At 41.7% G+C, this 64040-nt stretch overlaps 2 protein-coding genes across 7 annotated transcripts; one reads left to right on the forward strand and one right to left on the reverse strand.

Annotated features, from left to right (window-relative positions):
- Window positions 1-18353: 18353 nt before the first annotated feature.
- LOC110526374 (BTB/POZ domain-containing protein 10) lies at window positions 18354-31550 on the forward strand. 4 transcript variants are annotated; one of them, XM_021607292.2, is made up of 9 exons: window positions 18354-18537; window positions 26345-26488; window positions 27929-28146; window positions 28304-28616; window positions 28796-28898; window positions 29510-29630; window positions 29827-30024; window positions 30386-30496; window positions 30607-31550. In XM_021607292.2, the coding sequence occupies exons 3-9, from the start codon at window positions 27993-27995 to the stop codon at window positions 30933-30935; spliced, it is 1329 nt and encodes a 442-aa protein (XP_021462967.2). In that variant the 5' UTR covers window positions 18354-18537; window positions 26345-26488; window positions 27929-27992; the 3' UTR covers window positions 30936-31550. The 4 variants fall into 4 exon arrangements, with proteins under 4 accessions (XP_021462967.2, XP_021462968.2, XP_036836624.1 ...); XM_021607293.2 differs by having other exon boundaries at window positions 27950-28146; XM_036980728.1 differs by lacking the exon at window positions 18354-18537 and adding an exon at window positions 25917-26060.
- A 1-nt stretch (window position 31551) lies between these two features.
- Window positions 31552-55374, reverse strand: LOC100499618 (aryl hydrocarbon receptor nuclear translocator-like protein 1). 3 transcript variants are annotated; one of them, XM_036980725.1, is made up of 19 exons: window positions 55264-55374; window positions 46945-47028; window positions 43109-43177; window positions 42819-42963; window positions 42427-42447; window positions 39882-39944; window positions 39573-39730; window positions 39343-39422; window positions 39136-39228; window positions 38417-38534; window positions 37728-37877; window positions 37311-37557; window positions 34681-34787; window positions 34280-34430; window positions 33786-33862; window positions 33506-33614; window positions 33229-33322; window positions 32942-33035; window positions 31552-32840 (listed from the first exon to the last, which is right to left on the reverse strand). In XM_036980725.1, the coding sequence occupies exons 3-19, from the start codon at window positions 43119-43121 to the stop codon at window positions 32683-32685; spliced, it is 1878 nt and encodes a 625-aa protein (XP_036836620.1). In that variant the 5' UTR covers window positions 43122-43177; window positions 46945-47028; window positions 55264-55374; the 3' UTR covers window positions 31552-32682. The 3 variants fall into 3 exon arrangements, with proteins under 3 accessions (XP_036836620.1, XP_036836622.1, XP_036836621.1); XM_036980727.1 differs by lacking the exon at window positions 42427-42447; XM_036980726.1 differs by lacking the exons at window positions 46945-47028; window positions 55264-55374 and adding an exon at window positions 44843-45041.
- Between the last annotated feature and the right edge of the window lie 8666 nt (window positions 55375-64040).

A 64040-nucleotide genomic window follows, 5' to 3' on the forward strand; every position in this document is an offset into this window, starting at 1 on the left:
TAAGTCGCTTGGGGTATGTCTCTATCAGTTTTGCACATCGAGAGACTGACATTTTTTCCATTCCTCCTTGCAAAACAGCTCGAGCTCAGTGAGGTTGGATGGAGAGCATTTGTGAACAGCAGTTTTCAGTTCTTTCCACAGATTCTCGATTGGATTCAGGTCTGGACTTTGACTTGGCCATTCTAACACCTGGATATGTTTATTTTTGAACCATTCCATTGTAGATTTTGCTTTATGTATTGGATCATTGTCTTGTTGGAAGACAAATCTCCATCCCAGTCTCAGGTCTTTTGCAGACTCCATCAGGTTTTCTTCCAGAATGGTCCTGTATTTGGCTCCATCCATCTTCCCATTAATTTTAACCATCTTCCCTGTCCCTGCTGAAGAAAAGCAGGCCCAAACCATGATGCTGCCACCACCATGTTTGACAGTGGGGATGGTGTGTTCAGCTGTGTTGCTTTTACGCCAAACATAACGTTTTGCATTGTTGCCAAAAAGTTCAATTTTGGTTTCATCTGACCAGAGCACCTTCTTCCACATGTTTGGTGTGTCTCCCAGGTGGCTTGTGGCAAACTTTAAACGACACTTTTTATGGATATCTTTAAGAAATGTCTTTCTTCTTGCCACTCTTCCATAAAGGCCAGATTTGTGCAATATACGACTGATTGTTGTCCTATGGACAGAGTCTCCCACCTCAGCTGTAGATCTCTGCAGTTCATCCAGAGTGATCATGGGCCTCTTGGCTGCATCTCTGATCAGTCTTCTCCTTGTATGAGCTGAAAGTTTAGAGGGACGGCCAGGTCTTGGTAGATTTGCAGTGGTCTGATACTCCTTCCATTTCAATATTCTCACTTGCACAGTGCTCCTTGGGATGTTTAAAGCTTGGGAAATCTTTTTGTATCCAAATCCGGCTTTAAACTTCTTCACAACAGTATCTCGGACCTGCCTGGTGTGTTCCTTGTTCTTCATGATGCTCTCTGCGCTTTTAACGGACCTCTGAGACTATCACAGTGCAGGTGCATTTATACGGAGACTTGATTACACACAGGTGGATTGTATTTATCATCATTAGTCATTTAGGTCAACATTGGATCATTCAGAGATCCTCACTGAACTTCTGGAGAGAGTTTGCTGCAGTGAAAATAAAGGGGCTGAATAATTTTGCACGCCCAATTTTTCAGTTTTTGATTTGTTAAAAAGGTTTGAAATATCCAATAAATGTCGTTCCACTTCATGATTGTGTCCCACTTGTTGTTGATTCTTCACAAAAAATACAGTTTTATATCTTTATGTTTGAAGCCTGAAATGTGGCAAAAGGTCGCAAAGTTCAAGGGGGCCGAATACTTTCGCAAGGCACTGTATTGCATTTTTTTGTTAAATTTGTTGTTGTTTCTCTGTAATACTACTAGCCACTAGCAATTTTATGAAGTTGGTTTTAGCTAGCCCAGATAGGTTCCCAATCTCCCAACCTCATAACTAGCTAGCCCAGAAGCCATTTCTGGCAATAAAACACATTTGAGTAGCATGCTTTTCAAACTATCTTTGCTGGCATGCAATTTCTAAATGTACTGAATAAGACTCACATTCTTTTAAAAAATGTTACCCAGATTTTAGCAGAGATGCAGGGAAGCATATTTAGTTTATTTAAAAGAATAACCACTTAGGGCCTCCCGGGTGGCGCAGTGGTTAAGGGCGCTGTACTGCAGCGCCAGCTGTGCCATCGGAGAATCTGGGTTTGCGCCCAGGCTCTGTTGTAACCGGCCGCGACCGGGAGGTCCGTGGGCGACGCACAATTGGCCTAGCATCATCCGGGTTAGGGAGGGCTTGGCCGGTAGGGATGTCCCTGTCTCATCGTGCACCAGCGACTCCTGTGGCGGGCCGGGCGCAGTGCGCGCTAACCAAGGTTGCACGGTGTTTCCTCCGACACATTGGTGCGGCTGGCTTCCGGGTTGGATGCGCGCTGTGTTAAGAAGCAGTGCGGCTTGGTTGGGTTGTGTATCGGAGGACGCATGACTTTCAACCTTTTAGTAGCTACTAAAAACAATTGGATACCACGTAATTTTGGAGAAAAAGGGGTGAAATTTAAATAAAATCAAATTGTAAAAAGAACAACCACTTAAAATAACCACCAGTCTTAGATATGCTTAAATATGCAGAAAAATATACATATTCTTTTACAAGAAATTAAGCATCATGATTATGGCTCTGGATTGCAGGAAAAAGCTGTTTCAGGTGTTTACATTTATTTTTTTTGTGCTCCATCCAATTTTGGTGTTCATGCTGAAGTGATGTGTTTTGTGTGTATTAATGGCATAATACCAATGTAAAAGTGTGTCTTACTGTTAAAAGAATATCCCCACTGCCTCAGTTGGTTAAACTCAAAAATGTCCATACTAGCAATGCCACTAGAGTATTTGATATGGGCTCTCTTTTAAAAGAAATATACTAGATATTTTCTCTCCTTTCCATTTTCTCCATCCCTCTTCAAACCTAACATTTTAACCTCCGTCCATGGAAACCCTTCAGAGCAAGAGGTTCCGCCTCGCCTCTAATCTCAAAATGTGCCAGCAGCCAGCAAATTCCTCCTGCAGACAGGCTGGCTCATCAGGTGGGGAGCCCTGGATGTGTGAGCGGAGTCGGAATCAACCACAGGGCTCACCACAGGGCTCACCACAGGAATCAACCACAGGGCTCACCACAGGAATCAACCACAGGGCTCACCACAGGAATCACCACAGGAATCAACCACAGGGCTCACCACAGGAATCAACCACAGGGCTCACCACAGGAATCAGCCACAGGACGATGACTCTGACGGTCCCTGAACCCCCACACAATTTGTAGATCTCACGTCCGCCATTGCTGTGTCTCAGCAGATCCGGGCAGGTGTATGTGAATGGAATGTTAACCGGTTGGAGCTGGGTCAGGACTCCCACTGTCCATCAACTTTGACCCTGTGACCCCCACAGCTCCATACAGGAGAACATGTTTGGAGAATTCCCTGCTCATTGTAGGAGAGCCAATTAGATGCCCTGCAAGGTTACCCAGAAAATAAACATCCAATACCAGAGACACATGCTGTGTGCTGGGCTGAGCTGATAGGAAACTCCCTGGAGATTTACCTTCAGGAACCACTCAGTGTGGATGGTTCTATTGGCTAGGTTTAACCACTTCAGACGGCTGAAATTCATTTATTAAGGACCAAAATTGGGGGGCTGGTTCATATGAATAATTCAGCACAGCTAGCCTTTGTTCTGAATGTAATTCATGTTATTCATGCTGAGGGTTGAGTCAATTAAATGTTCATTCCAAAGAGTTTTTTTCCTACTCTTCCTTTGCTAATGGATGATTTCGGATCTCCTTGACCCATACACCATACACCGTAATTTAGAGCTTACTGTAACACTCTGAAATGAGCATGTGAGCATGTACAAGTGTCTGCATGGTCATTTATGAGGCGAGAGAAAGGCGACGGCGATTCCATACAGTACAGATTTGGGAGGGGGTGGGCAGGGTCCTTCAACTTACCCCATAACTGTATTTTGGATACACGGTTTGGTTTTTGAGTATGAGACCCAATATTAAGAGGGTGGGTCATGCTGTCAGGCGGTTGATAGGCCGTTACTGTGGAGGCTGGACCTCCATCTCTCAGAGTACAGCTTGTCAGAGAGCCTGCCTATCAATCATCAACCAGTGTGCCTCAGTCCTCCGCAGGCATACCACACTGCAACACATCATCCTGGAAGAACCACACTGGAGTCACCCGGGCAGAGCAGACTCCCAGAGGTGCAGAAATAAACCAGTTTCTCCACAGAACTTTCTTTCTCACAGCCGCAAATGTGTACTTGTATAGTACACACACTTTGATGTGCCCGTTGCAGTCCATTGCCTATATCTGTTACACTTTACCAGCTCTGCAACATTGTAGAACAGGGAAAATAGTAACGTTCAGAAATTCATATGAAAACCAATAGGCTGTGACATAGCTGAAATAGTTCAGTAGTTATAGGACCACTTCAGTACATTGGCTACTGACCAGACAGTAAGACTGCTAATTCATTGGAGGGATCAGAAAAGTTCTAGAGGCGGGATGAGATCATAAATCTTGAAGCAACATAATGCCTGAACTTCTAATCGAAACCAGCCGGGGCCACTTTCCTCGCCTGCAGAAATCCCATTACTGGACACCGATTGATCACCAGCACCTCCCCATTACACTGACAGAGGGCTCCAACGTTATGCTGTAAGCATGTGGGATGGGTTAAGACAGGATCCTAGATTTTGACAAAAAGGCATTGCGACAGGTAGGATTTTAAATCTTGTTGAAATAAGATGTATCATTGTCAAATAATGGAACTTGCCAGTGAATTTGATTCCACTAAACTGTGTGGAAGCATACTGACCTCTTGTGGCTAAAGAATGGAGTTACTTATTTTATGTATAGTGTTGTGGGCAATATAAAACAACAGAACAGCGCAGCAATCAAAATCGCAAGTCTCTTTCCCTGCCCTCCTTTTCCTCCACACGTCCTGGGTAGTGATTCGAATGCAGGAAAAATACTTTTAATCCACAGTCTCTCTGCTAACCTCTCACAGCTCAGAGGACTTTCCTCTATCTCTGGAATCTTTGTTCCTGCTTTGACTCCCTGTGGAGCAGTTCATTTCATTTTGAATGACGTTCCAGCTCTGGCACAGGGATCAGACAACAAAGAGACATGCAATGGCATAGAGCGATAGCTGTAAACGACAGGTCTGATGCCCTCATACAAAAGCAGCAATAAAGAGTTTCACATTCTCCTCAGTACTGCCGCAGGATGCGATTGAGACCATGACAAGGGCAAGGCGAAATGTACTAGTCATTTCAGTTAGAGAAGAATCCCAACTGTAGAAACATGCATGCAACTCAATTTTCACTAAAGCCATTCAATGAGAAACTTTCATGGAAGATTGATTGTGCCAAGTTAAATAACGGTTAAATAAAATAAAAAAATATAATAACTTTGGATTCATCACTCTCGATTTCTCTGACTTTCTCTCACGCCAAAGATCTTTGGCTTGTCTCTTAAAATTCTTATCTTTTTTTTAAATAAAAAATAAAATAATTATCAACACTAATTAGCTACTTTCGTTTTTTTTTTAATTGTCCCATCAAATTCAATTTGTATCTAAACATTTTGCAAAAACATTTGAGTAATGCTTTTTCATTCTCCTGCCTCAATGACTCCTCATGTTTTCTTTTCATTAATGCCTGGTTCCATAATGGAGACTGTGTTCTGATCTCAAGCAGAGATCTTTGGGAATTCCCTTTTGTCCATGCAAATGTACATCCATACTGATGGCACATTAAAATGGTAACTTTAATCAATGTTTTTGAATATGTAATTCCTCTAAATATCTTTCCATCATTTTTGGACAATCTACTGAAGGAAGCTGAAAACGTGTCTTCACTTTCCATGTTCCAGGTAAACACTGCATAAGTTATCAGAGTGCAATTAGCAATACAGCGTGTCTTCTCCCTCACAAGGGATACACTCACAAGAGTTGACAGTAGTCTCGGTAGTGTCACACTGTACTGCTTTTATAGCTGTATAAATCCACAGAAGGTGTTACATTTTGAGAAGTTGCCCTGGGACCATAGCCCTTCCATTCAAATTAGTGCTGGAACGTTAGTGTTTCATTTTTCATTTTTCTAGTTGTTACCTCTTCAAATTTTTGCCGCTGAAGCAGAATTTAACATAATCTAATTATGGTCTCTGAAATGCAAGGGAGCAACGAAGGGAGTAACTATGTGCCGAGAATAGAAAGCAGAGAGTTCTGCTAGACTCTTCTTGCGGTGTCTGGAAATGGAGAGGGAAGCAAGTTTTGTGCCTTAGAAACAGCTGACAGACAGGGTGACATGACAGAGAGACATCGCCACAGGCATCATCTGTTTGATATCCTGTCCATGGCTACAGGTTGGCTATTGTGGGGAATGCTGGACAGATTGAAACCTTTTTCAGATGTTGCAGAGGCGTTTGGGATGTTTACACACACACCTATAAAAACGTGCATTGGTCTATCATGAGCACACAGCAGCAGCCTCCATTTCCTTTCAGATGATTAACTATCAATTCAAAAGCAATAAAAGTGTCACTCAAGGTCTGAGTCATTTTGCTGGTGGATATTTACTGTCCCTCACACTGTAGTATCACCTCTCATTGTGTTTTCCTCATCTAAAATAGATGTTTTCTATTGTTTTCTCATTGCAATTGCATGAAAGTCATCATGTCAACAGACATAATGAATCACAAATATTAACAGTCTTAATGCTTCTCCATGTTTGACATTTACGGTGGTAGTGCACTGTTATATTTATGTTTTGAAAGGCATTGGTGATGTTTAGAGAAACTGTTAGTATAGACAGGGGAGGACAAAATGCTAACTTTGAGCCATTTCTCTAGTTGGCATTTAAGTTCATTTGCTAGTTCTTGGAGTATATGTAGGCTATCATGCACTCTGTGAACAAGAACCCAGAGATCCCAATGTGATTCTCTTAACACCTGTGCAAAGCAGTCAGACAGAACATGGCAAATGTACACTGTGATGGATATGTAGGAACATGTCTACATTGTGTATCAGACAATTCAGTGAGCAAAACAGTTACACACTGAAGGAAGGAGGGCAGGCTTGACATGATGTTGGCTGGCCCCATAGAGCTTTGATATACACGCCTTTGATACTTGTATAGCTCGTGGCTGATCAAAGCATTCTAACATGTTCAAATGTGATACATCGTTTTATCACTAAATCGTTGTACGTTATCACTGCAGTTTCAGTAAACCTTGTGTTTGTCTTGGTATAATGATTAAATATGCTGTAGACCATCTAAATATAGCCTATATTGTCAAATTGTAAATACAAGTTTAGTGACCTCATTTCTCGAAAAATAGAGATCCATTTATAGATTTCAGGGAAAGCGAGGATAGCTGGTATGGCTTCGCATAGCCTTGGAATGATAATGTATCCATCCTTAGTGAAAACAATATACCATACACAAACAGTTAAATATAGATTCCTTTTGTTCTACTTATCTGGTTAAAAGATACAAATTGAAAGGAACCCTGCGTGATTTTCATAAGTGTTGCTGTCATTGTAACATGGTGTGACCCAAGTTAATGGTTTGTAAGCAATTCTTCACCTTAATCCCTGTCGAGTCCCCCTGCACACCACTGCAGGGGCATACCATTAGTAGGATGGTTCACATTGTGCCCACATGAGGTAGTGAGACCAAGTTTGTCGGGTATACCACACGTGTCCAAGCCTATCCTTTCCAGCAGAGCACACAGGTGGAGAGCACTTTAAGCTGTTTACATGCAAGATGTATAGGATTTATGGACAAACGACTCAGCCTTAGTTAACATTATTGGTCCCCGCCTCCTACTCTTATTCCTTCTCCTCCTCCTCTACCTCTCACATCACACCACACCGCCCTAAGTTAAGTTTTGTTGTACCCATCCAAGTTTAGATATCTGGCTAGACCAAATGACCAATTTAAAAATGTTAGCTGACATGGGCTAATTGAGTGACTGTCAGTGACTGACATAACAAGAGAAAATTTGCTGATGCACAACAAAATTCTAAATTGCACCTTGTGTATTCTATTATTCTACTATACTAACTCTCAACATTAGTTTTTTAATTTGAGACCCGACAGAGTTCTTTTAAAAATATAAATACAATTTGAGGGGGGGGGGGGGGGTCCCACTACCGGTCGTGGGGCCTGAAGCGTGACAGCCATCACATAAATCAACCTTTGACCTTTGAGCAGGATGCTGAACGTTTATCTATTCAACAACACCAAACAGTGACTGGAATCATGAGGGGTGGAGCAGGTGTCCTATTAAAATTAGTATTCCTATTAAACATAGTATGTTATGAGCATATATAACAAGACATTGTAAGAGATCCACCCAAGGCTACTGTAAAGAGGTCATCTTGTGACAGCTAGATATTGTTCATTTTGTGGGACCTCCTCCTTCTGGTCCTTCTGTCATGGCATAGCCATTCCTCTTCCACATTTAGAAAACCTATCTCATGGTTACCTAATGTGTCCTGTGAAAGTATGACAAGGTTATCCACCACCCATAGATCATGTAAGGCACAGGTAGGCCCAACTAAAGTTGAAAATAAAAGAGAGCCGCACACTCTAGGAGCTCAGATGCAAAAATGTAATTACCAACGTTTTGACAGCCAAGCTGTCTTCATCAGGGTAATCAGCCCAACTAAAGACATCAATATAACAGTGGTGTTCTATGTAGCTAAATACAGTTGGAGTCGGAAGTTTACCTTTGCCAAATACATTTAAACTCGGATTTTCACAATTCCTGACATTTAATCCTAGTAAAAATACCCTGTTTTAGGTCAGTTAGGATCACCACTTTATTTTAAGAATGTGAAATGTCAGAATAATAGTAGAGAGACCAGTGGGTCAGAAGATTACATACACTCAATTAGTATTTGGTAGCATTGCCTTTAAATTGTTTAATTTGGGTCAAACGTTTTGGGTAGACTTCCACAAGCTTCCCACAATAAGTTGGGTGAATTTTGGCCCATTCCTCTTGACAGAGCTGGTGTAACTGAATCAGGTTTGTAGGCCTCCTTGCTCGCACACACTTTTTCAGTTCTGCCAACACATTTTCTATAGGATTGAGGTCAGAGCTTTGTGATAGCCACACCCAAAACCTTGACTTTGTTGTCCTTAAGCCATTTTGCACAACTTTGGAAGTATGCTTTGGGTCATTGTCCATTTGGAAGACCCATTTGCGACCAAGCTTTAATTTCATGATGTCTTGAGATGTTGCTTCAATATATCCACACATTTTTCCCTACCTCATGATGCCATCTATTTTGTGAAGTGCACCAGTCCCTCATGCAGCAAAGCAACCCCACAACATGATGCTGCCACCCCCGTGCTTCACGGTTGGGATGGTGTTCTTCAGCTTGCAAGCCTCTCCTTTTTTCCTCCAAACATAATGATCGTCATTAAGGCCAAACAGTTCTATTTTTGTTTCATCAGACCAGAGGACATTTCTCCAAAAAGTATGATCTTTGTCCCCATGTGCAGTTGCAAACCGTAGTCTGGCTTTTTTATGGTGGTTTTGGAGCAGTGGCTTCTTCCTTGCTGAGCGGCCTTTCAGGTTATGTCGATATAGGACTCGTTTTACTGTGGATATAGATACTTTTGAACCTGTTTCCTCCAGCATCTTCACAAGGTCCTTTGCTGTTGTCCTGAGATTGATTTGCACTTTTCGCGCCAAAGTACGTTCATCTCTAGGAGACAGAACGCATCTCCTTCCTGAGCAGTATGACGGCTGCGTGGTCCCATGGTGTTTATACTTGCGTACTATTGTTTGTACAGATGAACGTGGTACCTTCAGACATTTGGAAATTGCTCCCAAGGATGAACCAGACTTGTGGAGGTCTACAATTTTATTTCTGAGGTCTTGGCTGATTTCTTTTGGTTTTTCAAGCAAAGAGGCACTGAGTTTGAAGGTAGGCCTTGAAATACATCCAAAGGTACACCTCCAATTGACTCAAATGATGTCAATTATCCTATCAGAAGCTTCTAAAGCCATGACATCATTTTCTGGAATTTCTGGAATTTTCCAACTTGGTGTATGTAAACTTCTGACTCACTGGAATTGTGATACAGTGAATTATAAGTGAAATAATCTGTCTGTAAACAATTGTTGGAAAAATTACTTGTGTCATGCACAAAGTACATGTCCTAACCAACTTACCAAAACTATAGTTGTTAACAAGAAATTAGTGGAGTGTGTGTAATCTTCCGACTTTAACAGTATCTTGTGCTGATAAAATATTAGAAATGTATATAGAAATGTTTTTCTAACAGATTTGGTTTTGTTACAGCCTGAATTCAAAATGGATTAAATAGATTTTTGTTCTCACTCATCTGCACACAATAACCCATAATGACAAAGTGAAAACATTTTTTTTTTTTTTTCAAAATCTTGGCAGTGTCTGGTGGAAAGCAGACTGAAACACGTTTTCCTCTGGGATTTTGCCTATGCTTAGCTCCATTCCATTTATTTTTCTTCCTGAAAAACTCCCCATTCCTTAACGATTACAAGCGTACCACAATGCTTGAGAATATGTAGAGTCGTAAACAATAATGTGTTGTATTGGATTTGCCTAAAACATAACACTTTGTATTCAGAACAAAAAGTGAATTGCTTTGCCACGTTTATGAGGTATTACTTTAGTGATTTATTAGCAAACAGGATACATGTTTTGGGATACTTTTATTCTGTATAGGCTTCCTTCTTTTCAGTTAGCTTAGAATTGTGGACTACGCTACAGGACAGTTTTGCTAGCACAGACTGGAATATGTTCCGGGATTCTTCCAATGGCATTGAGGAGTACACCACATCAGTCACTGGCTTTATCAATAAGTGCATCGAGGACATCGTCTCCACAGTGACTGTACGTACATACCCCAACCAGAAGCCATGGATTACAGGCAACATTTGCACTAAGCTAAAGGGTAGAGCCGCCGCTTTCAAGGAGCGGGACTCTAACCCGGAAGCTTATAAGAAATCCTGCTATGCCCTCCGACAAACCATCAAACAGGCAAAGCGTCAATACAGGGCTAAGATCGAACCGTACTACACCGGCTCCGATGCCTGTCGGATGTGGCAGGGCCTGCAAACTATTACAGACTACAAAGGGAAGCACAGCCGAGAGCTGCCTAGTGACACCAGCCTACCAGACGAGGCAAGTAACACTGAAACATGCATGAGAGCACCAGCTATTCTGGACAACTGGCTGATCACTCTCTCCTCAGCCGATGTGAGTAAGACCTTTAAACAGGTAAACATTCACAAGGCAGCAGGGCCAGATGAATTACCAGGACGTGTACTCCGAGCATGCTCTGACCAACTGGCAATAGTCTTCATGGCTCACAACAACACCATTATCCCAGAAACCCTAAACCCACTCCAATTCGCATACCACACCAACAGATCCACAGATGATGCAATCTCTATTGCACTTCACACTGCCCTTTCCCACCTGGACAAAAGGAACACCTATGTGAGAATGTTATTCCTTTATCCTCAACACCGGGACCCCTCAGGGGTGTGTGCTCAGTCCCCTCCTGAACTCCCTGTTCACTCAGGACTGCACAGCCAGGCACGACTCCGACACCATCATTACATTTGCTGAAGACACAACAGTGGTAGGACTGATCACTGACAACGATGAGACAGCTTATAGGGAGTAGGTCAGAGACCTGACCGTGTGGAGCAAGGTCAACAACCTCTCCCTCAACGTAATGATTGTGGACTATAGGAAAAGGAGGACCAAGCACGCACCCATTGTTAAACAATATTTTTGCATACAGAGTGAGTCCAGGCAACTTATTATGTGACTTGGAAATGTTAACTCCTGAACTTATTTAGGCTTGCCATAACAAACGGGTTAAATACTTATTGACTCAAAACATTTCAGATTTCAGAAGTTTTTTACATTTTTAAACATGATTCCACTTTGATATTATGAGGTATTGTGTATAGGGCAGTGACAAAAAAATCTAAATTGTATCTATTTTAAATACAGGCTGTAACACAAAAAAAAAGTATAAAAAGTCAAGGTGTGGGAATACTTTCTGAACGCACTGTATAATAGCTTGCTGCAAGATAAATTAGCCTGATGCTGTGAATACCAAGAGTAAACGCAAGTGGATGCTATGCTCTTTCACCCTCACATTGCTACCTTTACAGGAAGTGTGTAGTGAGTGACGGAACACTCTTGATGGGTCTGAAGTCAGAGCGCAAATTTTGACGTCACAGCCTGGGCACATCTCTCTAAGCACATTTAGCTTTCTAATGTGTTGAAATACCAACGACTGTCTCCAAGGAAATGTTCTCCTCGCCAAAGTTACCAATAAATAGTCTGTGGATGGGTTCCATTGAGCCTATGCTTTTGTGGTGGTCCAACAGCACTTTTTCACTTCAAGGCCTCATATACCCTTTACATGCTTGAAATAAATAAACAGCCTCGTTTCTATATTTATATGACAGCCAGAGACAGTAACTCTGGGTAATTTGAGGATAGCAAAGCTCTGTTACGTACAGCAAAAAAAATAAAGACATCAATATCAAAAACTTTCATCACATCCCAGGTTTCTGCAGTTAGTAGATGAATAGATAGAGATTTAATTGAAGTAGACCCTCTTGTTCAGTGTCATGTCATGGACAACCATGGAATAGGTTCAAAAGCAGTGTGATCAGCAGGGCCCTTGGCAGACGACTGAAAGCTGAATTAGTGGTGAGTGTTGGTGGAGGTGTCGTCATGCAGATGCCTGCACTGAAGGGGTGACATCAACATCAATAATGAAAGTGTCTCATCAATGACCAGGGGAGGGCTACTGTATAAAAAGGAGAGAGAGATACTCTAAGCACTTATAAAAGACTGATCAACCAGCTAGACTGGCCCCTCCAAAGCATTACAGAAAAACATATCTAAACTTTGTGGAATACACTCAGACAGAAACTGGTAAGTAAAAGTTTGCAATAAATGTTGTAATCTGGTATTGACAATCTAAGATACATTTAATAACTGTCTTAACGTTATGTTAAATGTGAAGCATTGTTTTACCACAGAGTTAAAGAGATAGACATGTTACTGACCTTTATGGAAAACAGATTACTAGTAATGAGTTAAACAAGTTCATAGGAGATTGCTGAGACGTGTTCTTAATTTTTCAGGCAATCAATATGCTTTCCATCAAATCTTTGGACAAAATTGTTTTAATAATTGTCCTCTGCAGTTTACACACAGAGGCGAGACCAATGAGGTAAGTTGACCAACTTATCTGTCGAAATGCAATTTTGTGTATTGCGTTTCATACCATGGTTTAGTCTTCAATGGCATTTCATTGCTTTGTTGTATCCTGTATTCTAAGTGGGCTGCAATGGTTATTCTCTGACCAACAGAAAGAGGTCCATCAGTGAGGTCCAGCTCATGCACAACGTGGGAGTACACAAGCAGGTTGGGGAGAGACAAGACTGGCTTCAGCTGAAGTTAAAGGATATAATTGCAGCTTCACACGCCAAAGCACAACAACATGGACAATCAGGGAAGATCCGGAGTCTGCTTCCTGATGATCTCACAGGACTGGGCCTGTATACAAGTTAAGCCTCAGTACTGAGGGTTTGTCTTCTCTTCAGTCTTACAGAAGTGTTACCTCGTTTAAAAAAAAAAAACAGTTCAAATCTCACAATGAAACAAAGTTTTCACTGTAAATGTCATTTTAGTTTTAGACATTTTAAAAAGTATTATTCTAATTCTTTTTTTATTAATGTAATTACTATTTATCTATTTATTTATATTTATATATATATATTTCCTGGTTTTACTGCATTTGAATAAACAATACATTTTGTTTATGACCACTACCTGGACTAAAGCACACAGAACAGTATATTTTTTTACATTGCTTTCCCACCTTATGTGTCAAATTACCGTTAACAGTGTCAAAAAAACGTTTGCTAATGTCTTTGATATGTCCATCTCTTTGACATTGCTTTATTTCAGTGTAAAGCACTGTTTCCTTTAAATAATGTTCACAATGAGGACCATCTTGGTTACTGTTTGTACCGTTATAATCATAATGACATCACTGTTTACTACTCTCACAGATGCTTTGTAATTTCAAAGTAAGAATTAATGAAAAGCACAAAATGTTAAAAAATAAACAAATAAAAAACATTTCTATGTGAATATCATGTGAGATAATTTTTATATGCATTAATAAATATAATATTTGCAAAACAATTGTGCAGGTCTACATTTTGTGGGGTGGAAGCAGAGTTGCAGGGACTCAGGGACACCCTGAATGAGACATGAGTCCCCCTAAATGCAACAAAGTAAAACTTTGGGGGGTCTCTAAATAATGCTAATTAAGTATTAATTTTATGCTGTTTGTACTGCTATAGTAGTAAATATTAAAATAAAAGCTTATTCCAAATTAAATTAACACCCCCACCACCTCTGTGTCATGGTTGAAACAAATTTCTTCCATGTATCTGAGCTAGCCATCCTGGGACAGTCCCGTGTCTCAGCTTCTTTTAGGTGTCCCAGCTTTTATTTCTACAAAAAAATGTCCTTTTGACAGCAAGACACATCAATTAATTAAGGCTACAATAGTGTATACCCAATGACATTCGCCGAATGTGTTCATGACAAATTAAAAGGTAATAAAAAGACGTCTTTACTATTAAGTCCATGCACACGAAGCGCGTGCACACATAGGAGGACCGAATGTTACGGTATAATTCACACCCTTGGTGGAAGTAAGACAAGGAGTTGAGACACTGGAGGAAGAAGAAGAGTCTCTCCCTTCTCATGTAAAGTTAGACTTTGTGAGATACCCTAGCTTATAATACACAAACCCCTTCAGTGTCACGAATGCAAAAGATTGTCATGTGTGCCGAAGGGAAGAATATTGTATGCCAGCGGAGGTTACAGTGGTATTCACCCCCCTTGGCATTTTTCCTATTTTGTTGCCTTACAACCTGTAATTAAAATAGATGTTTTTATTCAGCCCCCCAAAAGTCAATACTTTGTAGAGCCACCTTTTGCAGCAATTACAGCTGCAGGTATCTTGGGGTATGTCTCTATAATCTAATCACTGCTGCAGCTCCTTCAAGTTGGATGGGTTCTGCTGGTGTACCGCAATCTTTAAGTCATACCACAGATTCTCAATTGGATTGAGGTCTGGGCTTTGACTAGGCCATTCCAAGACATTTAAATGTTTCCCCTTAAACCACTTGAGTGTTGCTTTAGCAGTATGCTTAGTGTCATTGTCCTGCTGGAAGGTGAACCTCTGTCCCAGTCTCAAATCTCTGGAAGGCTGAAACAGTTTTCCCTCAAGACTTTCCCTGTATTTAGCGCCATCCATCATTCCTTCAATGCTGACCAGTTTCCCAGTCCCTGCAGATGAAAAACATCCCCACAGCATGATGCTGCCACTATGGTGTTCTCGGGTGATGAGAGGTGTTGGGTTTGCGCCAGACATAGCATTTTCCTTGATGGCCAAATAGCACAATTTTAGTCTCATCTGACCAGAGTACCTTCTTCCCTATGTTTGCGGAGTCTCCCACATGCCTTTTGGCAAACACCAAACATGTTTGCTTATTTTTTTCTGGCCACTCTTCCATAAAGCCCAGTTCTGTGGAGTGTATGGCTTAAAATGGTCTTATGGACAGATATTTCAACCTCCCCTGTGGAGCTTTGCAGCTCCTTCAGGATTATCTTTGGTCTCTTTGTTGCCTCTCTGATTTGTTGCCTCAGTGTTTCTCAAGTGGTGTCAGAAGTTCCAGAAAACCCAGCCACAGTGAGGAGTGCGTGCATGCTATAAGATGGAGAAAGGTGACGTGACGCTCGAGTTGGTGAACACTGCTTATGACTGGTTCTGGTGGATGAGTACAGAGAATGCCCTGTTTGAAGGGTCCTCTATCCGGTCATCACGGCCTCTATCCGTAAATTTCCACAGGCCTGGCAGCACTGGGCGGAGCTTACCTGGCCGACTCACCGTTGGAGCAGCTCTTCAAGGTGCAAAGGTTTCTACTGGAGGTGATGGGGGAGGCCTGTGTCTTGGAAAGGAGCTGTGCGACTGTGATACCCGCACCCCTAAGATAAGGTGTGCATGTGACTGTGGCCATGACTGGGAAGTCTGCCCTGGTGGCAAGGCCTTGTGTTATCACTGCAACAAGCACTGGCACGTACTGGCTACCTGCGTGTTCCACCAGCCGTGGAGGTCCGCGGCGTCGGCTGATTCGCCACCTGTTATAGAGGCCCCACACTCAAGCACTGTTACCGACGAGGAACTGTCCACTCTGTTCTGCGGTGCGCTCCTGGGGGAGAGTATGAGCTTTCCCTGTCTGCTGGTGAGGTCCCTGATCTATCTGTCCTTGATCTTCTGCTCCCTGCTGGGGGTGAGTCCGCACTGCAGGCTGGGGTGCCAGAGACTCCATCGGAGCTGCAGGTTTCTGATGCTGTTGATGAGCTGGTGGCTAGCCAGCTGCCCATGGCCAATACTGCTGAGCTGATGGATGGCGGTGGGGCGGAGTCTCTGCCGGTTGCTGGTAAGAGTGGAGAGCCTCTCACACGCTATCTGCTGAGACTGATAATACTGAGTTGTGCCCTAGGCCTGAAGCTGGGGAGGGGTCTGACCCTGCCCGTGGTTCTGCTGGGTTACTGGCAGTCAAAACTGAACATTTCTTTCCTGATTCACCTGACTCCCCTTCTCTACAAAAGGTGACTGTGCCAAGAAGGGTGGACACACCCTCAACAACCAAGCAGGTCAGTGAAGACCCGGGAGTGAAGCTGGTGTTCAAGATGTTCAAGATTAACAATCATACAGAGTGCAAGTTCTCATTGTTTCAGGTGACGTTGTTCATTCGTGTTTACCTGTGTAGGACTACTGGAATGCAATGTCAGGACTCTGGTCAGGTAAAATCCCAGCAAGCTCCGATTATGGTTCCTGTTTCTGTACATTCAGCTTGGTTATGTAAATCCCCTGTTTTTGTGTTTAAATGCTTTTGACAGCCTTCTTTTCAAGGGAGGTTATAAACCTATAATGGTTTAGTGCTTTTTCTCTGCACTTCGTGCGTCAAGGAGATTGGGGAGTAAACGTGACACTTGTCATTATGTTATACATCACATAATCTAAATTCTTGGCTGATTATGTATGTCCAGACATTGATTAACACCTGTTTATTAGGCAAAGCACATTTATTGACTGTTAGTGATGTGGAAAAATGTATCATGTGAATATATTACCTGAATGTGTTTGCATGTCATTGGCATACCTTTTATTGAAGTTGATTAACAATTAGGTAATTGGTAGGGTTTGTGATGCATTCTGGGTAATGGGTGTTGCTACAATAAACATGTCTTGGCTTTGTTTGGGAGACAAGACAGACAGGTAACAGGTCGGCATGTTTTGAAGCCTGGGTTTTCATTTATTAGGTCTACTAGCTATATCCACTTGCAAGTAAAAAGCACATCTTCCTCGTATGCCTCCTCACTGTTAAAATCCTACCGCATAGTAAGCTTTAGTAGAGCCTGCACCAGTGAATGGGTTTGTTTGGTGTTACATTAGACAGAGCAACCTTGGATCATAAATAACTACTCATTATTATTTGTTGATCAGTCGGTCACAATTTAACCATGACACATTACCGTTTTTCATCCTCTCGAACACAGCTAATGTTTCTCAGCAACTGAGGGATCATGTCATATTGCGTGTGAAAAAGGTGGACTTTGCATCATTAATTGCAATGTTCATAAACTGCACACCACAAATGGAAGGAATCTGAGAAAATTGGCATCATTGTGAGTGCAGCTGAACACTTTTTGGGACTTTACACCAGAGGCCTGCAGGGAATCCTGTTGAAGAATGTTCCACCATCACAGGCCCCCGAGCCTGTAGCGATGTGACTTGAATTGGATTGTGACTGAAGGAGTGAGATGGGGTTTTAATGTGTGTACTTTTTTAAATTTATGTCTGGGTTTTTTCTGCAATGTTTTATTTTTTATTCTATTGTTCACTACCCGGTGCAGTAGGTGGCAGCAATACATCTTATAGGATGTAGTCTGCCTCAAACCTCAGATAAGCAGTGTGTAGGAGGGAGATTCCTAGATTTTATAAGTGTGCAGGAGGACATGAGACAAAGGAATGTGTAGTGTGTGTGTGTGTGTAAACTGTAGGGGTACCCATGGTGCTGGAGATCAGAACTGTGTCCGGTGAGAGAAAGGCAGGTTCAGGTTGCCAGGATCAGAGTAGTGCAGAAGGTGTTGTATGCTAAGGCAGTGAAGAGAGTAGTAGAGGAAGGTGGGTGTGGGATCCTAAGAGGATCCCTGTGAGTAGGCCAAGGCCAATGGAGTGATAGGAATAACGTGCTTCAGTAAGGTTGTTCTTTTTGGCGTTCAAGACCATGGTTGTCAATTGTACTGCAGGGATGGAGTGTAAATCACAGATGATAGATGATGTGGTGGCAGCTACTGAGAAGTACTTGGGTGTAGGAAATTTTACGGCCAAAGCATTAATGTTTTTGAATTATAGTGTCCCATCCTCCCAGACTGCTGGCCTGAAGTAGGATCAGATGGGGCCAAAGTAGTGGACTAGTAGTGAGGTTTTAATGGGCGTAGGGTTAGTTGGAAGGGCAATTTTTTTTTCCACAAAGTGTAATGAATTCATACTTCAACAAGTACAGTAGGTGGCGGTATGCACTATTGATATTTGTTTGCGGACTGCCAAGAAGAAGAAGAAAAAAAATGTGAAGAATTTTGTACAGCCAAATCTCGCGAGAGCGTCTGAGTAGCAGGGACAACATCACTTTTGCCTTTTAGGGGAAAATGCCAAACCAAGATCCATTATTTTACTAACGGATTGGACTGATCCTTTGAATTCCGTGTATATGTTTTGTATAGGCTATATGCTAGTAATGCGAGAATACTTATAATTTAAAAGGTAAGACTTATTTTGGTGAATGTAAGTGTTCTTATGTCTGAGCTTGCTAGCTAACGTTTGACAGCGAGCAAGCTAGTTTACTGGTAGTTCCTCTGCAAATATAGCTTTTTGTAGCTAACGTAACTATTGATTATTTATCAATACCCTGAACTAATGTAGCTAGCTAACTTGACATGAAACTAGCAAGGTTTTGTTTTGTCCAGTTAGCCGACGAGTCAATAGCCAACTGTTAGCACATCATGTTTGCTCAGGTTAGCCACTGCACCTATGTGAAACTAGCCACAATAAGGATCAGCCACAATAGTGGAATTTTCTGTATGCCTTCAAAATAAAAGTCCTCAATTGACAGTGATGCAAACGGAAACAAATAGTGGTAATACAATTATTAGTTATTTTGACAAAAAAAAAAAGTTAATCGCACTGTGGATGTGTTAAGAGTTCAGAATTGCATTGGGGGCATACTAACATGCACGGTACAAGCCTTACCCCATTTCGTGAACCCAAGATCCATAGGTAAGGCTGTACATTGCAATATGAATGTCATATGGTCAATTCAAATTGTATTATTAAAATATTCTGAATACAACAGGTGTAGACCTTACCATGAAATGCTTACTTATGAGCCCCTAACCAACAATGCAGTTTAAAAAAACCCACATGAGAATAAGAAATAAGTAACAAGTAATTAAAGAGCAGCAGTAAAATAACAATAGCGAGACTATTTACAAGGGGGTACCGGTACAGAGTCAATGTGCAGGGGCACCGGTTAGTTGAGGTAATATGTACACGTAGGTAGAGTTGTTAAAGTGACTATGCATAGACGATAACAACGGAGAGTAGCAGCGGTGTAAAAGAGGGGGGTAGGGGCAATACAAAGAGTCTGGGTAACAATTTGATTAGGTGTTCAGGTGTCTTATGGCTTGGGGGTAGAATCTGTTCAGAAGCCTCTTGGACCTAGACTTGACGCTCCAGTACTGCTTGCCGTGCGGTAGCAGAGAGCACAGTCTATGACTAGGGTGTCTGGAGCTTGGCCCCAGTGATGTACTGGGCCATTCGCACTACCTTCTGTAGTGCCTTGCGGTCAGAGGCCGAGCAGTTGCCATACCAGGCAGTGTTGCAACCATGCTCTTGATTATGCAGCTGTAGAACCTTTTGAGGATCTGAGGACCCAGGCCAAATCTTTTCAGTTTCCTGAGGGGAAACGGTTTTGTGGTGCCCTCTTCACAACTGTCTTGGTGTGCTTGGACCATGTTCGTTTTTTGGATATGTGGACACCAAGGAACTTGAAGCTCTCAACCTGCTCCACTGCAGGCCAGTCGATGAGAATGGGGGTGTCTTTTACCTGTAGTCCACAATCATCTCCTTTGTCTTGATCACGTTGAGGTAGAGGTTGTTGTCTTGGCACCACACAGCCAGGCCGTCTCATCGTTGTCGGTGATCAGGCCTACCACTTGTGTCATCGGCACACTTAATGATTGTGTTGGTTGTAACAGGGAATACAGGAGGGGACTGAGTACACACCCCTGAGGGGCCCCTGTGTTGAGGATCAGCATGGCGGATGTTGTTACCTACCCTTACCACCTGGGGGCGGCCCTTCAGGAAGTCCAGGATCCAGTTGCAGAGTGAGGTGTTTAGTTCCAGAGTCCTTAGCTTAGTGATGAGCTTTGAGGGCTCTAAGGTGTTGAACACTGAGCTGTAGTCAATGATTAGCATTCTCACATAGGCATTCCTTTTGTCCAGGTGGGAAAGGGCAGTGTGGAGTGCAATAAAATTGCATCTGTGAATCTGTTGGTGCAGTATGCGAATTGGAGTGGGTCTAGTGTTTCTGGGATAATGGTGTTGTTGTGAGCCATGACCATCCTTTCAAAGCACTTCATGGCTGAAGACTTGAGAGCTACAGGTTGGTAGTCATTTAGGCAGGTTACCTTGGTGTTCTTTGGCACAGGCACTATGGTGGTCTGCTTAGAACATGTTGATATTACAGATGTGGAGAGGGAGAGGTTGAAGATGTCAGTGAAGACACTTGCCTGTTGGTCAGCGCCTGCTTGCAGTACACATCCTGGTAATCCGTCTGGCCCTGCGGCCTTGTGAATGTTGACCTGTTTAAAGGTCTTACTCACATTGGCTGTGGAGAGAGTGATCACACAGCCTTCCGGAACAGCTGGTGCTCTCATGCATGTTTCAGTGTTATTTGCCTCGAAGCGAGCATAGAAGTAGTTTAGCTCGTCTGGTAGGCTTGTGTCACTGGGCAGCTTTTGGCTGTGCTGTCCTTTGTAGTCTAATGGTTTGCAAGCCCTGCCACATCCGATGAGCATCAGAGCTGGTGTAGTTAGATTCAATCTTAGTCATAGATGCACTTATTGATGAAGCCGATGACTGATGTGGTATACTCCAATGCCATCGGAGGAATCCCAGAACATATTCCAGTCTGTGTTAGCAAAACAGTCCTGTAGCTAAGCATCTGCTTCATCTGACCACTTTTTTTATTGATCTAGTCACTGGTGCTTCCTGCTTTAATTTTTGCTTGTAAGCAGGAGGATAGAATTATGGTCAGATTTGCCAAATGGAGGGCGAGGGAGAGCTTTGTATGGGTCTCTGTGTGTGGCGTAAAGTTGGTCCAGAGTGGGGGGGTTCTCCTCTGGTTACACATTTAACATGCTGATAGAAATTTGGTAAAACTGATTTAAGTTTCCCTGTATTAAAGTCCCCGGCCACTAGGAGCACCGCTTCTAGGTGGGCATTTTCTTCTTTGCTTATGGCCTTATAGAGTTGGTTGAGAGCGGTCTTAGTGCCAACTTCGTTCTGTGGTGGTAAATAGATGGCTACGAATAACATAGATGAGAATTCTTGGTAGATCGTGTGGTCTACAGATGATCATAAGGTACTCTACCTCAGACGAGCAAAATCTCGAGACTTTAATATTAGACATTGCGTACCAGCTGGTCTAAGGAGAATGGTCTTGAACACTGAGCTGTCGTCAATAAACATCTTTCTTACATGGGTGTTCCTCTTGTCCAGATGGGAGAGGGCAGTGAGGAGTGCAGTAGAGGTTGCATCATCTGTGGATCTGTTGGGGTAGTATGCGAATTGGAGTGGGTCCAGGGTGTCTGGGATGATGATGATGTTGACGTGAGCCATGACCTGCCTTCCAAAGCATTTCACGGCTATAGATGGGGCGATAGACATTTAGACAGGTTACGTTGGCGGTCTTGGGTACAGGATTTATGGTGGTCTGTTGAAACATGTAGGTATAAATAGACTGTCAGGGAGAGGTTGAAAATGCTGGTCAGCGCGTGCTCGGAGTACGCGTCCTGTTAATCTGTCGGGCTTCACAATTCTGAGGAGTTTACACAAATATTAGCGTTGTAGCTCATATTAGGTAACTTTAACTGTGGGAAATCACCTCACTATTCAGCCTGTTGTGCATATTGAACATTCATATTGCAATTTACAGCCTTACCTATGGATGTCCGGTACTTATTGAGGTTTTGGGGTCACAGTTTGGTTCGTTTACGGTACAGCAGGAAATTGAAATGCCAACAGTTATTGTAGTTCATTTTTGTTTTTGGCAAAAGACTCAAAACAAAAAGCAGCCTATTTGTGGCCAGAGTCCAGCTTCTGTAACAGCAATCACAATATTCCTGCATTGTCTGTTTTTGGGCCTCTCAAGTAGTCTTCAGGGGTCCAAAATGTTGGACCCATTCCGAAATGGACCTGGGGCTTTCCCACTCGATATGCATAAATAAAATGTTCAATATAAAGACCTGTTCCGAAGAGAACTAGACCAGTTCCGAATAGACCTGGTCGGATCTGGACCCAATCCGAGTGAGGGAGGCAGCAGCTGAAAAGTCCATTTGTAAACTACTTTATTAACCAGAGTTGATAAAGCGTGAGGGAGAAAGAGGTGCCGCTGTAGCAGATGGAGGGGCCTTGTGTGTGTGTGTGTGTGTGTGTGTACTGTGAGCGAGTGACACGGGGAGCAATGTGGGGAGAGGGAGAGACAGAAACCAACCATACCAAGCCAACGCTTCCATTCAGATTAAGTAACCAGTTCCATGGTCCATTGATTTAAATATCTCCTAACTTGCTTTGCCACACTGAGGCTCTGACTGTAGGGCCACTTTGATGACTTGTGATAGCCCAAAAACACCAAGCTACACATGCCACTCTGCATAGGCTAATCTCGAAGAGCAGTGGTGACACAACATTTTACCCACAACTCTCTGTCCATCACCGTTGTAATCTACTGTGAAGTCAAAATGTTTCCAAACTGGAGATGTCAACGATGGAGGATCCTCCATTTCTTGTTTATCGGCCCCACCACTCGCCATTGTACCGAAGTAGTTGCCGGCTGCGCCTCCCAAAAGTATAGTTTGAAATATGCCAGTTAAGATTTTAATTTTGATTACAAGGCTCTAGTTAATGGAATAGCCTACAATGTTTTTTTTTCAGCTCAGTTTTACTCAAGAGGTAGTGGCATACATCGCAGTGTAGGCGTAGCCTTTTAGTAGTTTAAAATGTATTTAGTATGTTTTTATTCAGGTTCACAGTATGGACCAAACCGAGGACCCCGTACCGAACGGTTCAGTATGAATAAGTGTACCGTTACACCCCTACAACCTATGTACAATTGCATAGTTGGTTAGGGCTTGTAAGTAAGCATTTCACTGTAAGGTCTACTACACCTGTTGTATTCAGCGTTAGTGACAAACTTAGATTTGTATTGAACAATTATATTGCAACGTATACCTTACCTATGGATCTTGGGTCCATGAAATAGGGTATCAGCCTACTCAGTGACACCCACAGATGACACTTCTGAAGTGTTTACACAAATATTAGCGTTATAGCGCACATTAGTCATCTTTAACTGTCGGAAATCATCTCACTATACAGTGTTTAGTCTCGCAATAAGAGCTACGACGCTAATATTTGTGTGAACTCTTCAGAATTGTAATCTGTGGATGTCACCGAGTCAGCTGATACCTATGAATCTTTGGTCCTTAAAACAGGATAAGGCTATACAGTGCATTCAAAAAGCATTCAGATCCCTTGACTTTGTCACATTACAGCCTTACTCTAAAATATATATATTTTTAGGTATCATTAATCTACACACAACACCCGTTATGACAAACCAAAAACAGGTTTAGAAATTTAAATTTCTAAAAAATAACTGGTCACATTCAGTATTTATTTCAGTGAACCTTCTGAGGTCCTGAGCACTCTGGAGCAGATTTTCATCAAGGATCTCTCTGTACTTTCCTCCATTCATCTTTCCCTCAATCCTAACTAGTCTCCCAGTCCCTGTGCTGAAAAACATTCAAACAGCATGATGCCACCACCATGCTTCACTGTAGGGATGGTGCCAGTTTTCCTCCAGACGTGACGCTTGGCATTCAGGCCAAAGTGCTCAATCTTGGTTTCATCAGACCAAATAATCTTGTTTCTCATGGTCTGAGATTCCTTTAGGTGCCTTTTGGCAAATTTTAAGAGTAGTGGCCTCCATTTGTCCGCTCTACCATAAAGGCCTGATTGGTGGAGTGCTGCAGAGATGTTTGTCCTTCTGGAAGGGTCTCCCATCTCCACAGAGGAACTCTGGAGCTCTGTCAAAGTGACAATTGGGTTCTTGGTCACCTCCCTGACCAAGCCCTTCTCCCTCGATTGCTCAGTTTGGCTGGGCAGCCAGCTCTAGGAAGAGTCTTAGGGGTTCCAAACTTCTTCCATTTAAGAAGGATGGAGGCCACTGTGTTCTTGGGGACCTTCAATGCTGCAGACATTCTTTTTGGTAACCTTCCCCAGATCTGTGCCTCAACACAATCCTGTCTGACTTCTACAGACAATTCCTTCGATTTCATGGCTTGGTTTTTGCTCTGACATGCACTGTCAACTGTGTGACCTTATATAGACAGGTGTGTGCCTTTCCAAATCATGTCCAATCAATTGAATTTACCACAAGTGGACTCCAATCAAGTTGTAGAAACATCAAGGATGATCAATGGAAACAGGATACACCTGTCTCCTCCCCTTCATCTACACTGATTTGAAGTGTCTTTAACAGATGACATCATCCAATAAGGGATCCTTGCTTTCACCTGGATTCACATGCGCAGTCAATATCAATGAAAGAGCAGGTGTTCCTAATGTTTTGTACTCTGTGCCTGTAGAAAGTCTACATACACTCCCTTGAACTTTTCACATTTTGTTGCATTACAAAGTGGGATTGAAATATGTAATTTTTTTCCTCATTGATCTACATAAAATACTCTGTCAAATTGAAGAAAGAATCCTACAAATGTTTACAAATGAATAAAATATTTAACTAAAATATAGTCCCGCTTTGTTTAGGCAAGCCTAAATTAGTTCAGAAGTAAAATGTGGCTTAACAAATCCCACTAAGTTATATGTGAAATAATGGGTTGACATAAAACAAAAAATGATGACTACCCCCCTTCCTCTGTCCCCCATACATACAGTAAAAAGTTTGGACACACCTACTCATTCCAGGGTTTTTCTTTATTTTTACTATTTTCTACATTGTAGAATAATAGTGAAGACATCAAAAATATGCAATAACACATATGGAATCATGTATTAACCAAAAAAAGTATTTAACAAATCAAAATATATTTCATATTTTAGATTCTTCAAATAGCCATCCTTTGCCTTGATGACAGCTTTGCACGCTCTTGGCAAACGTTTGACTGGTACTGTACCATAAGGTCCCTTAGTCAAGTATTGAATTTCACAGATTCAACTACAAAGACCAAGGAGCTTTTTAAAAGCCTCATAAGGAAGGGCAGTGACTGGTAGATGGGTAACAATAACAGATCAGACATTGAATATAACGTTAAGCATGGTTAAGTTAATAATTATGCTGTGGATGATATATTAAACCATCCAGACACATCAGACTAAGTTGTCATTCTGAACTGAGCTGCATGACAGGAAGGAAACTGCTTAGGGATGTCACCATGAGGTCATCAGTGATTTTAAAACAGCTACAGAGTTCAAAGGCTGTGATCGGAGAAAACTGAAGATGGATTAACAACATTGTAGTGACTCTACAATAATGACTTATATGACAGAGTGAAAAGAACAATTTAAGATTCTCCTTCCACTTTGACAGAGTATTTTGTGTCGATCGTTGACCAAGAAATGACACATCCATCCACAACCCTTAGCTAACTGGCCCAACGCCCTAACCGCTAGACTACCTGTCGCCCCACAATTCTGAAGTCTTTGTTTCGTCAAATTAACAAATTGTTGTCTTTTGCTAAGATTGTATAACAACATTTCGAACTTGTCTAGCGTTATCTTGTCCAAATATGGACAGATTCCGCTATATGTATCCGTTTGCATCGCTTTCAGTGGAGGACTTTTATCTTGAAGGCTACCCGCAAATTCCACTATTGTGGCCAATCCTTACTGTGGCCAGTTTCACATAGGTAGCCACTGCCTGGCTAGCTAAACAAATATATTGCAAGCATTCTAAATCATCTGCTATTTACTAGTTGGGACTGGTAACTAATTTACTGCTGGCTATGTTGTGATCACATTAGTTCGTTTGGGTGCTAGTGTCATGATTGTTAGTTAGCCACCATTAGTTTAGCTCGTATTATTCGGGATCATCGTGACATTAGCTGGCGAGCAGCTGTCAAGAGTTAGAATGCGAAGGGGAACTGAGTTCTAGTTTCGTATTCACTGAACGAATAACTTGCATTTATGTGAATATTTACCGCTTGTTTTGCTCTCCTGAATCAACCCAGTGAATTAATATCTAACTCGACTCCCTTCGTCATGTCAGATTATGAATGGTGAATAATCCAGGTTGGACGTCTCTGTGAACTGGTGATGGCAGCACGTCCACAGTCATATGATAGCAACTCAAGTGACACTGAGAATTGGGAACGAAAAACAACCGACCTCGCAAACTCTGCAAGCACTCGAGGTGAGGCAATTGCTTTGTATTTGATAGTGTGTAAGGTGAGAAAGAACTGACACTAACCAATGTAGTTGGCATTTCTGTAGAGGCATTTCACATCCATGATAATGTGTATAGTGCTATAGGTATAGGCCATCATATTATAGGCTAGACATGTTTTTCAGCATAGTCACACACTCATTGTGCATTTTGCAAATATTTTCTTACAAAAAAAATTAAAAAGCTCTGCATTGTTGGTTAAGGGCTTGTTGGTAAGGTTTACACCTTTTGTATTTGGCACATGTAACAAATACATTTTGATTTCATAAGGTTGACATTGTCCTTTGTGATTTCCAATGAAGGGATGGTTACTCTTGAGCCCAACATCATAAAAAGCTACTGTTTTTATCATAACTGTAAAGTCAGATGGGCTGTCATAACGCTCCCAGTAGTCATTATTTTAGAAGTCCACTGTCATGACAGCACTATGTACAGATGGGCTGTCATAACGCTCCCAGTAGTCATTCTTTTAGAAGTCCACTGTCATGACAGCACTATGTACACTTTATAACTACAAGTTTAAGTAAAGTGTTTGCTAATGGTCTATGCCCTTTACTGGCTGTTGTTTTGGCAGAAAGGAAGTCTTTGGCATTTCTTGGGTAATTGTAGTTCAGTTATTTAAGAGTCCCAAGAGAGACTAGCTACCTAACTTGCAAAGCAAACTCTTGCAAAAACAGACCTTATTTTTCCTCATTTTTAAGGACTGGTGCAGAACATGACCATGCAAGTTTGTGTCTTTTGGCTTCTCTCCCAACAGGAACGTTGGCCTTGTTATACTTCCATGGCTCACTGATGTGATGTGCCCTCATATTAAGAGAACAGACTGGGACAATATATTCAATATTTCAATACGAAATGGGACACCATTACTCATGATTGTAGGCCTATATAGGGAAGCAACCATTTGTGATTAAAGACCCTGTTCCATTTTGATAGTGCTTTTAATGTCTGTTCCCTTTAAAAGATGTACCATTAGACAAGTGGTCTGCCTACACTAAAAGGGATTCTGCTTTTGTGTGTACATTTGTCTTTTTCCATTCTGTCCAGTTAGTCTTCTTGGGTTCGATGGCTGCTTCTATACTGTCTGTCTTTCCAAATATCTGACTTTCACAGTATAGATGCATTGTTACTTATTGCTTTGAGTGTGTGACTACATTGTTTCTCTTGCTCCAGGCAGTGTGTCAGGTCAGAGCGGTGTTGTTATAATTACCTCTAGAGGTAAATACTGGTTCTAGTAAAGCTCTAGCCCCGAACCATACTTTCACTGTGGTTCTGAGTGTCTCTACGGTTACAGCAGACACAGGATTCGTGACCTGCAATCTGTAATAATACATTAGGGGAGGAAGGACAACAGAGTGTGTGTGTTGTGTGATATCTGTGTAGAGTTTAACTGCAATTAGTATTTAGTGTGCTTTCTGTTCTGGCCAGCGCTCAGTCGTGTGCATCTCGACTGGAGGCAGACCTGGTGAAGATGAGCCTGCATGGTGCTAGCGGGGGCAATGACCGCTCACGCGACCGCCGCCGCTCCAGCGACCGCTCCCGAGACTCGTCGCACGAGAGGGGAGAGGGCCAGCTCACCCCTTGCATCAGAAATGTCACCTCGCCTACCCGCCAGCACAACAGTGGTGAGTAGAACCTACTGAGAACGCTTTCACAAGTCTCCTAAAATAAGATTTCTAAGAGAACATGTTGGATTCTAATGTTGGCATGTAATAGGAGTAGTCTGTGAGAAAGGTCAGTTGTCATGCCAGTGAGTTAGTGCCTCTCTCCCTCCACCTCCAGACCGTGAGAGGGACGGTGGCTCCAGGCCCAGCAGCCCCCGTCCTCAGAGGATTTCCCCCAGCGGCTCCAGTAGCAGCGGGCTGGTCAGCAGCCGTAACAGCAGCCTGTCCAGCACTGAGGGCTGCTTTAAGAGCCTGGGGGTGGGAGAGATGGTGTTTGTCTATGAGAATAGCAAGGAGGGACTGGGCACGGGCCTGGGTACCCGCAGCATCCGGACCTCAGGCTCCGAGAGGGTCACTCTTATAGTAGATAACACACGGTTCGTGGTGGACCCTTCAATCTTCACAGCACAGCCCAACACCATGCTGGGCAGGTAGGGCTGACCTCATTGTTGTACTTTATTATGGTAAAATCATCAATCCGTATCAAGTTTTGTTTTACCAGTGTGGTTATATGAGGCTATATCACCTACATTGGGTTTTTCCTTTAGCTTTTTTATTGTATGAACGTTGAACAACACTGAAATGTGACCGGTTTTGTGGTTTCTTGCAGAATGTTTGGATCTGGAAGGGAACACAATTTCACACGGCCCAATGAAAAAGGAGAGTATGAAGTCGCCGAAGGCATCAGCTCTACGGTGTTCCGAGCCATCCTGGTCAGTCAATAGCACTGTATTACCAAGTACAACACTCCCTTTTACCAGCTTGGTCAATTATTGACTGTTTTTACTTGAAGAAAACAATTCCTTGATCTAGCGTTGCAGTTGCTAACCTTTGCTCTTCTGAGCCACAAGGGTCAGCCTGCTACTCATAGTCATCCTGAATTGATTAACTTATTTGTAGCCAAAAACATTTACTCAAGGCAACAGAGTCAACCTCAGACTGTTATTATAGAATAGAGTAGATGCCATGAGTTGTCCACTGAGGCTATGAGTGTCTGGAGAACAAGTACAAGAATCAGTACCAGTGGGTGTAGGTTGCTGATGTGAATATGGAGGAATGGATTGATTCAAATGTGGGCTATTGTTGACAAACAGGGATCACTCTTAGAGGCATAGCATTTGATTTGAAAGATGTACCTTTTTATTTTTGCTAATCTAATCCATGCCCAGCTCAACTGTCAGTAAACTGATATCTCTACGTACTGTAAGGGAGATGGCGTTGGCCATTTTGACCATTTTAGGAAGGAGGGGCTGATGTCTGTGAGTGAGGCAGTCTCTGTAATGGCTGCCTTTTGTGTTTTCTCTGTTTACTCTCTAACTGGCAGGATTACTACAAGTCTGGAATAATCCGTTGCCCCGATGGAATCTCCATCCCTGAGCTGAGGGAGGCATGTGACTATCTGTGCATCACCTTTGACTACAGCACCATCAAGTGCAGAGACCTCAGTGTGTATACCCCCTTTTTACCCTTCTTGACCTGGTTGGCTCAGTGAACATAAATCATGAGCCCTTGGTTTTCATATCCCTTATTAGTGATTAATTAGGTTTCCATAAGACTGATGAAAATGTTCTGGGAAGTTAGCGTGTTGGTTTGCGTCTCTGAACTGCTGTCTCCTGACTGACCATGTCCCATTGTCCCTAGGTGCCCTCATGCATGAGCTATCTAACGATGGTGCCCGGCGTCAGTTTGAGTTCTACCTGGAGGAAATGGTTGTGCCTCTGATGGTGGCCAGCGCCCAGAGTGGAGAGAGAGAATGTCACATCGTGGTGCTCACTGATGATGACGTAGTGGACTGGGACGAAGAGTACCCACCACAGATGGGAGAAGAGTACTCACAGAGTGAGTGAATCCACACACACTCTCCACCCACCCCTACTTGACCTAGATATTTTGTGTGTACGTTATGTGGTCCGTTTTTAAATGTTTGTAGTTCTGTCCTTGAGCTTTTTCTTGTCTATTAATGTTCTGTATTATTTCATGTTTCATGTTCTGTGTGGACCCCAGGAAGAGTTTCAGCTTTCGCAAGAGCTAATAGGGATCCTAATAAGATACCAAAAACGTGATCTTCCTAATTAGTAATCCCTGCTGTGGATTAAACTGTTGTTCACTTACCTAAAGGGACAAACTTAATTGACACTGCTTAAAAAGTTGTTGTTGATAATGAGTTGCTGTTTCACAACATTTTATTTTCTCTCTGCAGTAATATACAGCACAAAACTATACCGGTTCTTCAAGTATATAGAAAATCGAGATGTTGCCAAATCAGTTTTAAAGGAGAGAGGACTGAAGAAAATAAGATTAGGGATTGAAGGTAAGATTATGGTTTTATCATGTATTTGCTGGGGTTCAGAGCAAAAATGTAAGATTTTGATTCAGCATTGCGAACTCACTGGCTCTGTTGTCTGCACCATGTATTGGTAGGTTACCCCACGTATAAAGAGAAGGTGAAGAAGCGTCCTGGTGGCCGTCCTGAGGTCATCTACAACTACGTCCAGAGGCCCTTCATCCGCATGTCCTGGGAGAAGGAGGAGGGCAAGAGCCGCCATGTTGACTTCCAGTGTGTCAAAAGCAAGTCCATCACTAACCTGGCTGCAGCTGCTGCAGATATCCCCCAGGACCAGCTGGTCAACATGCACCCTGGCCCTCAGGTGGACGAGCTGGACATCCTCCCTAACCAGTCCCCCAGTGGACCCCAGTACAGCTACAACAACGATGCTGGTGACCCAGATGCCCCCTCTCCTGCAGTCTGAGGACTGCCCCCTCCCTGACACCTCCCTCCCCAGCGTACTGCAGCATGGAGCAAGAGGGGGATCAATATAAAGGGGATCATAACCATATTGCCTTGGCACCTCCTCCACAGCCTTAGAGCCTCAAGGATCTGGTCGACTGGTAAAAACCCTATAAGGGACAAGACTGGCAAAAGGGCATATCTCTTTATTTCTTTAAAAAAATACTTGACCAAAGGAATTTATTTTTCTGTTAATTGTTTGAAATTTTTTTAGCAAACCCAATTATTTTGTAGCTATTATTACTAATATATTATTATTTACAATGGTTATCGGGCTGTGCACTGTGTGGTGTTACTGTGTCCTCCCCCTGAGTTTTATTTCACGTGTGGTTCTGGGTATACTTCCTGGATGGCAAGACTAGTGAATACTGTATATTTTTGGGGAACAGGTGCAGATCGTGATGCCTGGCCATGGAGAAAATCCTCTGATTTCATCACCATTCAGTGGAAATTACTGTTGAATTCCCCTCAGATATACTTTGAATCATGTAATGGTTGTGTTGGTTGACATCATAGGATTGGTAATGGGATTCTGTGCTCCCTGGATATTCAGCATGACATAAAGACATTAAAATCACTACGTTGTATGGTGTTTTTATTCCTATCATTGTGCTTATTATCCATTAATATCACTTGAGTTGAAAGAGGTTACTTTCACCTTATCCCTCTACATAGAACCCCTATACTTTTAAACTGAAAGTTCAAAAAGTAGCCTAATACATGTGCAATACCTAGCCTGCAATTGTGGTTTGAGTTGACCTGATTTCAGATCAGGAGGAAAGTTTTCCTTTTATGGGTCATTTGGATAGTCTGCCTGTTGCTAGGGAACAACTGTTTCCCGGGGGTCAGTAGTAAAGCACATCCTGTGTGTGGGTGAATGCCTCTGGCAGTGAGGTGGTCCAGGAAGGTGAGTGGGTGATGAGAAATGGTGTACCCCCATAATATGCAAACATCACAAGTAGTGTGGACAATACCAACCAGTCTCCTAGCAACTCGGGCAGAGGAACTAGTCTGTGATTTGTCACATTTCATCTATTGTTGGCAAGCAAATGGATTACTCACTATTCCCACACAACATATTGTAGCAAAGTACCTTGGATTTCTGCATTGTAGCAACAATGTAAAATCCCGTCAGCTGATTTAGCAGCGATACTGTATGCCACTGGATGGTAACTTGATACAGACCGCCCTGTTTTGTATTTTTGAAAATGGAAATAAGCAATAGAGGAAGTTTTCTTTTTTAAATAATTCACTACTGATACAATACACTTTTACATATTTAGATAAAATTAGAATAAACAAGTATGATACAATTTTCTTTAGAAATATTGACATGTTTTTTTGTAGTGTAAAAACACAAAAAACAATGCCATTATAAAAGAGCTGGGTTCAATGCCTGTGAGGATGAATGGACATAGAAAAACCCGGATAACTGGTACAATAATACTACAGGGGTAATGAGGCAGTTTCACTTTTCCCCAACCGCACTGAGGTGGACTGTACATCATGGCCGATCCCAGGCCTAGTATTCCTTCCTTTTCAGGGCCCGCCTGCATTCAGCCTTACTGTGAGGCTACAGTCACATTAGCCCTGTTGATATGGCTCTCTGGTACTGGTCACAAACTGACACAATGTGAATACTGTAACACCCAGCCCTTACTCTACCATGTTCAGCCCATTTAGGAGGCCTTGCCTAAGCCTGACAGTCCTCACAGTGGCCAGGGTAAGTCACTGAAGTCCACTGGGCCTCCCAACCCTGCGTCTGCCTCCAGAAGGCTCATGATCACAGCCATGGCTGCCTCGTCATTACTCGGGCTGCTGGAGCCTGGCTCATCCATGATGTCAATGCCAATGTGAGAGTTATCGCCTAAACAGGGTAAGGACAGGGGTTAAATATCTAAGATTTTATGTGGATAGTTTCATTAACTGTAATCAAGATTAGATTTCATAGCGGGGGAAAATGCATACTTAGATTGGAGTTATTGGAGTACGGATAGCCTACGGAGTCTGGTCCCGGTATCAGCCCTGCTGAGGGATGTTCTGGGGTTCCACTGTTCTGTATCTGTGAGAGAATTGACATTCAGGAATCACCATTGCATCCTGAAGTATGAGCCACCAACAGACACTAAAAATATCCACCAGATGTACTCATTACTGACTTCACATGGATGAGCAGTGGAGTGATTAGCAGACTTCCTCCCAGTTGGGAGTGGTTGAAGTGGAGGAGAATGGGAAAGACAGGTCGGAGCTCTTACCTTCTTTCCCCCTGGGGACGACATGTCTGGGGGTGGAGTGCTGGTGAAGTTATGAGGACTGGAGCCACAGCTGGAGGGCGAGGAGCCTCTTATCCTGGAAGAGTAAAGGAAACACAGGGTAAAAACAGCAGGACACAGCCCCATACAGTTTCAGTCACACACTGAAACACTCATTATTCACTGGGGGTCGATGACCATGGTATGGTTATGACCATACAGACATGCCAATTTACGTTTGACAAGACAATCATAACACAATCCACATGGTTCCTCTCACCTCTGGATCTCCATCACCTCTTCTGCGATTATCCGGCCGATCTTTCCCGCCCCTGCCCTTGTGCCGCCGGGGATGCCAGGCACGGTCTGAAGGGCCCGCTTGCCGGTTCCTGCAACCAACAAACGCAAAAGCTCAGTCACATTTTGGAAAAATCAAACAATTACTTAGTCACAGTCATGCCAGGCACAAAGAAAATGTATGTCAACTCATCAAAGTACAGTCACGCTTCATCCAAGCGGGTGAACTGCTGTGTGAGAGCACAGCAGGAGGGCAAGCTTACCGTCTGTGAGTACACTATCCATGCTCTGGGGGGAGGCGGCGAGCTGAGGATAGATGCCATCAGATCCTTCAGGCACACTGAGACAGAGAAAGGGAGAGAGAAGAGTGAGCGTCATCACTGAGCATGCTCGTGACTTCACACCTCATTGGGCAGCTTATTAACATCTATTGCATAGATAGCCCAACAGCTCTAGAAAGACACAGTAATAAATATGCAAGAGTTCCAATAATACATGTTTTGTTTTCTGAGGCAAGCCAGACAGCTATATGAGTTGGACATTGATTTCATGTTGAAACAATAGTGGTGGTGATAAAACAACTTTGACACAGTAGGTATTGTAAATGTAATCAGCTGTTTGAAATCTTACATTCATTATCCAACTTTATTAGGATATGACCCTAATATAATGAATACAGTGTTATATTATGCATTGACTAGTTAAATGAGGAAGTGGAAGAAAGTCCTAGCCGAAACAGATGTGTGTAGCTACTTACCAGACAACAGTGTTGGTGGAGACAATGTACTCCACCTCTTTGGTCCAAGGGTTCATAAAACTGAACCAGCGACTCCTCAGCGTGATAAAGGAGCCGTCTTTTATTTTGAACTTGTAGCAGTTTGTATTGATCTTCTCCCTCATCTGGAGCACTGAGAACAGAGGTGGCAGCCAGGTGGTGAGCTCAATAAGGCATGATATCTGCACACTTGGCCTCTGTGACATGCCAAATGGTAGCCTGCCAGGTTCTATATTAATTCATATCAGGGTCTACTCGCTATGTGACAGGCTTAGCGCAATACATTTTATATGACAAAATGACCAGACAAAATTATTCACGTAGGCCTGAGACTCTTTGCTCTTTGGTGTTATATTGGTGTCCTTGTTCAATATGGTACATACCTTGTCTATGACATTCCGCAAGGTGCCCTATGTCATCTTGATGAAAGTATTCATAAAACGATGTACCCAACAACTCTTGGGGTAGATAAGCCAAAATGGCAGTGGCCCTACAAAAGAGAACAGTATTAAGCACAAGTCCTGACTATCAATGCAGGCCAGTGTTATTTAGGACATTTTTAAGGTAAGTCTAGACCATATCTTTTTTTATTGTATACAAATAAAATAATATTATCCTCCCTGCTTTGCATGTTTGATCATAATCAATGCCATGACAATCCAGGGCTGGGCGGTATACCCTATTTGACTATATACCGGTATTGATGTACGGACCGGTTTCAGTTTTTACTTTAACTTCTATAACGGTATTTCAATGTTTGGTTTGTTAAATGTAATACGCAACTCTGGCGGGTGTAATGTCTGTTTTTATAGTTTACTCCGTTTGCTTCTTGAGTCATGCTGCTAACCACGCCAAGCCCTGCCCCGTCACTCAAGAAGAGAGCAATTGCTCGACCATAGAGTCACAAGAACTTTCTTGCCGTTCACTCTGCAAGGTCAGATGGATGCAACACTGTTGGTGACATGCTACTTTCCACGAGCGTTCTATAATTACTCTATTCGTTTGTGTATCTTACTGTCTGCAAACTACTGTTTGCTAGTTTGTCTTCTCTTAGCAAGGTGTTGCTCAAATCATTTGTGTTAGCCGTTAATGATTATCGATAGTTAGCTTGCTAGCTAAATGTACTAAGAGTCAGAGCAAACGTATCTAGTTAACTGTTAATGATTATCGATAGTTAGCTGGCTAGCTAGCTAAATGTACTAAGAGTCAGAGCAAACGTATCTAGTTAGCTAACACTGCCTGGTACTTGTGCCGGTGTAAGCCAAGAAAAGCATGTTGTGCAACGGTATCTTATCAGAGGAATAGGCAAAGCATGAATATGTTGCTTCTTCTTCTATGATATAATGGCGGTCCGCAAACAAACGTTAAAGGTGTATGCCCTCACCTACTATGCTAGAGTGTGTGGTCAATCACGGTTTACAACATTAGCTCCACATTTCTAAATCCTCCTACCTAACTCAGTACTTCTGAGAAAATATAAAAGAGCCCTACTAAATTCTAATAGACCTTCCCCCATCCCCAAAATCCCTTCCAAACCGCATCCAACCTCAATGGCCTTACACTTCAATCTTTCCCTCTCTTCAACTCTTTTGGCTAACTGGTCTACAATTTCATTCCCTTCCACACCGGAGTTGAACTACTACAACCAGTCTCTCAATTCTCCATAATAACATTAATACCTCCAATAGTAGGTCACTCCTATTACATTTGCCAGATGATATACAGACAGGAAATCTGAGCATACTATAATTCTAACAGGTTGTACGCCAACTGTTAAACTGAGTATACTGACAGTTTAGTCATTTACATATCTGCACATTAAATTCAGGAACGTAAACGCCTGCTCCTGTGCGCCCACTATCTGGGTCCTTGGATCCACCTGTGAAAAGCGGTAAAAATGCATAAAAACTTCTACCAATGTAATTGTGAACCAGTTTCCCTATATCCTTGACTTCTGACCAATCATTCCTTTTTTCTACCAAGGTCAGATCAACAACAGGCTCTGGGAGAAACCATGGAGAAACATCCCCTATCACCACAGAAGAGCCAACCTCCAACTCACTCAAACCACTAATCAGCAAGCTTTCCAAATGCCCAACCAAAACCGCTGCCTTGTCTACTAGTATATTCCCAACAGTCATCTAGAACAGTAGCAGTGGGATGGTAAAGAATATGTTGGCTAGCATGAAAACATGTCATGTAACACCTAATTAGAGTCACCTGTGATGAAAACTTTGGTACCCTATCGATAATTCCTCACTGTTGTCATGTCAAACAACAATGTATTCAAGGTGCTGCCCACTATATACCAACTATAGAATTAGAATAATCATTATATTTCCATGATTTCAATGGTTCAATTAGCTAGGCTTAGATATGCTGCGTGGCACAGTGTGGAAATGATAATACAAGTGCAGGAAAAGCAGAAATGGATGAAAATGCTGAAAATCACTTTTGTTTGGATTGAACAGTAAAAAGGGATAAAGCCCATTTGAAATCACTTATAATTTATGCGTTGCCACCCTAGGGTTATTACTCAAAACATTTAGAACTTTCATTTTTCAAAAACATAACATACTGTCAAATACAGTTAAAAAAAATAATAATATTGTGATATGATATTTTGTCCATATTGCCCAGCCCTATGACAATCACATAACCCTGTAACATTATCTAGAAATTCCCATTGTACCAAACAGTATTAGTGGCGTGGTGAGGTTATGGGATTGTTTTGTCAGGGGGCAGTGGAGTATTTGTTGTCAACATATCTACTCTGAATCCTGTCTGCCCTCTCGGCCTCCATTACACCTCGATCTGGAACATTTTGCTGATGCTATATTTGGACATTGACAAAAACCTCACTCACACATAAGCTGTCACTCTGCAGTAAATCCAGCTCTGGACTACCCACGAGGTCCAGCCAGGTGTCAGAACATCACTGTGCAGGGGCCAACTGGCACATCCTTTGCTACATGTTTGTATGTCTGCCTGCGTGCCATAAAACATCTCTCACCTCTGATCAACAAAGACAAACTTCCCGTCGATGGCATGACGAGAGACATACTCAGTGGGTTTGACACGGATCTCATTGTCCATTGGCTGCGGGACAATGTGGGGATGCAGCTGTCCAATGGCCACCAGGCAACTGAGGTTGCAGCCCTCGTTGTCTGGTTCATTGTCATCATCTAGACCCATCTTGGTGGGTGGCCAGCTCTTCAGGTAGCCAGTACTGTGTATTGTGCAGAAGCTCTTACGGTCAGCTGCGGATACAGTGGTTGGATCATCATCAACTAGCTCTACTCTGGAGCTATCACTGACATCAATGAGTAAGTAGTATATTGGTATGAAACCAAATGAACTGTTAACTAAAATGAATCATAGGAGATTAAAAAACACCCTTACGTAAGGAAAAGACAGGAGGCTAAAGTACCTTTCTTCTTGGAGCAGGTGGATGGGAAGTCCTTGTCCTCCATTTTGATGAGGGGCCGATTGCACTTCATCCTGCAGAAGAAAGATCGCCTGGCTCCAGAGCAAAGTCTGGATGGGCCGGGGGTGATGTCTGTCTTTACTGGAAGGCCAGCTGAGGACAAGACACAAAATAGCATTTAGCCTATGCTGCAACGACAGGAACAGTATCACCCATGATCCTTTATAAATATATACTGTATCAAGTCGTACTCTGGCAAATAAAGCTACAATACATATATTTTTGCTATTACAAAAAAATAGCTGAATTTACAGAAATTGTTTGACTGTTTATATTTACCCTAAACCCAGCGTGTCTTGATGTAAAAATAGCAGTACCCTACATTTAGCTACTGGCATTTAAATTGGCTGAATTTACATAAAGGGTTTGACTGTTTATATTTACCCTAAACCCAGCATGTCTTGATGTAAAAATAGCACTACCCTACATTTAGCTTCGTACATTTAAATAATGAGGAACACACAGTACAGGGGGATACATTGAGTGTCACTGTGCTAGCTATGTAGGGGACAGCGGGCGGTTGATTACAGTCTGCTTTACTACTCTATCAGACACGGTGTCCCTGATTTCCTTGTTCTCCACCCCCTGGGCACTTAGAGAAAGGCTGGTAACTAGAGGCCAGGGTGCATTACTTTTGGAATCGATGAGGCGCTCCCGTGGCGCCGTGTCCGACGAGGACAGCTGCTCCTTGACTTTGGCAATGTCTTTAGGATGCAGGTAATCAAACAGGCTCTGACCAATCAGGTCATTCTGCACAGAGAGGGAGAGAGTGCCGTAAGATAAGACCACGTTACATAAATGAGGCCCATAAAAAATAACTAACACCCTTGCCTTTTGTGAACTAACACTTGTACTTGACTTTTTCTGACTAGCACAGACTGCTGATAGCTACTTTATTGTGGAAAAATGTACTGACTGATATGTAGTTGTCTTAGTGCATTCATCTTAAGATAAGTAACTAACTGTAAATCACTCTGGATTAGAGTGTCTGCTAAACGACTAAAATGTAAACGTCTGTAAAGTAAATGTCTCTAAAATGTAAACGTCTGTAAAGTAAATGTCTCTAAAAATGTAAACGTCTGTAAAGTAAATGTCTCTAAAATGTAAACGTCTGTAAAGTAAATGTCTCTAAAATGTAAACGTCTGTAAAGTAAATGTCTCTAAAATGTAAACGTCTGTAAAGTAAATGTCTCTAAAATGTAAACGTCTGTAAAGTAATACCAGGTCTACAATCATCAAAACGAATGAATAAATGTTATATTCATGCCATCAGGGTAGCTTATGAGGGTAAAAATGACTACAGTATCACAATTTAATGGAAAAAAACTGCAACATATTGGAAAGGACGTACTTGGCTGTAGTTTAGGATTTTGTAGACTGACTCGGAAACAAACAGTATCTTCCCTCGATCGCAGCCAACAACAAACAGAAAACCATCAGATGCCTGTGGAGAGGGAGAGACAAGAGAGAGAAAGAGAAATACTGAGTCACACATGCATACTTATTGTGAAATGCACTCTGAGGACACCATACAGTCTATGGAGGTAAGGACACCCACCCTCAGTATTAAGTGCTTCAGTTCGTCGTCTGACAGGAAGGCTGGTTTGTAGTTAGCTTCAGTGTAGGGGTTAGCGGCACCTGTGAGTCAGAAAAGGCTAATATGTAAGACAACTGAATCAATATGCCATTTGTATTTCTCTGATGTACTTTATTGATCAGCTGCATGGTGGTGGTTGTCATCACTGTACTGTTCTGGCAGCAGTCCTATTAAAATCCTTCTCGTCTCACCTCTTAAGGTCTTCATGTGCTGGACAGCCATGCGCAGGACTGTTAGTTTGTCCAGTTTACGGGACATAGCGTTGCATGTAGGCACTAGTGCGGCCAGCTCGTCTATGAAGCTGTTCATCTTGTCCCTGCGTCTCTTCTCAATCTGACTGTGGGCCTCTCTACCATCCAAACAATACAAAGAGCATTTAACACAGACAAACAAATCAACACATCCATAGTCTGCCTGTATTTACAGAAACATGACTAACCTCTAAATTTTATTCCATCGATTTTTATGTCATCCTATGGGATATAGAAACATTTGGTTACCTGGCATTTTTAATCCGGCCTTGATGATCACCAAGTCTATCATTGTCTGTGTCCATGCTATCCCTTTGAGGAGGAGCAATAACATTAGTACAAAGAAATATAGTAAAACAATTATTTTACAACAAATATTAAATAATGATGTTACAGTATGCAATGTAATTATGAATAAAGCAAATTACTAAAGTGAGAAGTCATTTGAAATTTGTATAATTAAAAAAAACACGGAGAGCCTTTACTTGACATGAAACATCAACATTACTAATGCAAGCCATTCAAATATTTTCTTACCATCTTTGGTATAATCTATATGAATAGTTATTAGAAATGTTCCTACAAAATTATGAACCTGGTTTCTTTGAGACCTTTCTTAGTGTAGATTCAGGTGAAATACCTTGTGCCTCTGATATTGTTCACAGCTGAACTCCTACTCTGTCATCCCACTCAGCCTTACTGTCCTTTCACAAACAAAAAATTAAGCCATGACATTTTTTATTTAACCTTTATTTAACTAGGCAAGTCAGTTAAGAACAAATTATTTTTTACAATGGCTGCCTAGGAACAGTGGGTTAACTGCCTTGTTCAGGGGCAAAACAACAGATTTTTACTGTGTCAGCTTAGGGATTTGATCTATCAACACTCTAACCACTAGGCTACCTGCCACCCCTAGAATGGTGGCACATATCCTGTGCCACTTCAAGACTTCAACAGCCTCAAATAAAGGTTATTTCAAATATGATTGGCTCTACAAAATTGACCCAAAGGTATTCAAACAGAGTTGTTGTCTTAAGTCTCACTAAGTGAAGTAAAAACAAATCTGTGCCTTTAGTGAATGAGCTACAGACAACAATATAATGTACCATCCATCATACATCAAATCAGGGTGCCCTCTCTATTAAATTAAGGCCTGATCAAACTAAATACCAGCAAATACATTTTTTAACACAACTGTAATACTTTCTTGGTGCTTCAAGATTGTTACTGCAGCACCCGTTCATGCTTTGATGTTTATCCTAATTCTAGCTATTCAAATCTACACTATAGCCTGACTGGCTCTCCCATATTCACAGCGATCCATAGTGTACATACTAACTGACCAGTCACTCTCAGGGTACTGATCACCATAGCTCATTCCTTTTGATTGACCTAAATTAGGGATGAGGAATACACATAAACTGCGGAATACGTCCGCAGTTTGCGGACGACACTACAGTGGTAGGCTTGATTACCAACAACGACGAGACGGCCTACAGGGAGGAGGTGAGGGCCCTCGGAGTGTGGTGTCAGGAAAATAACCTCACACTCAACGTCAACAAAATTAAGGAGATGATTGTGGACTTCAGGAAACAGCAGAGGGAACACCCCCCTATCCACATCGATGGAACAGTAGTGGAGAGGGTAGCAAGTTTTAAGTTCCTCGGCATACACATCACAGACAAACTGAATTGGTCCACTCACACAGACAGCATTGTGAAGAAGGCGCAGCAGCGCCTCTTCAACCTCAGGAGGCTGAAGAAATTCGGCTTGTCACCAAAAGCACTCACAAACTTCTACAGATGCACAATCGAGAGCATCCTGGCGGGCTGTATCACCGCCTGGTACGGCAACTGCTCCGCCCTCAACCGTAAGGCTCTCCAGAGGGTAGTGAGGTCTGCAAACTACCTGCCCTCCAGGACACCTACACCACCCGATGTCACAGGAAGGCCATAAAGATCATCAAGGACATCAACCACCCGAGCCACTGCCTGTTCACCCCGCTATCATCCAGAAGGCGAGGTCAGTACAGGTGCATCAAAGCTGGGACCGAGAGACTGAAAAACAGCTTCTATCTCAAGGCCATCAGACTGTTAAACAGCCACCACTAACATTGAGTGGCTGCTGCCAACACACTGACACTGACTCAACTCCAGCCACTTTAATAATGGGAATTGATGGGAAATGATGTAAATATATCACTAGCCACTTTAAACAATGCTACCTTATATAATGTTACTTACCCTACATTATTCATCTCATATGCATATGTATATACTGTACTCTATATCATCGACTGTATCCTCATGTAATACATGTATCACTAGCCACTTTAACTATGCCACTTTGTTTACATACTCATCTCATATGTATATACTGTACTCGATACCATCTACTGTATCTTGCCTATGCTGCTCTGTACCATCACTCATTCATATATCCTTATGTACATATTCTTTATCCCCTTACACTGTGTACAAGACAGTAGTTTTGGAATTGTTAGTTAGATTACTTGTTATTACTGCATTGTCGGAACTAGAAGCACAAGCATTTCGCTACACTCGCATTAACATCTGCTAACCATGTGTATGTGACAAATAAAATTGGATTTGATTTGCTTTTTAGTGTCTAACCTCTAATTCTAGGGGTAAATGCTAGAACAGTTTGTATAGTTTGATCAAAGAAGAAGCCAATCCTGACCAAACAAGGATCACACAGGGCCAACTAATCAGACACGGGATTGGCTCCTTTACTACAATGTACTTTAACATTCATAATTTGATTTGATACTTACTCAAAAGAAAATCCATCAATTCTGTGAAAGCAAGGAAGTTTGTATATTACAATTCAAATGAAGTATACGGATTATTCTGATCTAATCTAAATCAAGGTTACGCTACCATTTGTTCCTAATTGGTTGTTCATTTCTAGGTAGGTAGTTATCTTGTCAACTTTAAGTGGAAACCTTTGACACACAGTAAGAAAATATTTCTATATAGTTAATCAAAAAGCTGCCATGCAAACATACACATCTGTCAGAAAATGGCATAAATGACAAACAGAAAAATGTGATCTCACTAAACCAGAACTAACGTGACATTAATATAATAAAGATGATTGGCACATGTACTATCTTCAGGTGGCAAGTAGGACAAAGTCTATAAGCAGTTTTGAAGTCAGGCTTACTGGTAGTCTGTGGTGCTGCTTTTTCTCTTGCGTGTGTAGTCCATGCCGGGTGTGCCGATCGAGCTGATTAGATCAGTGGAGCCGGGAGACATGAACTCGTTCATCGTGGAGGAAATGTCCATTCTTTGGTCTGCCATTAGATCATCTATAGAGAGAAAACACACTGATTTCAGCACTTATTATTATCCATAAGACACAACAAAAAGGTCAGTTGACGTGAAAGCGACTTCTATGAAAGAACACAAGATATTCAAATCTCAATTCCTAAACAAAGATGGTGTGACACTCACCACAAATATTCATAAGGCCGGTTATCCTCAAAACATCTCACTCCGTTTCTTTCCAGCAGTGACCCAGATCTGAAAGGCAAGTCAGTGAAGAGTCAGACATCCTCTTTATATACAAGGCATGAGGAAAAAACAGCAGCATCATATAACAAAGCCCTCTGAACCTGAGCAGCTGCCGTATGACCTGAACGTGGTGCTGATGTATACCGTAGATGGCCCATTCAGTAAAGGGGATGTAAGAGGACCGATTGATTTCTCTATGGTCTTACATAAGGTGAAAGCTATAGCAGAATCTCAAGCCTCTCTCTCTCTCCCTTAGGCAACAATCAAGATAATCTTTGAGAAGAATCATTCACTTGACCTCCAGCTAAAATGAACAAGAAGAATGATATAATTTATTTAGTTGTCAATGAAAACCTTGGATTACTAAAAATGGATGGAATAGTGTTCATAACATAATGCAGCATATGTTACATAAACCAAGGTGTCAGTCAGAGACATGATTTAGTGAGATTAGTCCTTAATATAAAGGCTAATTCAGATAAAACAATGCCAATGTTACAGAGGAAGACAGATTGTCAGGAGGGATCACATTTCATAAAAAACCCATATCTGCATTGATCACTGTTTATGTAATCCAACCAGTATGGCCTTTTATAATATTTAATATGGCCTTTTCCTAACCTCACTTAGATAGATTAAATTAGTCTCCTCTGCTAACCCATCATTTAGCGCTCCTGGTAGTTTCCCACGCAACGTCCTCAGATTACAAAACATTGTAATCCTGGTCAATTTGCCTCGATAGATGAGAAAGTCCATTTAAACCAATTAAAATATTATTTTTTTGTCATCCTAGGGTCATCCACTACTTATAAAACCTATTTTCAACCTTTATTATTCAGAACAATAAAATACTATCAAATACTGCCATACCGTTAAAAGAAATTGACTATTTTGGTCATATCACCTAGCATGTTTCCTAGGCTTTGTAAATAACCTATTAACAATGCTACTAGCACTTCCAGGTTTACAGTAAATGTAATCCGGGACACTCAAATTAGTATTATATGTTACGTTAGGTATGGATACATAAAACAGATGGTTACTTAAGGTAAAAACAAAAGTATATCGCGAACATCTAGCAACCCAATGGCTGCGAGTTCGAATCTCATCACGGTCAATTTGAGCTAATTTTCAACTACTTACTACTGTTTAGCTACTTTGCAACTAGTTAGTATGTTAGCTAACCCTTCCTCTAACCTTAACCATTTAACCTAACTCCTAAATGTAACCCTAACTTTAACCCTAACCCCTAGCCTAGCTAAAGTTAGCCACCTTGCTAGAATATGTAACATATCATGCGTTTTGCAAATTCGTAACATAGAGTAACAACCCTGGGTTTATTAGCGCGGAAATCGACTCTGCCGCACGAGCATGCTTTTGCAGCAAAGACGATAGCGCGTTGGGCTAGAAGGTCGAGGTTTCGAGTCCTGCTCCCTGCTGTTTCATTACAATATTGTATTGTTGTTTTGCAAATTCGTAACATATTGTACATTTCGCAAATTTGTAAAATATAATACAAAATTGTAATTCGTAACATATCATACGAATGAGTGATGGACATCCATAAATTAATACATACCATATGAAACTTAACATTTCATACTAAATGGAGTATCTCGGGTTTACATACAGAATAATTACGAAATGCTCCCAGACCAGGTTGCACAAAAATACCTTAAAAAGCACAGCTACCTCAGGTCACTGAGGCTTGTCCTGCTCCTGTAATCAGACCAGAACTAATGCTCTGCTCTACTGTGCCTGAAAGTCTTTTCCTTGTAATTAGATTCTCCACTGACCTATTTTTCCCCAGCTCTTTTTCCCTATCCGTTTGATGTGACAGTTTCAGAGTTTAATTACATCGAACCAAACCATCATTACACCCCATAATTTCTTGCCTGCAGCAAGGAACTTTGTTATTGTCACCGTCTCCATAGACAACTACACTACAACCTGACCCTTCACTCTGGTATATGTCACAACAGACATCCGAACTGACCATGTAATCCACCGGGCAAAGAGGACTTGCTATACCATTCATCATCAATGTTTTTTTTTTACATGTTTTTTTGTAAGCTGAATAAAACAGTACTTCTGAGAATAAGCCTTTTTGTAAATGTTCATTTTGTCACCTAAACCAAAGGAAGGTTAAAAGACCTACACTGAGTGTACAAAACATTAAGAACACCTGCTCTTTCCATGACATTAACTTACCAGGTGAAAGCTATGATTGATTGTCACTTGTTAATTCCACTTCAAATCAGTGTAGATGAAGGGGAGGAGACAGGTTAAAGAAGGATTTTTAAGCCTTGAGACAATTGAGACATGGATTGTGTATGTGTGCCATTCAGAGGGTGAATGGGCAAGACAGAAAATGTAAGTGCCTTTGAACAGGGTATGGTAGTAGGTGCCAGTAGGTGGTGTCAACACAGGCCAGCATCCCGGTGGAACGCTTTCGACACCTTGTAGAGTCCATGCCCTAACAAACTGAGGCTGTTCTGAGGGAAGGGGGGGGTGCAACTCAATATTAGGAAGGTGTTCAGAATGTTTGGTATGCTCAGTGTATACTCAAACACAAAATCTCTCACTCGTACTGACTAAAAAAGGAGAAAAAGGAAACCCTGCGTTAAAGTCAGCTTAGCTAGTTGTGACAAATCTCTGGTTTCCCGGATACAATGGTGCAGGAGCCTCTTGAATGGTTGCCAATTAGGGAACTTTTCCAACTACACATAACCCACTGATAGCATGCAGGTCACACCTCTCCTCACGCCACCACTCCACTGCTCATCAGTCTAATGAAAATACTTTTGTATCATTTTACCATCTCCATGGCATTCACATATTCAGTAACACTCAACACCATCCATGTTACAACACTAGAAGATCACTAAGGTGGATTCTGATAATTTCTAATGTTTTAATGCACATGACCTCTGTGGTATCTAAGAGTCAAAAAGGTATATGTTTAAGCTGTGCGGAAACAAAAACCTTGATCAGATGAGAAGAAGCAGGGAAGAAGCAGAACCAGGAAGCAGTAACAGGGTCAGGGTGAACATAGTGTGTCAGCTCAGCTGGATACGCATGGTTAGCTTACACAGCACTTTGATACTGTCTGCCGTGCAAGAATTTCTCCCTTTCATAATGTTCTTAATGCTATGTCACTGTTGCGTTCCTATTTAAGCCACTCCCCTGACGTGATCCCATCGTTCTGTCACGTTCAGATGAAACAGAGTGTTCTGTGCACTCAGCAGCATCATCATAGCGCTGTAAGGCTGTCTGTAATTCCCTTCTATTGTGTGCCGTCCTGGAAAGCTCAGGCTTGGCTCCTGTAATGACATGGCCTATGTTCGCTATGTAAGTCAAGCTGTCCGTTTCTCAGTAGGCTCCTATACTCAGAACAGAGCATTCTAAGAGCCAGTCTAGAAAGATAGACAGGAGACGTTAACACTTTGGTGGAATAGATGGTTAGAAGACATGTTAAAAAAAAGCAGAAATAAGACTCAAGTTAATAAGATGCAAGATAACAATATTGATGAAACACAGATAGCTGTGAGAAAACCACCCTCACACATGACTGTGCTTATGTATGACTGACTGACTGTGCTCATAACTTACTTCATCCCTAACTGTTCTCCCCGCCAACTGCTCATGTGGTCATTTTGAAGTGAAATAGCAAGAAGCTGTGCGTCACAAATGTCAATGGTGATTCACTTCAAACGAAGGTCATGAACTCCTTTCAGAGTGGCTGTCAATTCTTATGAAATCACACAGAACCATGCCTGGATGGGTGGTGCAGGAAGTGGACTGGCCTCCTTATGTCAGAGCTGGGCTTTTTCTAACAGATGCACCGACCAGCACAGTACCTGGAGAGGGATCAGATAGGACAAGAGGTCAGGTCACAGCGTAAAACACACTGGCCAGCTGGGAGTGGAGACTCATCTAGGCCTATGATGTAAGAACGAGTGGTACTCTGAATAAGTGGCTTGTTCAGAAAGCTCAGATGGCCGACAGATGGGAGGTGATCTGGAGATAGTGTGAGTAGAGGAGATGGCTACAGATTCTCCTCTATGCCAAGCCCCAACAGGATAGTATTAGCAATGGGATCGCAATCACTGCCATGCTAAATCTCATGCCTATAAGACTAATCATACTGCAGTAGTTCTCCACAAAGTACAACAATTCGAACGCCACACAGTATACTATGGACAACAGACAGCCCAGTCCCTGATGTGATTCCTGTAATTAGGAACAGAACAGCTAGGCCTATATATGTTTATTTTTCCCAGACTATCATGGCTCTATGGGGAGATGTATACAAAAGAGATCACTTCTCAATCCTTTTAGCATGTGCTCTTATGGCTCCACACACACCCCCCTTATTTATAGGTCAGTGAGACACATGCACACTTCTCCGCACCATAAACAGAACAACTTTCTGTTTCGACTTTTAACCTTCTTGCTCATATCATCATTGGAGTACAAGGATAACAGCAATGCCTTCTTTTGATTTGGAATGTTTACACCTATAGCTGCACTCAGCTACTCTCATAAACAACTCCAGAGGAAAATATCAAGCATGTCAGCAGAATGGACAAAACACATGCACAACTCAAAGGGAATGAGACCATTTTGGGTAAAAAAATAAATAAAAAATCAGCAACAGAGATTAACAAGTATTGTGCGTGCCTAAGGGAAAGGGCAAAGGAGACAGCTGGACAACCATTCACAATAGCGTAACAAAACATTTCTGACCGGTCAGCTCTAGGCTTAGGTGGCAGCTTTTGCTCTACCCAGCCTACTACGCTTGTGTCATCCTTTGACTTTGTGAATTATTATTATTTCTGTGGAACGGCCGTTAAGACACTAACAGCTTACAGACGGTAGACAATTAAGGTCACAGTTATGAAAACTTAGGACACTAAAGAGGCCTTTCTACTGACTCTGAAAAACACCAAAAGAAAGATGCCCAGGGTCCCTGTTCATCTGCGTGAATGTGCCTTAGGCATGCTGCAAGGAGGCATGAGGACTGCAGATGTGGCCAGGGCAATAAATTGCTATGTCCGCACTGTGAGACGCCTAAGACAGCGCTACAGGAAGACAGGACGGACGCAGTGGCAGACCACGTGCAACAACACCTGCACAGGATCGGTACATCCAAACACCTGCGGGACAGGTACAGGATGGCAACAACAACAGCCCGAGTTACACCAGGAACACACAATCCCTCCATCAGTGCTCAGACTGTCCGCAATAGGCTGAGAGAGGCTGGACTGAGGGATTGTAGGCCTGTTGTAAGGCAGGTCCTCACCAGACATCACCGGCAACAACGTCGCCTATGGGCACAAACCCACCGTTGCTGGACCAGACAGGACTGGCAAAAAGTGCTCTTCATTGACAAGTCACGGTTTTGTCTCACCAGGGGAGATGGTCGGATTTGCATTTATCGCAGAAGTAATGAGCATTACACCGAGGCCTGTACTCTAGAGTGGGATCAATTTGGAGGTGGAGGGTCCGTCATTGTCTGGGGCGGTGTGTCACAGCATCATCGGACTGAGCTTGTTGTCATTGCAGGCAATCTCAATGCTGTGTCATGACCCTCCAGCATGACAATGCCACCAGCCATACTGCTCGTTCTGTGCGTGATTTCCTGCAAGACAGGAATGTCAGTGTTCTGCCATGGCCAGTGAAGAGCCCGGATCTCAATCCCATTGAGCACGTCTGGGACCTCGGAGGTTGAGGGCTTGGGCAATTCCCCCGGACACATTATTCAATTTATGTTAGTCACATGTCTGTGGAACTTGTTCAGTTTATGTCTCAGTTGTTGAATCATGTTACAGGCTGACTACACCGCTCACGTCGCGTGCGCGAGCGTTGCAAAATAAGTGTAGAAATCGATATTATTCAATTATTGCAGCCAGACTGCTTGCACGCGCCAACGAGCGTCTGCATTACCAAGGGCTAAAATAGAAGTCAGTTCTATTTGTGACGCAGATCGCGCTGCAAGTCCTGCCTCTCCCATCTCCTCATTGGTTTATAGAAGCAGGTACCCACGTGCCATCTCCTCATTGGTTATACCCACGTGGGTGACTGAAAGACGAACAAGGTCAGTGGTGGTAATGCACCTAATTTATGAAAGTTGCCAATCGCAATATAAAGTCAAGAGAGGAAAAAGCCTGGAAGGAAGAGAGATGACTAGAAACGATTTGGTTGACCATTTTATTTTAGATTAATTGGCGGAGAAGAGGACCTTGTGCATGTCAGGTAAAATAACAACTCAATGTTTATATCCCAGGACAAATTAGCTAGCAACAGCAATCTAGCTAAATACGACAAATTAGCTAGCAAGTGCAAGCTAACTAGTTAATGCCTATCCCCAAATTAATATAATTGGTTCAGAGTTTCTTTTGAAATGTTAACTTGTGTGTTGTGATCGCGTACGATGGCGGTTTGGGTTCCGTGTTATGTTCATACAAACATTTACACATAAGCTTGCTGAAAATAAACGCAGTTGACAGCGAGAGGATATTTCTTTTTTTGCTTCATAGTTCATAAGTACACATATATATATATATATATATATATATATATATATATATATATATATATATATATATATATATATATACGGTGCCTTGCGAAAGTATTCGGCCCCCTTGAACTTTGCGACCTTTTGCCACATTTCAGAAGTTCACATACACTCAATTAGTATTTGGTTGCATTGCCTTTAAATTGTTTAACTTGGGTCAAACGTTTCGGGTAGTCTTCCACAAGCTTCCCACAATAAGTTGGGTGAATTTTGGTCCATTCCTCCTGACAAAGCCGGTGTAACTTAGTCAGGTTTGTAGGCCTCCATGCTCGCACACACTTTTTCAGTTCTGCCAACAAATGTTCTATAGGATTGAGGTCAGGGCTTTGTGATGGCCACTCCAATACCTTGACTTTGTTGTCCATAACTTCTTATGGCTGGGGGCAGTATTGAGTAGCTTGGATGAATAAGGTGCCCGGAGTAAACTGCCTGCTACTCAGGCCCAGTTGCTAATATATGCATATTATTAGTAGATTTGGATAGAAAACTGTTTTCTAAAACTGTTTGAATGATGTTTGTGAGTATGACAGAACTCATATGGCAGGCAAAAACCTGAGAAAAAAATCAAACCAGGAAGTGGGAAATCTAAGGTTTGTAGTTTTTCAACTCATTGCCAATCTATACAGTATACAGTGTCTATGGGGTCATATTGCACTTCCTACGGCTTCCACTAGATGTCAACAGTCTTTAGAACCTTGTTTGATGCTTCTACTGTGAAGGAGGGGGGAATGGGAGCTGAATGAGTCAGTGGTCTGGCAGAGTGGCATGAGCTGGTCACGCGCATTCACGTGAGAGTTAGCTTGCGTTCCATTGCATTTCTGAAGTCAAAGGAATTCTCCGGTTGGAACATCATTGAAGATGTATGATAAAAACATCCTAAAGATTGATTCTATACCTCGTTTGATATGTTTCTACGAACTCTAATATAACTTTTTGAACTTTTCGTCTGAACTTTTGCCTGAACTTGCCTGTGCCTCGTGAGTTTAGATTTGTTTACCAAACGAGCTAACAAAAGGAGGTATTTGGACATAAATGATGGACTTTATCCAACAAAACAAACATTTATTGTGGAACTGGGATTCCTGGGAATGCATTCTGATGAAGATCATCAAAGCTAAGTGAATATTTATAATGCTATTTCTGACCTCTGTTGACTCCACAACATTGCGGGTATCTGTATGGCTTGTTTTGTTGTCTGTTTTCAGTAAAGTTTTTTTAAATCTGACACAGCGATTGCATTAAGGAGAAGTGGTGAACTAACATAATCGTTTGGTGTGCTTTCGCTGTAAAGCCTTTTTGAAATCGGACACTGTGGTGAGATGAACAACAAGTTTATCTTTAAAATGGGGTAAAATACTTGTATGTTTGAGGAATTTTAATTATGAGATTTCTGTTGTTTGAATTTGGCGCCCTGCACTTTCACTGGCTGTTGTCATATTGATCCCGGAGATTTCAGTAATAAGAAGTTTTTAAGCCATTTTGCCACAATTTTGGAAGAACACTTGGAGTCGGCAGGTAGCCTAGTGGTTAGAGCACTGGACTAATAACCGAAATGGTTGCAAAATCGAATCTTCAAGCTGATAAGGTAAAAATCTGTTGTTCTCGCCTCTGAACAAGGCAGTTAACCCACTGTTCCTAGGCCATTGTTGAAAATAAGAATTTGTTCTTAACTGACTTGCCTAGTTAAATAAAAATTGTCCATTTGGAACCAAGCTTTAACTTCCGTACTGATGTCTTGAGATGTTGCTTCAATATTCCCACATAATTTTCCTTCGTCATGAGGCCATCTATTTTGTGAAGTGCTCCAGTCCTTCCTGCAGTAAAGCACACCCACAACATGATGCTGCCACCCCCGTTCTTTATGGTCGGGATGGTGTTCTTCAGCTTGCAAGCCTCCCCCTTTTTCCTCCAAACATAACAATGGTCATTATGGCCAAACAGTTCACTTTTTGTTTCATCAGACCAGAGGACATTTCTCCAAAAAGTATGATCTTTGTCCCCATGTGCAGTTGCAAACCGTAGTCTGGCTTTTTTATGGTGGTTTTGGAGCAGTGGCTTCTTCCTTGCTGGGGGGCTATTCAGGTTATGTCGATATAAGTCTCGTTTTACTGTGGATATCGATACTTTTGTACCGGTTTCCTCCAGCATTTTCACAAGGTCCTTTGCCGTTGTTCTGGGATTGATTTGCACTTTTCTCACCAAAGTCCATTAATCTCTAGTAGACAGAACGTGCCTCCTTGCTGAGTGGTATGGCGGCTGAGTGGTCCCATGGTGTTTATACTTGCGTACTATTGTTTGTACAGATGAATGTGGTACCTTCAGGCATTTGGAAATTGCTCCCAAGGATGAACCAGACTTGTGGAGGTCTATAGTTTTAGTTCTGAGGTCTTGGCTGATTTCTTTTGGTTTTCCCATGATGTCAAGCAAAGAGACACTGAGTTTGAAAATAGACCTTGAACTACATCCACAGGTACACCTCCAATTGACAAAAAAATGATGTCAATTAGCCTATCAGAAGCTTCTAAAGCCATGACATAATTTCCTGGAATTTTCCAAGCTGTTTAAAGGCTTAAAGGCACAGTCAACTTAGCGTATGTAAACTTCTGACCCACAGGAATTGTGATACTGTGAATTACAAATGAAAGAATCTGTCTGTAAACAATTGTGGAAAAATGACCTGTGTCATGCACAAAGTAGATGCCCTAACCAACTTGCCAAAACTATAGTTACTTAAACAAGAAATTTGTGGAGTGGTTTTAATGACTCCAACCTAAGTGTATGTAAACTTCTGACTTCAACTGTAGTAACTGTTGGCTGCTTTTCCTGCACTCTGCGGTCCAACTCATCCCAAACCATCTCAATTGGGTTGAGGACGGGTGATTGTGGAGGCCAAGTCATCTGATGCAGCACTCCATTACTCTCATTCTTGGTCAAATAGCCCTTACACAGCCTGGAGGTGTGTAAGGTCTATTTGGCCCAAGCAAGTATCTTCTTATTATTGGTGTCCTTTAGTATTGGTGTCCTTTAGTAGTGGTTTCTTTGTAGAAAATCGACCATGAAGGCCATTTTCTTCTGAAAAGTTGAAGTTGAGATGTGTCTGGTACTTGAACTCTGTGAAGAATTTATTTGGGCTGCAATCTGAGATGCAGTTAGCTAATGAACTTATCCTCTGCAGCAGAGGTAACTCTGGGTCTTCCTTTTTCCTGTGGCAGTCCTCATGAGAGCCAGTTTCATCATAGCGCTTGATGGTTTTTGCGACTGCACTTGAAGAAACTTTCAAAGTTCTTGAAATTTTCTGGATTGACTGACCTTCATATCTTAAAGTAATGATGGACAGTCGTTTCAATTTGCTTATTTGAGCTGTTCTTGCCATAACATGGACTTGGTATTTTACCAAATAGGGCTATCTTCTGTATACCAACCCTACCTTGTCACAACACAACTGATTGGCACAAACGCATTAAGAAGGAAAGAAATTCCACAAATTCACTTTTAACAAGGCACGCCTGTTAATTGAATGCATTCCAGGTGACTATCTCATGAAGACGGTTGAGATAATGCCAAGAGTGTGCAAAGCTGTCATCAAGGCAGGATGGCTCAACAGCAAATTTGCAGAAAGAGCAGGATATGCCGAGGGAGAAGAAAGGAGAAATGTTTTTATGCTTAGAAAACTTGGGGGGCCAAATAAAAAACCCTGTGGGCCACCAGTCGAGGAACCTTGACCTCAAGTAGTCCACATCATACAAGGTCTTTAGACTCCATTGAATAGAAATTCAAGGTCAGATTTCTCCTTTCTTCTCCCTCGGCATATCCTGCTCTTTCTGCAAATTTGCTGTTGGCTTCAAGCATGTTGTACAATATTCCTGACTGACAAAAAGCAGCTTGAATTTCTTAGCATGTTCTTTGAGAGCTACTGTAGGCTCAGAGAAACCTCAGTGAAAACACTGAGAGGAGCATCATACTGGCAGGGCAGGCAGATATGGTCAGGTTATGGTCATATACACTGTAGGAGTGTGTTCAAATTCGATGCCTTGTTTGCTTTTCAATCCCCCCCTTGAAACCTAAAATTGGCTTTGGGTTGAGGGCAACATGAAGAAAGAAAGACCGAGAGACTTCAGAATAGAAGTGAAAAATCAAGGAGTATGTAATTTTGGGTACCCAACATAAAAGCTACTGCGAGTTGCACAGCTCCAGTGGAAACAACCAAGCACCACACATAATGCAACGTGTTGCAACTCGCTAAGGTAAAGGATGATTACCAACATTTGATTAAGTAGCCAATAGAATCCACTTTTCCTGTGTTAATATGCAGTACCGACAGGTAAATATTTCCTAAAACAAAAACAAGACCTGTCTTATAGCCTACTACTGTCCATCAAGGAGTTAGTAAAGACAACGCAATCACAATTGAATTTTCTCTGACCCCAATGACCTCTATTTACCTTCATGGCATATTATGTCAAATGAAAACAATGTAGCATCATCTATGTTATTACTGTCACATTACTGATACACTTGTTGACTTTTTCAGGAATAGCTGTTTCATATTTTAAGAATAGCATGAAGAGTAATGTCCTTCTAAAAGTGAGCATTGGAATGTGCATTCCCTGGACATGGTGTACTGTAGCCATTTATTCGCCAGGAATAGACAGCATATTGAGACTCTTTTTATAAATAGCTTGCCCAATTTATACAGATTTTTTACCGTTTTTAAATTTTTTTTACAGCAGTCTGCAATTAATGGTGTACTTTTATGAGCAGAGGGATTTGCTCAAATTATAACAAAATAGTATTTGTTTTCACTAACATTGGAGCTTGGAAGAAATACTCGGCTATTATTAGACTATTCTGCACTAGGATGTGTCGAGCATATAGGCCTATTGACAACGGTAAATAATGAAACATAATCGGTTACAAACGGCAAGAAATCTGTCAGTGACTGTCACATTGATTTGATATATTCTGAAACAGAACAGAATCCAGTGCAGTATGTTTTCATTACATTGTATCAATATCAGCCCAACATCCGCATTGCATTGCTCATATAGAGGAGAAACATTGTTGCTGTTAATTAAAGGATGACTATACAGGCCTATAAAAGGCAAATGATTGTAACAGGTAATCAACCGCCCGTCACTAGTTGTTTTATGCAACACAGCTATGACCTCGTTTAATCCGAGCCGTGGTAGGGAAGTTCAGGCAAATCACGCAATGTACAAATAGACAAAAATAGCCTCCCAATCAAATAAAATGACATACGGTCATACCAGATGTGTAAATTAGGTTAGACACCTACAAATCGCATTTTTCTCCCGGCATTACATGCCACTGTGTGCCTTTAAAAGTTACACTGTAAACCGAGGACTGCACCTCCTCGGGAATGGCTTTAGACAGCCAATTGAAACCATAATACGAGTAAAGAAATGCACACAGTATACCAAATTCACAATGTTGAATAAAGGAAACATGATATAGTGTTTTTGCATAATATATAACAAAGTATGTGACTTACGTGTGGAAAGGTAGCACATGTGTACTGAGGCGGATTGGAACGACAATAGGCAAGAGGAATACACTGACCTACTTTCTTCCTCCTGTGATGATCGTTGCACCACTAACCCAGTTTATGAACCAATTGGGTGCTTTCGAGATCAAGGCATTGAGCTTCTAGCAAATAGAATAACTCGGTGCATTTATGGACCAATGAACATGGGGAAGACAATATAGGCTATATCCAATGAAATTACATGAAGCATCAAAGGAAGCTACAGAATAACGCAACGACTCAGCCAATGGCAAAGTAGAATACAGTCAGCAGGAATATATATTGTATCACAACACATGTGGGCAGTAAACTCGAATCTTTGTGCTGGACTCATCTGTGGAACTCTTGTAATGGACCAAGTCAATAATGTGTGTTACAATGCATAGATGTGTAGCCTATTTATCTCAGGAAGATAAAACATTCAGTGTGGAATGTAGGATAAACGCATAGCAAACCATTAACACAAACAGTATGTCTTTGACATTTTATTAGAAATAGTTACAGTATTTACCTAATCATTACTGTTCTATTTCTTTAGGAATAACTTGATATACTACTATGTAACAATCTTGTGAGTATGTAATTATTCAGAAATAATATGTTTGTGTATTCTTGGAAAACATAATTACAATGCACCAAAGCATTGTAATTCAATGTTGTTACAATGTATAGTTACAAAAATGTGTAGTTACAAAGCAAATATCAACCAAAAATAACTAACTATCTAATCTAATAAAGAACCATCACTGCCTGTGTCTAAGTCAAATATGTTGCCATACCAACAGCCATATGAGCCACAAACAGTACATTCTTACCACATCTAAGTCTAATACAAGTACATACGAGACAAATATCTTCAGATGAAATATGGAAAGTCAATGTTACCAAAAACAGAGAAACAATGGATATTCAAAGATCTGGCATGGTTTTATAACATGTTGATGAGTGGGGGTTCTTAACTTTAGGGCTATTTCGTGCTTCCACCACAGATGGGCAGCAGAGTATAACGTATAGATGTGAAGAGGGCGGCCAGTTGTAATTTGACATTTACATACATATATGGCTGGCTACAGTATGTCTCCTTAAACAACTATGCAATTTGCATATATAGGCTATTCAAATGCAATAGAGATGTTTCATGTTCCCTTGGGATGGTTTCAGATGCATTGTAATATGACGTTTTCTGAGGCTTGCTGAGATTTCTGTTAAAGAAAAGTATTCATACTCTATTTTAATTTACATAATAGGGGATTGTGTTAGGCAGATCTCAGGTAATACAGTAGACTTCTTATATGGTAATCCCCAAATATGTCTCCATTTCAGACAGACTGGATCAGAATTAGCCTGACTATTGGAGATGGGCAGGTCAGTGGTACTTGTGAAATTGTTAATAAATGGCAGATTTGGTTTGGCATTTCCACTGACATCCACAGATTCTCCTTTTGATCTCTGCACTGTGGAATATGATGACATATTAAGTTGCACCTGGTGATCAGTTCAAAGTGTATCAGCTGCTTGGAAAAGGTGCTTGTGTCCCAGCTTGACTTGACGTCTGCTGCATCACTGAAGCATTTATTTTCATTCGCCCCATGTGAACCCTGTCCCTGCATACCCCTCGGCTCTCTCCCTGCCACACAAAGGGGGAAGGCATCTTGTCATCTCCTGCCCATAAGCGAAGCAGCTACAAAAGCTCTTCGCAAACAGAGCCTTGCTGTTATCACCCAACCTGCAGCTGCCACCCAGCCACATATTCAGCAAAACATGAGCAAAAAGAAGAGATTGTGAAGGGCTTTATTCAGGCTGCCATTGCAATGAGGGCATGAAAGCCCCTGTTCCCCTGCCCCGCGGTAAAGGGGACTTGCTGATCCCTCAGTTGCTGTTCCTGTCATTTGTGCTGCCTGACAGTCTCAGGGGATTTGTGTCCCATCCGTGATGATTCAGCATGTCTCTCATGTCTTTGAGTCCAGACGCTCCTCGTCCCAAGAGGCTTAGGCAGACTGCAGTGGATGAACTAATGTACTTTTTCAAGAATTAAGAGCTGTAGTGGTATCATAATGCATCCTGTGTTTAAACAAGATTTTCGGTGCTCTTTCCCGTCTCCCTTCCCCTCTCTGCTCAGGGCAGTTGAAGGGGAGGTGGAAGAGTGTGAACTATGTGTGGTGTGTCACACAGTTTAGCTTGGCGATGTGAAGCAGCAGAGCGGCAGGACGGGCATAGAGAGACAGCTGCGTCCAGTCAGCTGTCATGCAGACAGAGAAGGTTCAGGGGAGGTTCAGGGGAGATTTCAGGGGAGATTTCTACACCTCTTACCTGACTCACATCTCAGTGCGTTATTGTTCCTTGACAGACACAGCCCATAGTAATATCGTATCATGCACAAAGCTTTTTCTATGTGAACAAACCCAGATGAAAACATAATGCTAGATATGAGTAACTGCAATTACCACTCCGGTCATGTGAATGGTGAAGCTGTGTGGGGTTGTATGGCATAGGCCATGACCTGCACTGTGAAGACCTGCCCCTAGTAACGGCCACCCCGATTGCACTTTTTTCTTTTATTTTCTCACAAGCAGCTTGTATAGGAAGTGATTGTGAAAGGAAAGTGCTTGACAAAATGTTCTGGCTGCTGCAAGAAAACAAAAGGTCCCATTGCCAGACCTGTCACGTGCCAGTGAGCGCAACCTTCTGATAGGCTGTTTCCATTTTCTATCAATCAACCTTTCACCTTCTTGTGATAGAGGGGTCTCGTGAGGTGAATTCCCTCTCCAGTTGCATGCCTGTGCATTTCTCCTCCAGACCTCCATAAGGAAGAGTGTGGGAGGGTATTTAGCAAATCTTGGGATTCTCTGTTATACAAGATTTATATAACGACTTAGGAGCTTGTCATGTTTATCCATCGACTAACTAAATGTTGGTGTTATAGTGAACATAACATTCAAATTGCAAATTTTGTTTGCTGTTTGTTATTAAGTCCGGGTTTCACAGCTCATGCAGGTGATTTGTGCTCATCATGCATGACTGGTCTGCTGGAAAACCGGCTCGCATTCAGCGCTGCTTTCTGTGCCACTGAACTCGCACTTCTGAACTACGACTGTAATGTGAGAAACACTAATTTTATCAAATATATACGGTGTGCTTGTTGTTCCACTTTGGACAGTAGGGTGAGGGAGGAATGGGTTTCATTTTACATAAATAAATACTTTTGAGTAAATGGGCCATGGACTCACCACGTATCTGGGGGTGATGAGGGAGTCTGTTGTAGGGCCCAGATGTTGGATCAGCCATATTAAGGGTAGTGAGTAACAGGAGGCAGCAGGATCAGGTGCAAAATAGTATCCAGTTAATTCACAGTGAAAATGTTGTACAGCTGAAAGACGAAATACAATGGATATTTACGTAGGTCTAGAAAGATATTTACAAAATAAACAGATTTCAAATACTGTCAAAACACTGAATGAATCAGGCTTACCCCAAGCCAACTATAGCAGATTGGAGTATACCAGCCTATTGCCCCTCAGCTTCCCCACAACTCACCTAAGCTAAAACAGAACTGAAGTACACCTGAAAAACAGGTATCTTTATACAAATGGCCTCTATCATATGGACCAAACCATTAACCATGTATACTCTTAACCAAAAACATTCATTACATTATGCAACAGGCATATTCAGTGTATCCACATTTAAATAGAAATAGTGTAACATTCTAGGAGTAAACTCAAAGCAGGAACACTTTTAATAAATGTATATATTAATATACATGTCATAGTACTGCAGGACAATAGGCAGCAAGGTAGGACTATTACTAGTTGCACCTATCAGAGTCCAAAACGTGTACGCTTATGCACAGCGGTGTTCTATAATATTGGACCGTTGGCTTTTATACTTGTCCAATTCTCAGCGCGGCTCAAACAATTATTCCAACTGTGAACACATCCAAATGAAAAGAGGACGTGTACAGTATGTGGAGCCGCGTTGGTTGGGAATTTTGGCGAGCTGCGTGTCCCTGCAGATGCTGTTCGAGCCGCATTGGTGGGTGATACATTTTACCAGTATTATAATTGTCTTTGATTTGTCTAGAAACAATATCTGATAATGGATACGATCGTACTATTCAGGAATTTATATTTTTTGTTATTTTTCCCAGACAGCCATAGGCAAATGTCAGTTCCATGATGTCATTAAACATCCATTTTAGTTGAAAATGAAATATCATACAATTTATTTATAACACATTTTTTATACATTTGTACATAAATTGTATTGAATATTCTTTTAAGTGATTTTTAATGTTTTCCTAATATTAATAATTCAACATGACGCCTGAATGTATCAACTTGCCTTAGTGACAGCTGAAAAATGTATTACCATGAAAAATAAGATATTTCCACCCATCCATTTTGTGAGATTATGATAACAACCATATGATTTCCCTATCTAAAACAAATAATTCAATGTAAATTATACATAATATACTCATTTACCTCAAAAACATGGGTTGTGTTGGAAATTACATGTGGAAATGGAAATGTGGATATGGAAATGACATAACAATATTTTATTGCAAACATGTTGAACAACAACCATTATTAAACATGTAATTAATAAAAGCCAAAGTAAGATTCCGAAACACTGGAACTAGCACCTTTTCAACATAAGAACAATGTTTTAGCTACACACAGACGTAACAACTTGAAATTCTAGCACAAATATATTGAGGGATGAGTTAATTGAGAGCTACACATGTTTTATTTAATGTATGATTTTATGTCCTGCTTTGTATGTACTGTATAGTGAGTTTCCAAGGGCATCTACGGCTTAGAAAGAGAGCTAAGTTGCTCCCAGACCAATGTATCCAGCTCCATGGGCCTTTTGGTCACTGGATGGGGCTCAGGGACAATTCCAAGCTTATGCACCACTCTCTACGTGAACGTCTTGCACGATGCCAGGGTAAACGTCCTGATCATACTCCACCACACTACTTTCCGATGAATGCTTCACTTATATCTTCAATGGGCTGGACGGCGCTGGGAGATGTGTTGGACTTTCCATCTTGGTCTGCGTCTGTTTTTTTCAACCAGAATCAGTCTGTGGGCTGAAACAGCTGCAGTGATGTGGAAAGAAACAGAAGTATCCTCCAAGTTATCTCTCCTGGACTGTCGGTGACGATCTGGAAACACAGGACATTCAAAAATATGTAATGATAGCATCGTCTATGTTTGTATAACAAATGTGAGATTTGACATAAAATGACCCATAACTATTACCTGGTGTATCTTCATTGTCCCACGGATTGTCTCCAGGTGATCTGGTAGGAGGGCCTCCATGCTCGCTATCTCCTCCTCTGAGATATATAACTGCTTGGATAGCTGACTGATAATTTTGACATTTCCTCAAATACAGTTCTTCCATTTGGGAGGTGCTTGCCTTGTGTCACAATTCCATCTGCTCTTCGTTTCACAGCTGCTCCTACCTCATCAGCTTGGCCTTTTCCATGTCTGGCTTCTAGAAAATTCCATGTGAGTCTTTCACTTTATTTATTTTTTTACATTTAACCTTTACTTAACAAGGCAAGTCAGTTAAAAACAAATTCTTATTTACAATGACAGCCTACTCTCTGGAAGCCCATTTCAAAGGGAAGGGTAGAGAGATGGTGTACATTTTTTTTTAGAGCTGTACTGGGTTGAAGGCCCATCACTCACAAAGTGTATAGCAGTAGCCAATGGGCAGAGCTCAAGGAAGTAGGTCAGTGTTTTTGAGAGATGGGCCCAGATAGCAGAGGTGTCATGCCACATAGAAGAGCTCAGTGAGCAAAGTGAAACTGTATCATTTGTGGTATATCCAACACAGGTGTGGAGAATCCGCTTGTGAGAATCACAACTCTCTGGATTTCAATGGTGTATTTACTTATGCAAAGTCAATATGCATGATGATCTCCTCTTTCCCCAGATTATCTTTTAACTTAAGGATCTTTCGGATCTTTCCTAAAATTACATACCCAAATCTAACTGCCTGTAGCAAGGATATGCGTATTCTTGATACCATTTGAAAGGAAACATTTTGAAGTTTGTGGAAATTAATGCAGGAGAATATTTTTTATTTTATTTTACTAGGCAAGTCAGTTAAGAACAAATTCTTATTTTCAATGATGGCCTAGGAACAGTGGGTTCACTGCCCTGTTCAGAGGCGGAATGACAGATTTTTACCTTGTCAGCTCTGGGATTCGATTTTGCAACCTTTCGGTTACTAGTCCAACACTCTAACCACTAGGTTACTTGCAACCCTAATACAACACATTAGATCTGGTAAAAGGTTATATACATTGAGATAGGATTCTAGGTATAATTTAGATGTTGTCCACAAGATGGAAGCTGTGTGCAAAGTTTCAGGCCGATCCAGTGAAGAATTACATCACCACACAATATTTTATATCAAGTCTGCCAGGAGTTTGCTCAAATGTGCCTAATTTGTCAATGTATCCATTTTCAAGAACATAACCATAGAGAATATACAAAAATGCTATGGTAATAGGAAATGTAAGTTTACACACTCCCAGGAATGTCATACATGATGGATCATTAGCTTCCATACAGAAAAAGACACTAACCTTCACACATCTAGATGGCCGGGTGGGGTGGGTGTGGAGCCAGAGACAGCAGTGGGGTCAAACTGTACAACCCAGTTCCTACATTTGAATATAAAATAGATTTTTTTTCAAACAAAACTACACTACACTTTTTCTCTGGGACCCTTAGGATGGCAAATCAGAGCCAGATTACTAAATGTAAGTACATTATTTACCTTCAGAGGTGAATGCATCAAACCACTTGCCGTGATAAGTGTTTTGTTGTTGTGCACTGTCCTCAAACAATAGCATGGTATTTTTTGCTGTAATTTCTACTGTAAATTGGACACTGCAGTTAGATTAACAATAATTTAAGCTTTCTGCCCATATAAGACATGTCTATGTTCCCGGGAAAGTTGGCTGTTGTTTACAAAGTCATTCTAGTCATATTATTGCATATTTAGCCACAACTGTCCCTGTTTAGGGACACTGATCCCATAGAGGTTAAATTTATTAATTCTCTCAGTTTGCAATGTTGATGTTGAATGTTGTACACGTGCTTTCCCCAACTTCTCTTTCAATCCTTTGTAGAAGTCTTCCACATCTTTTCTTTTACTGTCAAATGTACAGTGAACTTCTCCATGTTTCTGTCTTTGTTTTTCTTCTCTCTCTCTTCAGCTCTGTTTTCCACTCAAACCGCCATGTCTGCTCACCAGCATCAAAGTCATATGTTTTAAGCTCTTTTGCTTGGCAAAGGGAGCACTCTCTATACATGCACTCCTTCTTCAGGTTCTCACAACACAAAGACTCAATAAGGTTCTCAATCTTGGACTGCTGGCTTGGCAACAAAAAATGATGTATTTTGCAGAATTCATAGTAGGAAATGTGAATCTCTGAATATGCCCTCTTAAACTTCTGATACAGGTTCTGAATTGTGCCATTCAATAAGTGCTTCTGCTTCTTTTCTTGTTCCTCGTTAGTGTGTCTTTTTTCCCTGTTGTTGCTCTACTGTTGTCATCACATTCATAGAATCTTGTGATTTTCTTTTTGAAGACTTGATGGCCTGTTGTCATTTGCCCTCCTTGCTTCTGACGAAAATCCAAATTCTTGACCAGTCCATACTAGCAATCATGCTAGAGAGTGCTACACTCTTAGGAAAAAAAGGTGCTATCATATCATACAGTAGGAGAACCCTTTGCTATCTAGAACCTGAAAGATTTCTTCAGCTGTCCCTATAGGAGAACCCTTTGAAGAACAATTTCTGCTTCCAGGTAGAACCCTATTAGATTCCATGTAGAACCCTTTCCACAGAGGGTACTTGGAACCCCAAATAGTTTTACCTGGAACCTAAAATGGTTCTACCTGGAACCAAAAAGGGTTATCCTATGGGGACTGCCGAAGAACCTTTTTGGAACCCTTTTTTCTAAGAGTGTACCTAGCCTGCTTGCTAGCTTGCTAGCAATAGCATGAGGGTGAAGCTAGAGTGGCTATCTGAATTACCGTGTTATGTGGAAATCCCCTCCCTTGTTCATGCTCCCTCGCCCATGCTCGCATCACCCAATGGTCCCCTCGCCCACTTCACTTCCCTCCATTGAAAATGAATGGCTTCATCTCCCTATCGTGTTCAACACAGATCAGTGGATCTCGGCAGTCGCTCACTCGCGAGCGCTCCTAGTACGCACCTGACAGACACTGACAGACATGGAGCCCCGAGATGCTCAAATTACAAACAAAGGAAACAAACTAATTGTATTTTTTGTAAGCTCAGAAGGTGTTCATGTCACCTAAATATCGCATCCACTTCGAGGATGCAAACAGGTAAATTACTGCATTTAATAATGAAACTGAAATTAAATTAAATGTGCCAATAACCAAGCATTTCCTCAACACATGTAAATACTCGTGATTTGGGAGAAACCATTTATAAGGGGATGTATTAAAAAGCGTGTGAGCGAGCGAGCATTCCATTCCCACTTCATTTTATGTTCAGGGCCACTTCATTTTGATCATACAATGAAAAATCTCAAAACTTAATTCCCATTGAAATATTTATTTTGAGTTTCTGACTAAAACCGTGAATAATCCTACATCATCCATGGTGTGTGATCTTTCACTCTATCTCTCTTTATCTCTTTCTCTCTCAACAGCTGGGCAATAACAGGCTCTTGTATCCTCTAAT

This window comes from Oncorhynchus mykiss, chromosome 6, assembly GCF_013265735.2.
Source record: "Oncorhynchus mykiss isolate Arlee chromosome 6, USDA_OmykA_1.1, whole genome shotgun sequence".
Taxonomy (NCBI): Eukaryota; Metazoa; Chordata; class Actinopteri; order Salmoniformes; family Salmonidae; genus Oncorhynchus; species Oncorhynchus mykiss.

Bases quoted from the DNA above. Each gene is read 5' to 3' on its own strand.
- LOC110526374 (XM_021607292.2), top strand. From the start codon at position 27,993: ATGAGCCTGCATGGTGCTAGCGGGGGCAATGACCGCTCACGCGACCGC. The intron at 28,147-28,303 runs GTGAGTAGAACC...CTCCACCTCCAG, and splicing joins TACCCGCCAGCACAACAGTG to ACCGTGAGAGGGACGGTGGC. The intron at 28,899-29,509 runs GTCAGTCAATAG...TCTAACTGGCAG, and splicing joins CGGTGTTCCGAGCCATCCTG to GATTACTACAAGTCTGGAAT.
- LOC100499618 (XM_036980725.1), bottom strand. The intron at 39,731-39,881 runs GTAACCAAATGT...TTTGGATGGTAG, and splicing joins GGCCGGATTAAAAATGCCAG to AGAGGCCCACAGTCAGATTG. The intron at 39,229-39,342 runs GTGGGTGTCCTT...CCCTCTCCACAG, and splicing joins TGAAGCACTTAATACTGAGG to GCATCTGATGGTTTTCTGTT.